The sequence below is a fragment of the Chiloscyllium punctatum genome, chromosome 44 (assembly GCF_047496795.1).
Source record: "Chiloscyllium punctatum isolate Juve2018m chromosome 44, sChiPun1.3, whole genome shotgun sequence".
Classification (NCBI taxonomy): domain Eukaryota; kingdom Metazoa; phylum Chordata; class Chondrichthyes; order Orectolobiformes; family Hemiscylliidae; genus Chiloscyllium; species Chiloscyllium punctatum.
The window spans coordinates 31,699,336-31,760,796 of NC_092782.1; the positions used below are offsets into that span (position 1 = coordinate 31,699,336).

Here is a 61,461-nt window from a genome sequence, read left to right on the forward strand (position 1 = left end):
CAAACATAATACCATGCTTTTATTCATTCATGGCATGTGAACACTGCTGGCAGGGCCAGTATTTATTGCCCATTCTTAGTTGCCCATGAGAATGTGGTGAGCTGCTTTCTTGAACACTGAAGTCCAACTGTTATAGGTAGACCCACAATGCTATTAGGAAGATAGTTTCACGATTTTGACCAGTGTCACTGAAGGAATGAGAATATGTTTCTAAGAGAGACTAGTGAATTACTTAGAATGGAATTTGAAGGTGACAATATTCCCTTGTATCTGTTCCCTTTCCCTTCTAGGTGACAATGGTCATGGATTTGGAAGGTGCTACTGAAGGAGCCTTGGCGCATCTCTGCAGTGTACCATCTAGATGGTACATATTCAAATAAGCTGCTTTGTCCCGGATGACATCAAGCTTCTTGAGTGCTATTGGAGCTGCAGTCATCCAAGTAAGTAGATGTGAACAGCCTTTGGAAAATTGGGAGCTAAGTTATTTGATGAATGATTCCAGCCTCTCATCTGCTCTTGTAACCATTTTATTTATACGGTAATCCAGTTCTGATTCAGGTTAATGATAAACCCCAGGTTGTTGAAAGTGGGCTATTCAATGGTGGTCATGTCATTGAGTGTCAAGGGGCAGTGGTTAGCTTTTCTCTTTTTGGAGACTGTCATTGTCTGACATTTCTATGATGTCACTTATAGTTGATATTTGTTACCCCAAATGTGGATATTGTCTATGTTTTGCTGTATTTGCAGATGGACTGTTTATGCAGCTGATGGATCACAAATGATGCTGAACATTGTGCAATCACCAGCGAACATCCACTTCTGATCTTATGATGATGGGAAGGTCAATGATGAAGCAGCTGATAAACTCCTGCAGGGATGTCCTGGAGCTGAGATGACTAATCTCCAGCAACTACAACCATCTTCCTTTGTGCCAGATATGACCCCAACCAAGTGATAGCTTTCCCCGATTCCCATCGACTTAACTAAGGCTCCTTGATATCACGCTCAGTCAAATGTGACCTCAATATCGAGGACTGCATTGTTGAGTCCACTGAAATAAACAGAATGTCTTTGTTCTGGATAACAGTATGCCAAGGAAAAGAAATATACATTAGGTGAGGCTACATAAAATCCACTTCATAACAAAGAAAGGTTAAACATCCATTGAACTTTGAACTTATTCAATGCAACAAACATCTAACTAACAATATGACCATATTTTGAAACTTCAGAAAAAAATTATAGAATATACAATGAAATACAGCATAAATTAATGGTTTTCCCCATGCTAATTTTAGAATGACAGGTAATAAAGTAGCAGACTCATGTAGTTAATTAACTACACATGGGTCCCATGCAGACCCAATGTTTCACTGTCAGCTTCTATAACCTTGGATGTAAAAGATAGTGTCACAAAAAATGTGATTAATGAAATGAATATGCCATGTTAACAGTAACATATCACCAATGCCCTTTTGGAGCAACGGGTTCTATTTCTAACTAATCAAAATAATCAGTGGTTACTTTAACTCCAAAGAAACCTGTAGCATGTATAAAAGATGCTTAATATTCAAAAAGGTTTAATATAAAAACACTGAAAATATTAGCAGTTTAAGGAGCAGTAAAATCATCAGTGCTGAAAAGGATCATACTTACAGTGGATGACACTCAATCCACACTAGAGAATCTGTGTGGGCAATATCCCTTGAGGCTCATTTCAATGATGTTGACCCCATTAATAAGTCCTCAACCCTCTTGAAAACAGGATTTTGGATTGCTCCATTCACAAAATGGTATTCTTTTGGGAAATATTAGAAACACAAAATTTATTTAAATCTATTCTATTTTGCTTCTTCTTTTTCCTGCATTTTATGAAGCACACTGGTGCTTGAAAACAAAACGCTTTGCATCCAGCTCTGGTATCCAGTAGCAGCAGCAAAGCATTTGCTAGATCAAGTGTGTGAGTACCACTTGTGAATAAAAGATAGCCATTCTCTGGTAACATAATAAGATCAAATTTATAAATGAACACAGCAAAAGCAACAACACATCTGAAAGTGCTAGAAATTGAAAACAAAATGAAAGTAAGTCAATCAGTGTCTGTGGAGAGAATGAATGAGTTATACTTGGAGAGTTATGTTTTCTCCAGACATGCTGATGAGTTTGCTGAGTGTTCCCAACATTTTCTCCTTTGGGTCTTACAAGAGCTGATGTGACTTTTGTAATCCCATCCCTGACCATTCACTTCTAGGGCCCTTTTGATGGAGGTCATCATTTATTCGATACAGGGAGGGATGAGTTGAAAGGGTGGATGCTGGGAGGATGTTCACCCTTGTGGGGCAGTTAAAGTCTACATGACAGTTTAAAAATAAAGTGTGTTCCATTTTTGATGAAGATGAGGAGGATTTTATTTTTGTCTCAGTGTTTTTAAGTTTCTCTTCCCAAGAAAACAGCGGAATATACTGAAGGCTGAGCAGATTACCGATTGAATTAAATTTTATATGGACAGGTGTTATGATTCCAGCTGGTGTTACTATCAGGCAAATTAGATCCCAGAATTAAAACTAGCTTGGGAGATTTATTTTTAATTTAAAACAGCAGTCTTTCACTGAAACAGAAGAATGAAGGCTGCAATTTTGGTTTCAACAGTACAACAGAAATTTATTACATAAAGAAAGAAAAAGAGAACAAAATAAACCAAGCCATGTGCACATAGCACAGTTTAAAAGATTTCAAACGCCTAACAAAACAAAATCCTATCAATTCTCCAACAGCGTCACATTAAATTTAATCAAGATCCAGAGAAGTTTTCACTTTTCTATCAAATCGATAGATTGAGTTAAATGCTTCTTTCCAATTCTGAAACCATAAGCTGCAAACCATTTCTTTTTACTCAACTACTGAGATCGTTACAATGGAGGTAACATATTTCCTTAATTACTCTGAATAAACTCCTTTTTCTACATAAATGATTCTTACACCTGACTTCAGTCAGGTTTCCTTTGAATTAAACCAAATGTTTTCCCATTTTGGGTTTTTCTAAACAAAAAAATAGTCCAGATTATTCTAAACCCAAAGCAGTCTCCTCTCTCTCTCTCTCTCCAGTTGCAAAGCCCCACAATAGCAAACAAACTTCCATTGGTCCCTCAAGAGGCTTGAAGCCATCTGTTATCTGACATTCTGTTTAAAAATCAGAGCACTGAAAAAAACTGAGTTAATTATTAAAGTTTTTCTAAATTATATATGCACTAGTACAGATATGATCTTCAAACTTAAAATAAAAATGTAATGTATAGAAATCACACACTTTTCATTTCATTGATTTGAGGTAAGGGGTGGAATATTTGAAGGAGATGTGAGGAAAACATTTTTCACCCAGAGGGTGGTGGGAATTTGGAACTTAGTGCCTATAAAGGTGCTTTTGACAGAAATCCTCATAACAGTTAAGAAGTATTTGTGATGCCAACACATACACGGCTATGGGCCAAACACTGGGAAATAGGAGTAGAATAGTTCAAAAACTATTTCTAACTGACACGGATGCAATGGACCAAAGGGTCTTTTCTGAGCTGCAGATCTCTGTTTCCCTGTGAGATAGGAAATTGGAGTTAAGTCTATAATCTGATCAGCCATCATCTTAATGAGTAATCTAGTCAGTCTGTGGAACCAAATATACTACTATTCCTATTTCTCATGGTCATATGTTCCATTTAAATTGGAAATTAATCTGACCAATGTTATTATATTTAAGACATTCATGCCAAATTATTTTATTTTCTAACTTAATAACAAAAATAATCTATTTTTATTAAATCAGTTAAGTTCAACATTACAATAGAGCAAAGTTGATTGCATTAAATAGTGTGATGACATCAGACACAATGCAACCCAAACTTTGGTGGTATTTCGTGTTATCAGGTCGTGGCAACATAAGGGAATCTAAGTTCTTTGGGTAGAAATTTATCGAATTAGAATCAGTGCAGTGTGCACTGGGATGCTGACAAATTGGACAAATCTCCAGCAGTTTCCTCATTTGACCTCCTGCTTCTGACTTCAAAGCTGTCACCAGTGACAGTCCCAACATATCCAACCGCTTGGTGCACTAAATTTTTAAACAATTGAAAAGTGAATTTGATTTTTAAAAATTGATTCAAAATTAATATTTTTAATCCCACAATTTTCCTCCTGGGTTACTTGTAGCATTGTTCTGAAAATTAATTGCTAATTCATTGGACAATCCTTGAATCATAGGGTTGAGCCTCAAGCCTCATTAACATTACTAACCAGCATTTGTCACCTCTGCCTATAGTTCTCACATTTTACTGAGAACAATATTGAGTTGTTTGTCTCACCAGCGATGGCCCAAATATAAGAATGGTGGTTAGGTTGAAGAGTTGATCCGGAGGACTGTGGGTCAAGTCAGGGAAGAAGTCACATAAAAATAGTTTTTATATAATTGAAAAAGAACTGACAATTAGCAGATGCACTTGCACTGGAATAACCTTTGAGCAATCCTGAGGAGATCCTGCTTCATTCACATTGTCTTTTGTTTCTATTAGTTTTTCATTTGCAAATGTGAAGCAACTCATTTCTGTTTTCGGTAATTGGAAGGGCACTTGGAAAATGGTTCAACTCAATTTTGTTTGGACTTTTCTCAGGAATCTTTGGTGTCACAAAACCATTTTTATCATTGCAAATGTGGCAGGTAGACTTTTAATCTCTACTTTTTGAACCCTTATTTCTCAGTAAAGTTGAGACTATGAAGGAAACTGAAAGAGTTTTTGGTTTTTGAAGAAAAAATGGAATGGGTTGATTGAAAATACTATGTTGCATCCATTCAAATTTGACTGTGTTGATAACCACTTGAGCTAAGTTGATCTTCAGTGCATGTCAGCAGGCAAGTTTAATAAATTTGTTGTGCACAAATTGTCATTAGGTGTTCTCTCAATTCTGGATGATGTGCTCTGTACCTTGAGGTTCTGTCATGGGAAAATGTTGCTTCTGCAGAATGTGGTTTGAAGCCCGGAAAAAAGTGAGAGCCTATTTTTAGGGCACATTTTCTAGTCATCCATCCCACCAACCCACATCCCCCATTTGGAGTGAATTGACATCATCATGAAGGGAACTGCCTCAGTCAGAGATGATGCTGCCCAAATGCAACAATGTCCAAACGCATGTGTCCAACAGCTTTCAAGCATCTATTACCATTGTGCAAATTTTTGACTATACGTTCTTAAGTTTACAGGCCTGTCCTTGTCAATAATTCAACAAACCATAGATTTTGCTAATTGGACCCAGGCAGCAGGCTGCATGTGAATTTGTTTAACATGGAAATCATGAAATACTGTCATTTTCACCTGATCTTGGTGGGTTGGTGGTCATTATTTCAGTAACAAGCCAAAATTACGATGACTGGGACCATCATCTTTTCCCTTCAAAGTTGGTGAGACTTTTACCTTCCCTTTGCAAATATCCCTGAACAGAATACTGTGAAGAGCAGTGAATACAAATTTTTTTTAAAAATACAAGTTATATTCTCTCAACATTGATGATCTAAGCTGCACCTTTAGAGCAATGTTAGAAGCAACCAACATTGCCATTATCATGTCTGATAAATGAGCTGGGAATGTTGTCAGCACATTCTGCACATATCAGAATATCTGTAATGACTGTGCCTTTTTTTTTAGTGTCTCTCAACATATTGTTTAAACACCAGACTTCTACATAGTTTTTATGCAGCATATCAGTGCTTATTGAAATTTCACATTCATAATTATGTGAAATATACCAGGGTTTTAAACAATATTTAAACAATTTTCAATCATTAACTGGGTTGAACTATTTTAAATTCCTAAAAGCTGAAACGAGTGTAATATAGTTTCACATTTTTAATATAATTGCAGAATCAAATTATTTACCTATATATTAATTAAGGAAATACAAATACTCATTTTCAAATCAATATTTTGACACTGACAAAATCAATATAATATGTTTAAAAGTCAATAGTTCAAGTATGTGAGCCAAAAAGCATTTCTGAATTTAAAAGAAGCCTATCAAGTCAAAAGATCTTAGTTAAATGAAATACCATCATCAAAGCCAATCAATATTAAAACCCACAATGGTCTGCAATTAATATGCAGAAAAGTATAATATTTGTCAACCATGTAATAAGAACCTATTGGGTTAGTGGTAGTATATTAGTATGGGTTGAGAATTGGCTAAATAATACAGGACAGAGAGTTGGGCTGGCCGGGGTGGCGGGGGGGGGGGGGGGGGGGGGGGGGGATCATTTTCAGAATGGCAATCTGCAATTACTGAAGTGCAACTTGGATCAGTGTTTGGGCATTAATTCATTTCAATATATACCAGTGACTTTGATGAGTGAAACAAATGTACTATCACCAAGTTCGTGGATAATATAAAAGTAGGTGGAAGGCAAGTGGTGAGGTTGGCACAAACAGTCTACAGTGTTATAGACTGGATAAAATAATGGGCAAAAACTTGACAAATGGAATATAAAGTGGGAAAATGTAAGGTTTTGCACTTTGCTGCGAAGAATAGAGAGGCTAAATATTAAGCAAATAGAGAAAGACTGCAGAAAACTGTGTCACAGAGAGATTTGGGAGTCCTCATGTAGGAATCATAAAAAGTTAACATACAAAGTCAGGAGGTATTAAGGAAAGTCAAATTGATTGTTGAACTTTATTTCAATGAGATAGAGTATAAAAATATGGAAGTCTCGCTAAAATTATACAAGGTACTATTAGACAACATATACGATGCCATGAAAAATTTAGGTCTCCATATCGAAGAAAAGATATAATGGCATAGGAGGCAGCCCAGAGAAGGTTCAATAGTTAATACTTGACATGCAAAGATTTTCTAATGAGGAGAAATTGAGTAGGGTGGGCCTGTACTGTTCTGGAGTTGAGAGGAATGAGAGGAACTTTATTGAAATGTATAAGATTCTTGGGACACTTGACAGAGTAGATGCTGAGGTGTTTCCTTATTAGGAAGAGTCTAGGACCAGAGGGCATAATCTCAGAGCAATTTAGTCACCCAGTGAAGAAGCAAAGAGAAAGAATTTCTCCTCTCAGATGTAGTGAATCTATGGAATTCTTTACCACAGAAGTCTGTCATGTCTGAGATAGGTAGCTTTTCAATCAGTAATGGAATCAAAGGTTATGGGGAAAAAGCAAGAAAGTTGAGTTAACTATCAGATCCCAAAACCCATTGAATGGCAGAGCAGACTCAGTGGGCCGAATGGCCTGCTTCTGCTTCCACGTCTTACAGTCTGATGTAGTGAAGTTCAAATGATGAGAAAGTAAGTGAAATTATAATTATGGTGCTTTTATAGGAGCTTTCACAATAAATCAATTTTGACATTAATTTCATTGATACTAAATAAATTGAATCATAAAAATAAGAAACATATTTCTAACTCAATCCAGCTAATGGTTTAGTTGGGGGAAAATCTAGGGCAGGAGTTTGAGTTGGGACCCCCAATGTTGGGATCACACTGTGTCAGAAACAATCACTTGCACCGAATTGGCCAATTAATGGCTAGAGGGCGTGCTTGCTATTCAACTGAGGATGACAAGACAGCTCTTGAAGATGGAGAGCCAACAAAAAACCCTCCAGAATAGAAGAAGCTGCATTAAAGCCCTCATAACACATGGACTTAGTATCAATTTTATTATTCCTGTCTCCATTCCTATAGCTCAAGCTTTCCGTGTTGCTCCTCCTTCTTGTACCTTTGATAGTATGTATGTGAGAGACAATCAAAAATGCTATTGGGAAACAAATTACAGTTCATTTTTCACTGGAAGTATCCATGAAACTGTCCATGACTGGAAAATACAAACATCTCCTCATGTCAAGCTGGGAACTTGAACCCATAGGCCACCATTAGATTTTATTGGCACATTAAGTATCATTTGATAAAGCATGTTGAAGAGGTCATTACTAGAATCCCTACAGCATGGAAGCAGGCCATTTAGCCCATCGAGTCCACACCAACCCTCAGAAGAGCAGTTCACCCAGACTCATCCCTCTACTCCACCCCTTTAACCTGACATTTCCCATGGTTAATTCATCTAACCTGCATATCTTTGGACTGTGAGAGGAAACCAGAGCACCCGGAGGAAACCTACACAGATACAGGGAAAATGTATAAACTCCACATAGTTGCTCAGGGCTGGAATTGAACCCAGGTTCCTGGTGCTGTGAGGAAGCAGTGCTAACCACTGTGCCACTCCATACTATTCTGGCTTTGTTCTGATATGGCAGGTTAAAAAATTGTGCAAAGGGCTTTGAATGAATTCTTGCAACTGTATTCTGTAAAAAATATAATTGGCTTGTAAAGAAATGAAATTTACTAGTTGCATTAGGATTATTTATACTTATGACCATCTAAAGAAAGTAATTTATGCAAGCAACTCCAGGAAAATGACGTCAGGGGAAAAATCTTGGCATGTTACTGCAATCATTTCTGTTATTGAAACACCCTTCACAGTGTAGACTAAGGCAATTCTTTCATGTAGAAAATAATGCATTCTAACATTACACTTGCACTAAGTTACAGCTGCTGGCTTATCAGCAATTTTATGATATAGCTACTTAGATTGAGGAACAGAAAAGAGTTTAGATAATTAGGGCACTTCAGTCAAAGCTTTTTGATGCAATTTATCTGAAAGATTGATCTTCATGCTTCAGTTGCTCTCCAACAGTGCTGGATGCATTTCTGCTGGAATTAGCATATGAATGAGATCAGGGAACATACTTAGGTCCTTAGCTGTTTATCACCAGCTTTCTACACAAATTGTATTTCAAAAAGTTATTTTGGGTATGCACAGCCAGCCACACTGACAAAACATCCAATCCACAGCATGACTGTCATAGTTAGATTCCCCGCTGCCCTGCCCAGAAACAACAAGAAACAGGAATGGATGACACCACAAAACAGACGCAAGGATCAAAGTGCACAATTAACCTCTGGCTGATTGTGGTCATGCTGACAGCACGCAAACATCAGGCTGTCTGCTAATTTAAATGAAAATGGCATGCAGCCCCAGCTTGAACTGTGCTGTTAAGTGTCCACCTGATATAAGGCACTCTGAGTCAGGAAGCCCTCTCAACTAATATGAAGTCAGGGCGAGCAGATAGCTATAGCTATCAATACCACAAACTAGATCTCAGAACCAGGATACAGTGATTAAAGTGGGAAAATGCATCTTCACATGCCATATAAAGTAAAGGTTAAGTGACCATAGTCTTATGATCCATGGGCTTGCTCTCTCTTTTGAGAGAGATGACTGGTGGTGGTTTAACCTGAGGATTACCACTCCACAGATAACAGGAGAGGTTAAGAAGGTAACCTCAGCCAGTGTAAGAATTGAACCCACATTGTTCATGTTGACTCTGCATTGCAAGCCAGCTGTCCAGCCAACTGACCTCCACATCACTAAATCTCTGGTCTTTCTCATGGCTCCATTTATCACTCCTTACCTCCACTCTCTTCCCAACATTCTCCACCAATTCAAAGCTAACATTCATAACATCATCTCCTCCCATACTTAGCACTGCTCCCAACACATGGTCCAACAGCTTATATACGTTTCATCCAAATACATTACTTCACATTCGCAGGCAAATCTTGCAAGGTAGGAATGTCCATGACTAGGGATACAGCCTAAACACATTCACAGGGTGGGGGGACAATTAGGAATGCTGGGCCCCTCCCCATGGAGACGATGGTGTTGGTGATCAATAGAGTGAACACAAGTGAGATCATGGCCAATGACTGGGCAAAACAGATGATAATCTTGTGTAAACAACGTTCTCACATCACACACAGTTTAGCAAACTGACCTCTACACCGCTGAAGCCAGGTGCCAACTCGAAGACACCTCCTCCTCCCGAGGAAGAAACGGAGGGCTTGGAGGGCCTGGTCATGGCAGATGGAGCTGTAGAGGGATTGGATGTCCAGGGTGAAGATGAGGCATTGGGGGCTGGGGAAACGGGAATCTTGGAAGAGGTGGCGGGCGTGGGTCGTGTCTCACAGGGAGATAGAACAGTATCAAGGTAGGTGGAGATGAGTTCAGTGGGGTAGGAGCAGGCTGAGACAATGGGTCCCCCTCGACCATGATCTCACACTGCATCACCAAACCATCATCTCCCAGACCATATACTACTTCATCACCTCAGGAGATCTCCCACCCACAGCTTCCAACCTCATAGTCCAGGAATCCTGCAGTGCCTGGTTCTACCTCCTACCCAAGATCCACAATCCTGACCACCCCGGCCAACCCATTGTCTCAACATGCTCCTACTCCACTGAACTCATCTCCACCTACCTCGATATTGTCCTATCCCCCCTAGTCCAGCAATTCCCTACATACGTTCAAATCACCACCTATGTCCTCCACCTCCTCCAAGACTTCTGTTTCCCCAGCCCCCAATGCCCCATCTTCACCATGGACATCCAATCCCTCTACACCTCCATCTTCCAATAACCAGTGCCTCCAAGCCCTCTGTTTCTTCCTCTCCTGACGTCCCTACCAATACCCTTCCACTGACACTCTCATTCGTTTGGCTGAATTGGTCCTCACCCTTAACAATTTCTCCTTTGAATCTTCCCACTTCCTCCAGATGAAAGGGGTAGCCATGGACACCCACATGGGCCCCAGCTATTGTTGTGGTTCTGTTCGCCGAGCTGGGAATTTGTGTTGCAGATGTTTCGTCCCTGTCTAGGTGACATCCTCAGTGCTTGGGAGCCTCCTGTAAAGCGCTTCTGTAATGTTTCCTCCGGCATTTATAGTGATTTGTATCTGCCGCTTCTGGTTGTCAGTTCCAGCTGTCTGCTGCAGTGGCCGGTATATTGGATCCAGGTCAATGTGCTTATTGATTGAATCTGGGGATGAGTGCCATGTCTCTAGGAATTCCCTGGCTGTTCTCTGTTTGGCTTGTCCTATAATAGTAGAGTTGTCCCAGTTGAACTCATGTTGCTTATCATCTGAGTGTGTGGCTACTAAGGATAGCTGGTCGTGTCATTTTGTGGCTAGTTGGTGTTCATGGATGCGGATCAGTAGCTGTCTTCCTATTTGTCCTATGTAGTGTTTTGTGCAGTCCTAGCATGGGATTTTGTACAATACATTGGTTTTGCTCATGCTGGGTATCGGGTCCTTCGTCCTGGTGAGTTGTTGTCTGAGAGTGGCTGTTGGTTTGTGTGCTGTTGTGAGTCCTAGTGGTCGCAGTAGTCTGGCTGTCATTTCGGATATGCTCTTGATGTATGGTAGTGTGGCTAGTCCTTTGGGTTGCGGCATGTCCTCGTTCTGTTGTCTTTCCCTTAGGCATCTGTTGATGAAATTGTGCGGGTAACCATTTTTGGTGAATACATTGTATAGGTGTTCTTCTTCCTCTTTTTGCAGTTCTGGTGTACTGCAGTGTGTTGTGGCCCTTTTGAATAGTGTCTTGATGCAACATCTTTTGTGTGTGTTGGGGTGGTTGCTTTTGTAGTTCATACTATAAATGCCGGAGGAAAGATCACAGAAGTGCTTCACAGGAGGCTCCCAAGCACTGAGAATGTCACCTAGACAGGGGACGAAACGTCTGCAACACAAATTCCCAGCTCGGCGAACAGAACCACAACAACGAGCACCCGGGCTACAAATCTTCTCACAAACTTTGAGCCCCAGCTATGCCTGTCTCTTTGTTGGCTACGTAGAACAGTCCATCTTCCGTAGTTACATTGGCACCACTCCCCACCTCTTCCTCCACTACATTGATGACTGCATTGGCGCCACCTTGTGCTCCCATGAGGAGGTTAAGTAATTCATCAACTTCACTAACACATTCCCCCTGACCTTAAATTCACCTGGGCCATCTCTAACACCTCCCTCCCCTTCCTGGACCTCTCTATCTCCATCAATGACGACTGACTTAACACTGACATTTTATACAAACCCACCGACTCCTACAGTGGCCTGGATTAAACCTCTTCCCACCCTATCTCCTGCAAAAATACTATTCCGTAGTCCCAAATTCTCCGCCTCCACCATATCTGCTCCCAAGAGGACCAGTATTTCCCTTCCCATGTAGTTGAAGATGCCATCCAACCCATCTCATCCATGTCCTGCAGCTCTGCCCTCAAACTCCACCCCTCCAACCGCAAGAAGGACAGAACCCCCCCAGTACTCACCTTCCACCCTACCAACCTCTGCATAAACTGCATCATCCATTGACATTTCCGCCACCTACAAACAGACCCCACCAACAGGGATATGTGTCCCTCCCCACCCCAATCCGCATTCCACAAAGACAATTCCCTCCGTGACTACTTGGTCAGGTCCATGTCCCCTAGCAACCCACCATCCCCTCCTGGCACCTTCCCCTGCCATCGCAGGAATTGCAAAACCTGCACCCGCACCTCCCCTTTCACCTCCATCCAAGGCCGCAAAGGAGCCTTCCACATCCATCAAAGTTTCACCTGCACTTCCACAAATGTCATTTATTGTATCTGTTGCTCCTGATGCGATCTCCTTTACATTGGGGAGAATAGACACCTTCTCGCAGAGCGCTTTAGGGAACATCTCCAGCACACCCACACCAATCAACCCTACCGCCCTATGACCCAACATGTCAACTCCCCCTCGCACTCTGCCAAGGACATGCAGTCCTGAGTCTCCACCACCATCACTCCCTCACCACCCGACGCCTGGAGGAAGAATGCCTCATCTTCCACCTCGGAACACTTCAACCCCAGGGCATCAATGTAGACTTCACCAGTTTCCTTATTTCCCCTCCCCTCACCTTACCCCAGTTCCAATCTGCTGGCTCAGCACCATCCTCATGACCTATTCCACCTGCCAATATTCCTTCCCACCTATCCACTCCACCTTCTCTCTGACCTATCACCTTAATCCCCACCTCCATCCACCTATTGCGCTCTAAGCTACCTTCTCCCCAGCACATCCCCTTCCCATTTATCTCTCCACCCTGGAGACTTCCTGCCTCATTCCTGATGAAGGGCTTTTGCCTGAAATATCGATTTTCCTGCTTCTCGGATGCTGCCTGACCTGCTGTGCTTTTCCAGCACCACTCTAATCTTGTCCCTTATTTCACAATCTGTTCCAATTTACAAGTTGGAAATTGTCAAAATTTCTTATTTACCCATCTCGTTCTTCACCTGAATCATATCCTTGCACCTTTATCCCTTCAAATACTATAGACAGTTGCCTGATCAAGTTGCAATGAGAAGTGAAATAAGAGAAAAGGCTGGTGAAAATAAAACACCTTTATTTGATCTCACACTTGCAGCCACTCACTCAGAATCTGGAATTGTAGATGTATGGTAGATTAATCTGTGTATGCTGAGTCACTGGGCATTCCTGGCGAAGGGCTAATGCCCGAAACATTGACTCTCCTGCTCCTCGGATGCTGTCTGACCTGCTGTGCTTTTTCAGCACCACACGTTTTGACTAAGTTCATGAATAGGAAAGGTTTGGAGGGATGTGGGCCAAGTGCAGACAGGTGGGACTATTTTATTTATTTTTTTTTCTCTTCTTTTTTCCTTTTTTTTGTAGATGTGAGACCCAGTGAACCAACTCCTGGTTATTTTTTTTTTAACCCCCACACTGCCGCCTAAGTGCGGTAGTGCTTATTTTTTCCCCAGCACCCATGGTGTGAGACACAGTGAAAGGGTGGGACTATTTTAATTTTTTTTTTGGTCGGGCCGCGGTGCGGGATCATCGGGGGGTCCCGTGGGCCCGTCCCCCGGAGAGGAGCAGCGCCGCCGGCGCGCTGCAGGACTGTCTCTCCCCTCCAAGGGCCAGCCCCTCTTCCCCAGAGAGACAGGGGGGGATTTTTTTTTTAATTTAACCCCCACACTACCGCCTAAGTGCGGTAGTGCTTATTTTTTCCCCAGCACCCATGGTGTGTGTGTGCAGGTGTGAGACACAGTGAAAGGGTGGGACTACTTTAACTGGGAACATGATCAGCATGGATTGGTTGGACTGAAGGGTCTGCTTCCATTCTATATGACTCTACTCCATAAAGGAATACCAATTCTTAGATGGCTCAGCTGCTGTCATTCTGCACATATAATTACAACAAAATAGGTCTTTAGATAATTTTTAATCAACATGTTCAGAGATGCTATTATATACCTCTGGAACGGATTGGGCTTGACTTCATATCTCTTACTCTAGAGGCAGGGGCACCACCAGAACACACTAAAACAATCAGTTGCAAACCACCACTGCAACACGATCAAATATGTTGTTGCACTTCAATTGGCCTAGGTGCATCAAGGCTCATTGCTAATAAGTTTAAGAGGGATGTGAACAATCTCTAATTGACTCTTAATGGTGTTGGACATGAATGTCATCTTCTACCATCTTCTGATTGGTCCCTTAAGTTCCCAACTATCAATGAGCCTATCCCCTTCACCATGGTTTAAGGTTACTTTCATGATCTTTTTGCGAAGAAAAAGAATGGTTTAATATTATTCATTTGTTTACGCAAAACAAATTGTATGCCGTCAGAACCAATGATTATTATTGGTAAGAGTTGCTATTAAAGTAGTCACTTATCACTAACCATTCATTCTTTCTTAGAAGCTGCTTGTTAGGTAACCATTTTTGTCTCTGCTCGAGTGCTGTAAAGAGTTTCTTATAACTCTTTTAAGATAGCACATAAAAAAGTTTTTTTATAACCCAAACTATCTAAAACTAATGCAAAGGATCACAAAAATGTTTATAAATAGACTAAGTAAAAAGAGTGAATTAATGAAAAGTTCTAAGACATTCAGTCAATGCAAAGAACAGAAACTTATAGCAGCCTGTATGACGTGGGCTATGGCAAGAATGGTGGCAGAATCATGCAGTGAAGTCTATCTTGATACTGGGAGCAACTTGCTGCATCGTTTATGTATCAGTTCAGTGTGAGGCAACTTTTTCACTAGGTAGTGGTGAGTTACCAATAAAGGAGAAGTATAGCTTGTTAAAAACTTGACATTGGCATAACTTACCTCTTTCATATTCAACTTTCTACACTACCAAATGCACCTTACAAATTAAACATCAAGAATTCTCGACATGCCAGTCATAGAGGTACATGTTGACTTCAGTTTTCCATTGGCTGTGAGGAGCCTCCATGTTGCTCAACACCAAACAGCATCTCAAGGCACGAACCATGGATACCAAACACATGTACCCCTCGTCCACGGACATGTTATCCAACATTTACGAACCCCTCATGACTCTCATGACAGCTCTCCAATCCACTTGCATGATGCTTATAAAGCATGGAGTTGCATTGCAGGGCCCTCTGGCAAATACCATTGAAATGCTGCTGCAAAGACATTATGCAGGCAGGGACAGTCACCCCACTCACATTTTGGACTAAACTGTCCAGGTAGCTTGTCTGCTCTCCAAAGTTTGCTCACTTAGCACATAACTCCCTTTTCACCGCATCCATGCCCTGCCTTGCCATGGCAATGACTGCAGTCACATGACCAGATAGCTTGCCTTGCTGGTCAGTAACCGTCAGTCAAAGGGGCATCTATTTTTCTGTATGGCAGCATATTACATCAACCTCGCACCTGCATCATGTGACAGCAGCTTATTCGGCAACACATTGCATGTGGAGCAAACTTGCAGCCATGTTTTGAAGTCTGAGGGGAGAAGTCCTCTTTGAAATTCATGGAAATGCCCGTCAGTCACGGGGTCCTGGTACAATAAGATAAGGGCAGCCTCCAATAAAAGTTCAGGGGGTTGGTCAGTTAGGTGCACGGTCAAGGTGACATCAGTAAGGGGTCAGTGCCTTGGTGTTCTAGCAAGTAGGCCATGGTCAGTTCTATGGTTGCACAGTGGCCAATCTGGGAGGCAGACCTAAAGTGTTTGGGGAAGAGGCATACAGTCATCAGTCAGAGATCTGGGCACTTCTCATCTGGACTATACAATAAGGTTGTTCAAAGAGGTGAACGATGGTCAATCCATCATGTCCATTGACAGAATCTATGAGGAAAGAGTGGTGGGGAGAATACCAGCATGGGAAAGATACTCATGAAACTATTCTGATGAATAGGGACTGTGGACTTGATGGAATGGGGGACAATAATTGTGAAGGGGAAATACAGCAAAGCAAGAATGGGAATGCAATGATGTGGGAGCAGGGTTTAACCACAGTCACGAAGGCACTTCTTCAGTTGGGGGACCATATAAGATCACACACATGCCAAGAACTGGGGAAAAGGTGAGCAGATATCCCCTCATGTATAAAGGTTAGATGGGGACCTGGGGAGGTACAAAGCTGATGGGCTTCACAGAAGGGATTATGACAAATGGGATCTGAATGTTTGGGGCCTCAGCTGAAGCCACTGGTCATGGAGTATTCGCAGTCACCTTCCTTCTTGCTGGAAATTGAAAGTACGCAATGGGGAAGAAAATACCCGTGACCATACCTGGCAGGGTAAATGTTTTGAACTGTGAAGGAGTGGACAGCTGGACCCACTGATGTGAGGCTTTCTCGAGAGAAACATAATGAACAGATCCATGCTCTGTACAAAACTCAGACCTGCAGGCCCCCTATCCCTAATGATCCCAAGGTGTTGGACCTATGTGTTGTACACCTCTCAGTTTCACATATTGCTGACCACTTCAGTCAGCACCAATCTTTTGGACACAGTAACCAGGGAAAGAATAAGGATTTTTAGCATGAGGGGCAATTATGTCAGAGTGATTAACATTCATCTTGAAATAAGTGCTGCATATATGCTTGATTTCTTCCCTGTAACAATACCACAGTGTAAGCATATTATTCATTGTGACATATAGAAAGAATATAAGGAAACTGAAGACCAGATAAGGTTGAGTTACCATGGAAAGTATCAGATACAAGGCTGAAGGTTGAGACATCAGGGAGCTGCATGAAGTTCAGAATTCTGCATTAATAATTTTCTTCTTTGCAAATCCCACACCCCCCCCCCATCCAAAAAAAATTGGTTGCTTGACTCATGCAAGCTCAAGAGAGTGGGTCATTTTTCATCATGACACCACATAACCTCAAACCTTATTACAAGCTTCTTCCCTCCATTTTCCTGCTTGCCTTCTTGGTCTCTGAACCATGAAGGGGAAATACAGAAAAGCAAGAATTGGAATGCAATGTTGTGGGAGGAGAGTACAGCCATAGTCAAGAGGGCACTTCTTCAACTGGGGAAACATTTCTGATCACACATATCCCAGGAAATGGGGGAAAGGTGAGCAGATACCAGCTCATGGAGAAAGGTCAGACAGGGACCTAGGGAGGTACAAAGCTAATGGGCTTCACAGGAAGAGTTAAGACAAATAGGATCTGAATGCTTGGGGCATTTCCATATACCACAGAATTTATGTCTGTCCTTCATCTATAATCTTGATTCCATCTTAAAACCAAGCAATTGAAAATGGTAGTTATGCAAGTTCCTCAAACCAAAAGGTTCTGGTAATTCTGATAAGTCCCACAAAATAATTGGCTTCAATAAAATACATTTTAACGCTCATATTAATGAGAAAGTAGGGAGAATGCTGCAGAGGAATCTCAGGATTGGTTTCTTTCACATTTGACAAATGGATCTTAACCGTTTTTTTTGTATCTGATTCCCAGCTATATCTAATCAGGTTGAAACCCTGCAGCTGGCAATGAAGAAAAATGGAGGTATTTAAGGCTGGCGAATTCAAAATGTGGTATTTGGGAGGGGTTTGTAGAGTGGAAATCATAAGCTACAGTTAGGTAAGATGAAAGAAAGAGGAAAGCAAAGTGTTAGTAACATCACTTTTGAAGGATTTGGCTTTGGATAATGTAATGGTAGGGTTAGGGAGAAATTGGAGGGACTGGTGAGGGTATGGTTATTGAAGGGTAATGGTCAGTTGCAGGGATATGGAGAGTAAACAGCTAATGTTGAAACCATTCCCATTCTCCTTGATACATACATAGTGCTGAAAATGCACTTGTCTCTCCCAAGAAGTCCTTGCCATCCTCACCTGCTGTGTGTCTCGCTGTTTGAGAAATGTACACTGTCCTTGACCAGCTCCACTGTTCTGGTGAAGCTGAACATAAGCTTGAAGAACAGCATCTCATCCTTCAAAAAGGCTCTTTCAGAGTTCAATAATTTCAGACTGTATACAGTACTCTATCATTTATTTTATTTTAAAATAGCATACTTTGGCTTATTTTGGCTTCCAGAAAATAGTGCACCTGCCCTTGATTCTTCATCTTTTATTTCTTCTTTTTCCCTAATTACCATTTCCTTTAACTCTGTAGGACCAACTCTTTTGTCATCCATTGTCCTGTCTTCCACCCTATCACAGATGTTCCTTTTATTTTAAAATTTTCTTCCATGGTATGTTGGCGTTGACAGTAAAGTGAGCATTTGTAAGCCATCTCCAATTGCCCCAGAACAGGGTGGCTGGCTCGACCACCTCAAAGGGAGGCTAAGAGTCAGATTGCTCTGTCTGGAGTCACGTATGGCCTAAACCAGGCAAGAATGACAATTACATTACCATCTCCCCATAATTGCTAATTACAAAGTGATTGCATCTATAGTTTTTCTCAGCTCTGTTAAGAGTCATTAACCTGAAATGTTAACCGTGTTTCTCTTTCTAGCTGTACTTTACCTGATAAACAAGTGTTTTGTCTATTCCTGTCTTCTTCTCGTTGCAGTTGCTACTGAATTGATTACAAATTCAGTTGTTTATTTTTAAACAGACTGCCCTTAGCAATATGTCCCTAAACTGTGTTTGAACTGAAGTTCCATTAATCATTAATCAAAGCTTTTCCTATGGGTCAAGCCAAGTCTCAAAAATAGTATCAAGAAAACATTGAAACTACAGTGAACCTGTTGTAAATGTGGAATGTGGTGATCAGGAAAGTACCATGCAAACAAATGTAAAAAGTAAACAAATGTTCAGATTGAACCAAAGTAGTCCCCTACTTTGAAGCAACTATGCTTATATAGCACTATTTAAAAAAAACATTTCAAAGCACTTAATAGAGAAAGAATGTGACAGATGGATACCCTTAATTGTTGAGAAGTATCCAAAGAATGTGTCAAAAATATTTTGTAACATATAGCACTTTATGACTATAGAAAATCTTACGAGCCATACAGCCAATGAAGTACTTTTGAAGTGGTTACTATTAAAGTGTAAGGTACACAACAGCCAGTACTCAGACCGCAAACTCTCACAAACAGCAATATTATAATGACCACATCATCTGGTTGAATAATATTGCACAAGTGATTAATATCAGTCAGGAAACTGAAATAACTCTCCTCTTTTCGGAATAGTAACATGGGAATCTTCTACATCCATCCAAGTTGCAGATAGGGGCTCAACTGAACACCTTATCAGAAACACAGTACCTCCAATTGTGCAGCACAGCCTCAGTGCTGTTTTGGAATGTCAGTCTTGGCATTTATGTTTAAGCAGGAGAAAGGGACTTGAAAGTGGTTCCTTATGATTCAAGAGGTGAGACTGGTACCAACTGGAAAAAGTATCTGACTTTATAAATGTTGAGTTAAATAAAAACGATGGTTTTCTAAAGGGAATATGAATATGACCAAAGGTCTCACTTTCCTGCTACTTTACACTTGATGTATGTGCATAAGTTAGAAAATTGAAATATGCAGGAACCTGAGGGGCTTGACAAGGTCAACGCCAAGATATTTTTTCTCCCTACTTGTGGAAAAGTCTAGGACCAGAGCCATCATCTCAGAGTAAGGGGTCACCCAGTTAAGACAGAGGTAGGGATGAAATTCGCTTATAGGGAAGTGAATCATAGAATGCTTAACTGCAGGCAGCTGACAAGCCTGGTCTTTAAGGGGATTCAAGGCTGAGATGGACAGATTTTTTATCAGTATGGGAAATAAGAATTATGGGCAAAAAAAAGGGGGAGTTACAGATTTTAGATCAACCACAATCTCATTGAAAGTGCTGAATGGTCTACTTCTATTCTTACATCTTGTTGTTTAAAATCAGGAGCTCAGACGAAGTCATGTATACAGACATGCCTTCATCTGAAAATTCCTCCACAACCTCAAAGATCTTAAGTTCAATCTATCTTCTGTTGTTTGCAATTCAAGTTGTAATGTGGAATATGGTTATTTAGCCCAAATAGTCTGCACAGGCAAGCAAATAGTTTTGGTCGCATTTTGCTGACCCCTTCTATATCGAGTTAACACATTTTCTTTCATCCGTCTAGCCAATCAAATCTTGAATACTTTTGTTTCTTCCTCATCAGCTACACGGAATTTCAGCTTCCTTTCCCCGATCCAAGCAATTTTCTTGAGCTAGTTGTTTAAGGTACTTAATCCTTCATTCTAAACCTCTTACTGTCAAAGCAGGACATCTTGCCATAGTTGCCAGCACTGAGTAATCAAGGGGGTGTACATTTTGTAACATTGCATAATGCTACAATGTCATACCTACAGCATGTGCCAGATAATACAGCAAATGCACTACATTTGCTTCAACCAAATGACTATGACTTAAAGTCTAAGGGTAGCAGTTCTTTGTTGAGTCGAGATACTCTGGCCCGTCAGGAGATGTTATTACAGTCAGTCAACAATATTGCCTGACTTCAGTCCAGGAGCTTGGCCAGCATTATTTGGGCACTTGGTGCAACTAGTCTTTGGTGAACCATGTCCTTCCAGTCCAGGGACTTCTCCACAGTTAATCCTGCAGTCTGAAGATGATTAAGGCAGTGTGGGAGCAGCACAGAAATCAGTTAGGGGCTCTTTCATGTGTCCTCCCAAGTTGGCCCTTGAACTACAAAAACCAACGGAGTTTACGAAGGACAGATCATGCTGTGCCAGGGAAAGTGAAAATGAAACACAGTAGGGGGACAATGGCTGTGAAGGGGGCAGCCCCAGATAGAAGGATGGCAGTCAAAATGGCAATTCTGTTATTCAGGCACTTACCATTTAAGTCATTTCAAATCAGTAAGGTCCTCAGGAGTGTTGCTGAACAAAGAGACCTTGGAGTGCTGGTTCATAGCTCCTTGCAAGTGGAGTCACAGGTAAATAGGATAGTGAAGGCGGCGTTTGGTATGCTTTCCTTTATTGGTCAGAGTATTGAGTACAGGAGTTGGAAGGTCATGTTGCGGCTGTACAGGACATTGGTTTGGCCACTGTTGGAATATTGCGTGCAATTCTAGTCTCCTTGCTATCGGAAAGATGTTGTGAAACTTGAAAGGGTTCAGAAAAGATTTATAAAGAAGTTGCCAGGGTTGGAGGATTTGAGGTATAGGGAGAGGCTGAACAGGCTGGGGCTGTTTTCCCTGGAGTGACGGAGGTTGAGGGGTGACCTCATACAGGTTTACAAAATCATGACAGGCATGGATAGGATAAATAGACAAAGTCTTTTCCCTGGGATGGGTGAGTCCAGAACTAGAGGGCATAGATTTAGGGTGAGAGGGGAAAGATATGAGAGACCCAAGGGGCAACTTTTTCACACAGAGGGTGGTATGTGTCGGCATGGATGGGTTGGACCGAAGGGTCTGTTTCCATGCTGTACATCTCTATGAATCTGTTATTAAATTAATCTGCATGTGAAGCTTTGAGCAAATAATAGTAAAAATCCCAGCTCAAGCAATCTTTGATCATTATTATTTAATCATAGTAATATGTGAAGAAATGGTAACCATTGGTGACCTTTAAAACACAACCCCAGAGTGTGTTATCTGCAATATCACGTTTTGTTTAAAATAAACAGTGCTGCTACAAAATGAGGATCTCCTGGAGTTGGACTTGTGCTCTAAAAGGGAGGCCATTCTATCCTGGTAACTGAAGTGACTCCTCTGGTGCACAGAAGGGGAGGGGGGGGAAAGGAGGAGAGTGTTAGTTTTTGGGGACTCGCAGGTTAGAAGGTCAGATAGGTTTGTTGAGAATGTACGAGACTCACGGTTGGTGTGTTGCCTCCCAGGTGCCAGGGTCCATGATGTCTCAGATCATGTCTTTGAGTTCCTGAAGGCAGAGGGTGACCAGCCCAAAGTCGTGGTCGATATAGGTACTAATGGAATGGGTAGAAAGAGCGATAGGATGTAAGGCAGGATTTCAGGGAGCTAGGGTGGAAGCGGAGAGCTAAAACAAACAGTTGTTATCTCTGGTTTGTTACCCATGCCACATGATAGCGAGGCAAGGAATACAGAGAGAAATCAGCTGAACACATGGCTACAGAGATGGTTTAGGTGGGAGGGTTTTAGGTATTTGCATAATTGGGACTCATTCTGGGGAAGGTGGGACCTCTACAAACAGAACTGTCTTCACTTGAACCAGAGGAATACTAATATCCTGGGTGGGAAATTTGTTGGTGCTATTCAGGTGGGTTTAAACTAGCTCAGCAGGGGAATGGGAACCTGAGATGTAGTTCCAGTGCACAGGAAGATGAGAGTAGGGAGAGCATGGACAGGATTTCACAGTCACAGGAATATGCTGGCAGACAGCAAGCTGCTTCAACAGCAGAGGTATCCGAAATAAGGTAGGTGAGTTTGCAGCATGGATAGGTACCTGGGACTTCAATGTTTTGGTTATTTCGGAGCCATGGATAGAGCATGGTCAGGAATGGATGTTGCAAGTTCCAGGTTTTAAAATTTTCATTGAGGACAGGGAAGACAGTAAAAGAGGGGGGTGTGGCCTCGTTAGTCAAGGACAGTATCATGGTGGCTGGAAGAAATTTTGACGAGGATTTGTCTATCGAGATAACTATGAGGTTAGAAACAGGAGAAGTCATACTGCTGGGAGTTTTCCATCCACCCCCCCCCCCAAGTAGGCCTCCACACAGTTCCAGGAACGTGGAGGAGAGGATCAGCGAAGCGATTCCGGGTAGGAGTGAAAGGGAAAGGATGGTCATTATGGGGGCTTTAACTTCCTTAACATTGACTGGAAATGCTATAACTTTTAGTACGTCAGATGGATCAGTTTTTGTCCAATGTGTACAGGAGGGTTTCCTGGCACAGTAATGTCAAGGGCCATCAAGAGAAGAGGCCACACTGGATCTTGTGCTTGGTAATGAACCAGGCCAGGTGTTTGATTTAGTCGTAAGTGAGCACTTTGGAGTGTGATCATAATTCAGTTACCTTTAATTTAGCGATGGAAAGGGATATCTCATGCCACAGGACAAGAGCAATTATAATGCCATTAGACAAAACTTAGAATGCATAGAATGGGGTAGCAAAATGCAGGGGATGGGACAATCGAAACGTGGAGCTGGTTTAAAGAACAGATATTGCATGTCCTTGATAGGTATGTCCCTATCAGGCAGGGAGGAAGTGATAAGGTAAGCGAACCATAGTTTACTACAGAAATCGTATCACTTGTTAAGCGGAAGGAGGAGGCCTATGTGTTGACAAGACAAGATGGTTCAGATGAGGCGATGAAGAGTTACAGGTTAGCTAGGAAGGATTTAAAGAGAGTGTTAAGAGCAAAGAGAGGACATGAGCAGTCTTTAGCAGGTAGAATAAATGGGAACCCTAAAGCTTTCTATAGGTATGTGAGGAATAAAAGGATGACTAAGGTAGGAACAAGGCCAAAGACAGAAATGGGAAGTTGTGTGTGGAGATCAGAGAGGTGCGAAACAAATATTTCTCATCAGTTTTCACTCAGGAAAAGGAGAATATTGTAGAGGAGAAGACTGAGATACCAGATATTAGACTAGAAAGGATCGAGGTTAGTAAGGAAGAGGTATCAATTCTAGAAAGAGCCAAAGTAGACAAGTCCCCTGGGCCGGATGAGATTTTTCCGAGAATTCTCTGGAAGCTAGGGAGGAGACCGCCGAGCCTTTGGTTTTGATCTTTGAGTTGTCAGTGTCTACAGGTTTAGTACCAGAGGACTGCAAATGTTCTGCCCTTATTCTTGAAGGACAGTAGAGATGACCCAGGTAATTATAGACCAGTGAGCCTTACGTTTATTGTAGGAAAGTTTTGGAAAGTATTATAAGAGATAGGATTTATAATCATCTCACAAGCAACAATTTGATTGGAAATAGTCAACACGGATTTAGCAAGGGCATGTCGTGTCTCACAAACCTCACTGAGATTTTGAGGAGGTGACCAAGCATGTGGATGAGGATAGGGCAATTGACATGGTGTACATGGACTTCAGTAAAGCCTTTGATAAGGTTTCACAGGCTAGGCTGTTGGGAGAAAATGCAGAGGCATGGGATTCAGGGTGATTTGGCAGTTTGGATTAGAAACTGGTTTTCTGTAAGGTAGCAAGTGGTGGTTGATGGAAAATATTCGGCCTGCAGTCCGGTTACTAGTGGTATGCCACAAGGATCTGTCTTGGGACCACTGCTGGTTGTCATTTTCATAAATGACTTTGATGCAGGCATAGGTGGATGAATTAGTAAGCTTGCAGATGACACTAAAGTCAGTGGTGTAGTAGACAGTGTGGAAGAATGTTGCAGGTTGCATGAGGACTTGGATAAACTGCAGAATTGGGCTGAGAGGTGATAAATGGAGTTCAATGCAGATAAATGTGAGGTGATTCACTTTGGGAATAACATGAAGGCAGAATACTCGGTCAATGGAGAGATTCTTGGTAGTGTGGACGTGCAGAGGGATCTTGGAGTCCATGTACACAGATCCCTGAAAGTTGCCACCCAGGTTGATAGTGCTTTTAAGGCAGCATATGGTTAGGTTTTATTGGTAGAGGGATTGGGTTCTGGAGACGTAATGTCATGCTGCAACTATACAAATCACTACTGCAGTCGCACTTAGAATATGTGTCCAGTTCTGGTCGCCCTATCACAGGAAGGATGTGGAAGCATTGGAAAAGGTGCACAGGAGATTTACCAGGATATTGCTTGTTCTGGAGAGAAGGTCTTGTGAGGAAAGGCTGAGAGACTTGGGTCCGTTCTCATTAGATAGAAGGCGGCTAAGACGGAACTTGATAGAGACATACAAGATGATCAGAGGATTAGATAGGGTAGACAGTGAAAGTCTTTTTCCTAGGATGATGTCAGCTTGTACAAATTGAGGGGTGATAGATTTAAGACAGATGTCAGAGGCAGGTTCTTTGCTCAGTGTTAAGGGTGTGGAATAGTCTGCCTGCTGATGTAATTAAACCTCCCTAATGTGTCAAGAGTTAAACAATCCTTGGATAAGCAAACGAATGATGATGGGATAGTGTAGAAGGATGGGCTTAGATTAGTTCACAGGTCGGTGCAACATCGAGGGCTGAAGGGCCTATTCTGCGCTGTATTGTTCTATGTTCTGTGACAGCAGCACTTGAATTTCCAAGGATCCATATGGAATCTGTGGATTTCTCAATCCTGAACCCTTAATTGTGTCAAGGTTGCAACCAAAGCAAATTTGTGCATGATCACATCACTTCATCTCTTTTCTACTCAGACCCCCCCTCTCACCTCAAAGGCGACTGTTATAACCTGGGCAGTAAGCTTTACCAATATAGCTGGCTTCACTAAGGTGTAATGCAGTATAGGCTGTATACACGTCACATTGAGTGTATCATACCAATACAACAGAATTATCAGGAAAGGGTTCTACTTGGTCAATATCCAAGTCATTTGTAAACATAGCCACTACATCTTGAAGATCTGCACCAGGAACATTGGAAGCTGCCATGATGCCTGAAAAGTACAAACGTGCAGACTTATAGGAAGAAGCCATGGGAACGACACTAGGTGCATGTGAATTAGTGAGCTAGTATAGAGAATGGATTGCGTAAAGCCCTTCTGTACTGGAACAATTCTGTGACTGCATTATTATGGGCATCTCTGGTATTTCTTCCAGATGATTGAGGAAATGGAGATGTGTTACTGAAATGGGAACTATTGAATTGGATTAGGTTTGGTTTCACAATTTATTTGCTCCAAGTTATTTATAAAAATCTAGAATATATGTTATCTAGACATTTTCTCTCCTGCAAGTGGCATTTAACATGGCATTTCTTTTTGCAGTATAAGCTAACATTTATATAAAACTCAGTTATCTCATACCTTCCAATTTCATACTCCGTGAATTATAGCTGGTAGTACTTGGTTAGCATTCCATGGCAATCATTGCCATATCAGTTTACAAGCTCAACATTGTGATTTGTACCCCTACTGGGAGTTGTGACTCACTTTGGAAAGGCCTGGCTGATTCAGTTGAAGATACAGCTACCACTGGAGGAGTGTTTAAAACCGTGGAAGGTCACTAGTGACACCATGGAGAGCTGAAGGGTGGAGAGCAGGGGAAGGTTAATTCAGTAGGCCACAGAAGAATTTCAAAATAAGATTAATTGGTCCACCATCCTTAAGCATAAGCAGTATTGTCATAACATGTTTTGTGGTCAAATGTCACTTGTTTAAATCCACTAGGAATATATCAAACCAGAATTAGCAAAACTACCATTCAGCTGTAACAGTCCATAAAATCAATAAAGTATAGAATTCCTTCAGTATTTACATATAGCTTCACCCATCTGAATATGTGACCCTGTTATCAATAAACCTCTTTGCTCTTCCACAGAATGCTGGTTCAACACATCCTAACTTCCTCAGCACTTCACCAGATAATGCTAGATTTACATCTAAAAAAAAAATTAAGTGTCAAGTGCCTATTTAGCAGTTGAGTAAAGAGTATTACAATGAAGCCTGATCCTACCGATGTTCAGATACAGCTTCTTTCAGCATAGGACATTAGACAACTAGAGTGAGCTGACTTACCTCTTAAGAAAATGACATTCTAACTGAAGTTTTCAAGACACCTTAATAACCTATAACTAATGATTACAGATGTTGGTCTGATTGTTCAGATACATCATCTGATGACCAGGATGATAGGCAACACCATTAGCTAATTTAGCATCGCGAATTCTTAAGATTAAACAACATCGTGACAACGGTTTCAGCTTGTAACCTTAATTTAGCTAGTCCTAAAATAGTCAACCAAATATTCATTGGTTTCTAAATCAGTAGGGATTTATCCTATGGTTCACAAAACCTAAATGTATTTTTAAATCAAAATTTAAAAAAGCAACACTTGTTAGCCTGTTCTACCTTATATTCAAATGTATCAATCAAAAATGAATATAAAAATCAGTTAACAAACATTATAGAAAGCAGGGTCAAAATGTTCCTGCAACCCATCTTCCACATTGTTGGTAGAACTTTACAAATACTTCACAATAACTCAATCAACTACTAAATACACAAAAACATTCAATTATCATTTAGGGAATATGCAACAAACAGATTGCATCACATTTATTCTTTCCCAAAGTACAGTTTTAAACTGATGTGCCTGAAGTCAACCAACATTTGTTCTATAGTTAAAGCACTTTACAAATTTCAGTTTCAAACCAGTTCAGCTGCTTATAAAAGTTACTACAAAGCAAATCTGTACACTTTCTACAATAAATTAAAAAACACAAATGCAGGCACAAATTGTTTTTAAAAATTGTGTACAGGTCCCATATTAAATCACAGCAGAAAAGAAATGTAATATTAAAATACTCCTCCCAAAGTAAAAAAAAGTTACAAGTTTGTTTGAAGTGAATTCATATACAATTATACACAGGCTACAAAACCACTTAGTACAACAAGCACTCCAGCAAATCAGGTATTCTGGGCCTTAAATGCCAACTTTGTGTAATTTAAAACAAAACTGCATTTCATAAATATCAAATCTGCACACCAGTTTCCCTTTCAACATACGTCAAAGTATTTCAGAATTATTACTTTAAATGCTGTTCAAAGGATAATGCTACATTTTGGTAAATCATTTATTCAGCACCATGAAGTGAATTAAACTTAAAGCAGCGATACAGATGGCATGGTATTATTTTAATATTGCACTAAGGAAGCAATTTCAAGATAAAAGCGTCAGCAAAAATGAGCATGAAAAAGCGTGAAAGTGGATTTTAAAAACTTGCCAATTTTTCACAGAAGCATTCTTTAAAATTTATCTATCCACAGAAGTATTTGAAAATAAAGTATCTTTATTCTGTTTTGCATCTTTAAAATGATCAGATGCAATATACCGTGGCATGGTTTTTGATAATGTAATGTAGAAGTTAAAGAAATCAAACTAAAACATAGTATGTTTTTTGGGTAACATGAGGATGCCTACAGTCTGATCACATGCTTTGGTTACATTTCCATTATAATTAGCACCAGTTCAAAATTGATGTTTTAAGGGAACATTTGGTTAAAACTCAGTGATAGATGTATACTGGAGGGAAACTTTATACTGATATACAAGCATGTGCTTGATTTTTAATATTATGAAACACAACCTAAATTAAAATGACAAACTTGAGAATTAAGATTTTGTTTGGTAAGAAATACAAAGCTCATTTTACTGCTCTATTGCACACCATTTAAAGTTACCTTGATTTTGACCATTGACTTTTTCAGCATACTTTGCACCAAAATTACCTGCTGCATGGCACTTGGTTACAACAGCCTTTTCTGTTTATTTAATAAGTTACAGAACATTCAGATTATATAAAAAAGTACCAGAAACAGATAGTAACCAATTTTGACTAACAGAATAATTTACGGTGTGCAGTAATGTACAAGTATTTACAGCTTTCTCCTGTGACCTATAAACACTATGAACAAGTTATTCCTGTCAAAAAATTATAATGGAAAATTTGGATGCTTACAAGAAAGATAATGATGTATGAAAAACATAATTACAGCTGGCAGTGAATCAGTAATTTCTCTAAACACGACTACTGGAACAATGATTGAGACACTAGTGGAAAGTACATTCTTCAAGAACTGATAAATGGTTCTGTAAAGCTTTTAGTTTTCAACATGTAAGCCAGATAAATCAATGTCCCACGCTTAAATTTCAATCAATGTCACTAAAGTCACTGGTTTGTTCACCTTGGACTCTGCTTCGGTGGAGCATTGCACGATCAAAAGCAATGCGAACAGATTTTCGAATGGAAGAAGTTCGGCCTTCCATCATTTTTATTTTGTCTATGGTTTCGTCAATACCAAGTGGAACCACTTTGGATTTTGGAAGCCACTGCCTGTGGAAATAATTACACATTATTTGAAAGAGAGACTTCTTTAAAAATAAAACCATTTCAGTCGATATATATGCTCTAATGTCACAATTAGGGTAGTAATGGTTAGAAAAAAAACTTCAAATGGACTGCAACTTGTTAATACAAATTTTCATACAGAATGTTAGTTAATTAGAAGAAAAAAATGTAAATTCAGTTAATTTCTAAAAAAAAACTGCAACCTCAGACCTACATGTAGGTGCTTGGTTGTCAAGCGACTTTCTGATTGGTTAAAGGTGAGTACGTCACAAAGTATTTTCTTTGAAAACTGTCAATAGAGCAAATGGGAGCTTAAACACTTTCAAAGGTTTCTCTTCAGGCTAATTAGCACCTATAGTGCTATTAAGGATGGAGTTCCAGGACTTTGATCCAAACAGACAACTATTGTTGTGTTAAATAGAAGCAGTCACCACAGAAGTCTACTATAGGTTGAACATTTTCAATGGTGAAAAAATTTACACTATACATGAAGCATTTTTGTTCCATGAGTAACCAGAGAAAGATGGAATGAAGTTGAGCTGTGGAGACAATGGTGTAGTATCCATTTGACATGGCTGAAAATTAAAACAAGCTCTTAGAAATTCATCCTAGATACTAAAAAAAATAGAGTAAATCTATACTAGAGGCAATACTAAAGTTTAGGCATGAAATCAAGATTCCCACCTGGTTGTGCACTTACCAGCTTCGTTTGTTGTCAAAGAACAAAACAAGATAAAGCTTCTCTCCAGCTCTCCGCTGCATCTGCTCTCCCACTTTAAGTACATCAAGAGGGGGCACAGGTATAGGCACTCCATTGTGGCGAAAACCACTTCGAGACATCTTTGGATCAATTACCTAATTTTTAAAAAAAAGGGAAACGCTACTTCTTCCAAATTTTTGAAACAAAAATTGTTTTCAAGACTATGAATCAGTATTATAAACTAGCTTTTTTAGTTTATAAAGACAAAGATAAAGCGCATGGAATTTTAACCCAAGCACAAAGGTAGGAAGATGATCGTGTCATTTAAAACATCTAACATAACTTTAAAATAAAAAGATTAAACCTGGTCCTTTCAACATTGCAACTAGAATACACTTAGAAAATTCAGAGATTGATAACTGAAAATTTTGGAACTGATTTTTAGAAGTTTATTTTCTCAGCATCATTATGTACTCCACTTCGCTAGAAAATCAAATGTCTAAAAGAAAATAGTTTCAACTTCAATGCCTATAGTTCACACAGCTCAACTTAAAATTACACAGAACCTCTAATTCAGTCCACTTTTGTGACTTGTTTAACTGTGAATACCTCAGAATGCCTAATAGTTCTAAATATTTTCCTAAGATGTGGTCAGCAAGAACATACCTTTGTGAATACCAAAACATAAAACAATAGTAACATTTCAGTATTATAAGCCAGGAAATTCAGTCCTAAAGCAGTTAACACCCCTTAGATATACTGAAATATTTAACAATGCAAGCTTTTGAATTTTAAAAAAAATCAATTTGGGGATAGAAGCATCATTAGCAAGACCAACATTTACTACCTATCCCTAATTGCTCTTGCTGAGTGGCATACTAAACCATTTGAGGGTAGTTAACTGCTGTTGGCAGAGGAACACACAAGCTACATCAGGCAAGGATGGCAGACAATCTTATTCTAAAAAAACGATGAGCCAGATTCTACCAATATTCTACAATAACCTGGTAGTTTTACAATTACTAAGCTTAATGTTTTATTACAAATTTATTATTTAATCAAATTAATATAATGGAGCTTGAACTTGTGACCCTGAAACATTAACTCAAGCCTCTGAATTACAAGTCCAGTAACATTACAATAATGCTACCATCATCTTTACAAACAAAGTAATTTCCTAAATATGATTTGTATAATTCTAAACTACACACCACAGACTAAATGTTTCAACTGTGATTAAAGCAAATTTATCGTTTCTTCATGTATTTAAAAAACATGCCACTAATACCTGTTTAAAGGTTTCAATAAATTCATACCACTACAAAGTATGAATTTTGCATTAAAAATTGCTTTTCTTCACCCCTTCCCCCCCACAACTTTTAATGGCCACGTGTTCACCTGAAAAGGGTGAGCAAAGAACATACTGCCAAACCTTATGTTTCAGAAACTAAATATGAGGTGCAAATCAATTCAGCAAGTCTCCTTTTCAAATTGTTTTTATGTTTGACATATTAAGTTGCATGGTGTTGTGTGAGGGAGATAACTATCATGAACCTAAATCCCTCTGATATAATGCACTGGAATCCATTACACAGGGGGAGTGCCGAACCAGAGGACACAACTTAAAAATACAGGGTAGACCATTTAGGACAGAGATGAGGAGAAACTACTTCACCCAGAGAGTGGTGGCTGTGTGGAATGCTCTGCCCCAGAGGGCAGTGGAGGCCCAGTCTCTGGATTCTTTTAAGAAAGAATTGGATAGAGCTCTTAAAGATAGTGGAGTCAAGGGGTATGGAGATAAGGCTGGAACAGGATACTGATTAGGAATGATCAGCCATGATCATATTGAATGGCGGTGCAGGCTCGAAGGGCAGAATGGCCTACTCCTGCATCTATTGTCTATTGTCTAAGACCATATAACGCTATTTCTGAAGTAAACATTCAGATTTATTTCCACATCTTCATCACAATAATTTCCACTATGCGGTTTTACTCACCAATGCTGGATATGATGGATAACCACTACACTTTGCCCAAATCAATTTTAAGGGCTCCAAGGCAGAACTGGAATCTGTGGAAGTCCACATGCTATTTTGGCCAACTTCTAGAAAAAGAAATTCAGTAATAGTCAAAACCATGTATTTCTTCATTAGCAAAATAATTTGCTTCTGCAACTGTCAGATAGGAACAGATAAAGAACCAAGCAGGTCATATTCTACCTAGTCGGTACATTTAAGTAAAAAGCAATTATTGCACTACTATATTGTAGGCAAATCCAAGAACTGTCGGAAAGAGAGCAACATGGTGGCTCAGTGGTAAGCACTGTTGCCTCACAGCACCTGGGTTGCAGGTTCAATTCCAGCCTCGGACAACTGTCTGTGTGGAGTTTGCACATTCTCTCAGTGTCTGCGTGGGTTTCCTCTGGGTACTCTGGTTGACCATGTTAAATTGCCCATAGTGTTAGGTGCATTAGTCGGGGGGGGGTTGCTCTTTGGATGGCTGGTGTGGACTTGTTGGGCCTAAGGGCCTGTTTCCACACTGTAGGGAATCTAATCTAATCGTAAACAAATGAAATTGTAACTGCACACCACATGGGATTACAGTTTACAATTCATGACAATCATGGCAGATCTTGCCTTCAACTCCATATCCCTTGATTCTCTGACAAAGTGGGTCTAACTCAACCACAAACAGAGACTGTTAAAGATTATCACTATTTGAATGATCTCAGTCCTAAATGATCATCTCCTTACCTTGAATCTGTGCCTATTCACAACCAATGGAAACAACCTCTCAGTCTCTATTCTGACAAGCCCCCAGCATAACTATGTTTTAATGAAATCACCCCTATTTTTCTAAATTCTAGCAAATGAAGGCATAGGTTACTCAGTCTGTCATAGGATAACTATCTCGTCAGAGTAATTAATCCAGAGAATGTTTGTAGTGGTGCACCCACTTCAAGTATATCCTTCTTTAAATATGGAGTCCAAAATTGCATACAGTATTCCAAGGTATTGATTCACCAAAGTCTGGTAAGCAACATCTCTACACCTGAACTGCAATGCCATTGCGTTAAAAAGGCCAACATGTAGCTTTGCTAACTGTACATAAGAAATACTTCTCACTTTATTTTCTCACATCCAGATAATTAGAAATACTCATTAATCTACGTTGAGGGGCCCAAAATGCGTCATTTTCATTTGTATCATTCTGTGATATTCGCCATCTATTTTCTAAGGATGGATCAACTTCTACAGAGTGGGCAATCAAAATATAATACTTGTTTGGTCAAAACAAAAATGAACTAGCTGGTCAGACATTATTAAAATGATTTCTGATGCTTGAAAATTTGAACCGACAAGTACCCATTTCTTATCCCAATTCAATTAATAGTTACTAATAATGAAGCAAAGTTAAAGTATTAATGCAGAGATCAATTTTCAATAACTAACTTCAGGACACTAAACATTTCTTAACAACATCTTGGAAAAACGTAGTAAACAATCATTTTCACTTTTAGTAATTTCAGTCTATGCATAGTCAGCATTCACAAATAAATTATTCAATATTGAGACTTACAAACAAACAAGCATTTTTACATTTTCCCAATATTACCAATAAAAAAAAAAGCAGAATTGAAATCATGAACAATCATATCACAGTTTAAAAAACCTGAGTTTGAATGATGAAAAAAAGGTCTTAGCGTAGCTCTAGATCATTACCTGCTGCAATTCTGGCTGCTTTGGCAAAGTTACCATTTTCAATACAAGCAATCAACTCATTTCTGTGTTCCAGGGGGTTTCTTCGTGCTAATGCTGGCTTTCCTTTGCCACACTTTGGAAGGCTTATTGTGCTTAGAGAAAAAGAACAACAATTTGCAAATATGCTAGAGTTTGAAATGATAATGTATTGAGAAAATATTTTTAAATGTGTGCGTTTTTCAAATCAGTAAATACTAGTAAAACATTAGAGAATTGAAATGTTCTGATTTCTCTAATTAAACTGGGGAGTGGAAGTGAAAAAGAATGTCTGTAAATAGAGCACTACAATTTAAAAAACCTACGTTTATATACATGATTGACAATCTCAAGATTGAATTAAAATGTAATATAGGTTCTGAAGTCATTTTTGACATAATGTTACGTTTTTCTCCATAACTGCTGCCAGACCCGTTTCTATTTCAGACCTTCAGCATCTTGACATTATATTTTCGTAATACAAGTTCAGTTTATTGTTCTTGCTGGAGTCAGATGCTATGAAGTCAAGCTGTAATCCAGGGCTCAAAGTTGGTACTGAAAAAGCACAGGAGGAGCAGGAGAGTCGACGTTTTGGGCATAAGTCCTTCATCAGTGATTCCTGAAGGGCTTATGCCTGAAATATCAACTCCCCTGCTCCTTGGATGTTGCCTGACAGGCTGAGCTTTTCCAGCACCACTTTTCCACTCTGATCTCAAGCATCCGCAGTCCAGGGCTCAAGAACAAAAATCAAGGTTGATAATCCTACTGCTATAACTCAGGGGGAGCTGCATGTTGCTTGTACTTCCAGTCAATTGATACTTCAAAATAGTCAGTGTAATTTTTTTGTAAAAAAAGACTATTTCTCTCCCAAATTAGATGCTAAAATAATTGTTCCAAATTTTCCTCAGGAAAATGGCGCAATTTTTAAAATCAAATAACTTCCGCTTTTATTGTTACTATTTTACTTTTCTCCTACAGTTACTAAAATAATTTATCATTCCCTTATTCCTACATAGAACACCACAGCTTTCCAGGCCTCCACATTACTATTGATGGCATATTTGTTCAAAGGCTGGAACAAAGTGCAATTGTTTTTTTGACCCTGAATCTTTAGAAGATTTGCCCATAAATTACGCCATCCCACAATGTAAAACATCAAATTTAATAACAGATTAAATTAGCTTACATCAAACAAAATATATTTTATAAATACTCCTATCCATCCAGGAACTGCATAAAATGACTTTTAAATTTGTCTAGTATACTCACCTTGCTTGGTTGGAAACCACACTGACACTGGTGCAAATACTTGATTCTGAAGCACAACGACGACGCTGATGATCAGTTGTATTGGTTTGTGGAGTTTCTGGTTTTTCCTCATTACCATATCCATTGGATAATGCTAGGAAAATAAAAAATGTAGTAACAGACGAAATTAAATATTTAGTTCAATACTTCAAAAGTTTTGTTCCTATATTGAAATTTTGTTTCACCAACAAGAGACCCAGAAATCTGGCAAATTAACTCAATAAAGAAATCTTGAACATTGACCAAAAACTTGATTTGCATTGATTTGCTTTTAAAAACAGAATAAGGTTATTATGCACAATAAATATTTCCATTATTCTTACATCTCAATCCCTCCCAATTTCTTTAGATGGTCTTCAGTTCCATCAGATTTGAAAAGCTTTGATTTCTTCAAATCAATAGTATACCAACTCATTCAATAACAGTGCCCAATTATTAACTGAAATGGCTGGACAAATCAAGAAAATTGGGCAGACCATTAGCCAGATATAGTTGTAGAAAAGTTCAAATTATTGAGCTTGGCAAAGGGAAATCAATAATAGAATACAAGTTAACCCAGGTTAATATGTATAGCATTGATGTTGATCTATTAATAGTCAATAAAACTACCAGTACAACTGTACCAACATTATGGCCTGCTTATTAGAACTAAATTTAACTTTTGAGGAACAAATTTTAAAAAACGTTTTCCGAAAGCAGGAATTTGACATCAAGAACAAATTTAGGACAGATTCTGGCCTCTGTTCTCGTGTAGTTGCTAAGTGAGACTGGAATTGTCCCAGTTACTCGATGATAAATGTAGGGGCCCCATGCTTATATGTACTAGAGCTGTAACTTAGCCAACACTCTAGCATAGAAAGTCTGCCACAGATTTTATAAAATTATATATTATTCATACCAAATTCAGTGTGTACTAATTTTCAACCACTACCTTTGGGATTACTTTTGGTAACTATTGTGTGTTGCAAGTCTACTTTATAAACATGATATGTAACATATAGAATAAGATAAAAGGTTATAGATAGAATACATAGAATTCATGGGCAACAAAATTGGTTGTTCACCACCACTCCCCATCACCACACCCCCCACCCCAACCCTACTTCAAAAAGAAGGAATTGACAGAATTTAACAAGTACTGAAAAATTGCAAGCAACAGTAGAGAGGAATAGAGTTGATGGTTCAACTTGATGATAAATAAGAAAGGTCAGTGACCTGAAACTTTTACTGTTTCCACAGATGCAGGATGACCTGCTAATTCAAACATTATGCATTTCTGCATATTTCCAGCATCTGCAATATTTTGCACATGTAATAGACAGAGACACAGATTGAAAGACAGAAGGTAAAAAATGTTTGTTGAACTCCCTATATGTTACTGGCCCAAACTTACAAACTGTTAGTCCTTTGGGGTTTAGAGAGATATTTTGGAAGGCTGCTTTTTCCTATAAAAACTTTTTAGGATGCAGGCTTGGTACACACTCACTTATATTTTTTGCCTTAGCTTTATATCATTGCTAAATTTAATATTTTCAAATAACGTGAATTCTAAAGACTTCTAGATATTTACCTAGGTCAGGTCTTTCGAGGGGTAATTTTTCACCATCTCCTTCAGAATCACCACACAGGCTACGTGACCGCTTCCTTGGCTGTAACAGTGTCTCTAGCCTTGGAATTACCACAGATAAGAAGGTTTTTGTTCCCAGTTGCCCTTGAAGTGGCTGAGTGTCTGCATTTTTTGCTTGTTTTGGAGGGTTCGCACTTTGGGGTTTTCGGAATAAAACAGAAGTATGCCTACTAGTATCAACTGAAGATTCAACTACATCAGTTTTTGAGTTATTGATGTCATCGTTACTTAGGTCATCTGCAGTATGTCCATTCATTGTCACATTGTGCACAGAAGCGCTATTCACTTCACTGTCAAACTTTACTCTTTTATGTAATCTACTCTGGTCAATGCTAGGTTCTATTGGTTTCAGGGTGGGTGGTTCGGATGGAGTTTCTGAAGACGGCGGAAGAGGCAAAGAATCAGATGGCTCAAGAGTAGGTGGCACTGAAGACTTTGCATCACCTGAAACAGTACATACAATAATTTACAAAATCTTGACAATAACAGCTCAAGTTGTTTAACATTACTATATGGGAAAAAAATAGCTCCCTCTACTTTTCAACTACACAAAACCTGTATCAGGTTTTTTGGTTACAAAGCGTTCATATGCAAAACAATACCTTCACAAGGTAAGTATAGAAAAGGTGACTCAAGCAGACCTGGTTTGATGTTATTTTACTTTGTAAAAATCAGTGGTTAATTTACCTCCCAGATTTGAAATGCCCAACTGCAATTAAACTTGCAGGAGAGGAAGATGTTGAATTTTGGCACTTATTTCAGTACTCGAGTAATTGCTTTCTGTAGACTTTCTGCAAAGGTAAACTACAAACAGCACCTCTAATGATTATACTGGTGATTTTTCTCAACAATAATGTTTCACTTAATGCATATATGTGGTTTGAACAATCATGCTCCCCTAACAGGAGGATTAAAGGCAACTGCATTAAATGCATTTAATAATAGCCATGATATAACTCACCATCTTGTTCTGACTTTGACCCATCTTCAACTATGCTGCTTTCAGTCTGCATATGTTCACTCTGAGTCTTCTGCTGGCTTAACTTTAAGCGGATGTTATTAATTTCTTTTCGCAATAACTTGGCACGTCTACATCTGGCACCACAGGATTTCATTGCACATGTCATGTCCAGTTTGTCCAGCAACTCCTTCAGCTGCACTTCCAAAGACATATGCTCTCTATTTGCAGGTACTAATAATCTATCCACTACAATGAAACAAACAATCAATTAACAAACAAGTTTGAAGTCAAAAGATTGCTTATAGTCACGGCTACAGAAACTACCATTACGTATAAATGGAGTAGCGTTTTGTTATATTTTGTGCCCGTATTCCAGTGTAATTAGTTGAATCAGCAAGTTTGAATTATTAATTAATCTCAGAAAAACTAAAAGATCAGTTTCTGCAACTTTTTCAATCCATTGAAGATACAGCTTGTCCAAGTTAGGTCCCACTCACAAAACAGACCATCATCCCCTCAGAATTCAGATTCTGCTGGCTTTAGTACACTCTAAAATTGCATCTATTTTTTCCCCCAATGCACCAGACAGTAGTACGTGCAGTTTCTTTTGTATGTGACAAAATATTTAGTCTACCATAAAATGTAGCGTGTAGACTAATGAAATCATTAAAATTATTAATGTTATCATTTGAAGGGATTTTAAAAAGTGAAGGATTGGACTATTTTATTTAAAACCATCAATTTTTGTTGATTATGCCATTTCAGGGTATAATGGCATAATGCAGATACTGAGCAACTTCATGCAGATACTGAGCATTACTTCTCAATTTCAACCAAAGTGGAAACTCTACATCATGAAATCAGTGGAAGGCTGGTAATCAATGCATCAATTTTAATATTTTAACATTTTCATAATTGTCCAAATTGCAGTAAAGTTCTATCTAAATAGGTCAATTTTGGATTTCTTGTGCAGGGATTTGGATTATAATTCTATAGAATTTTACTTTCATTGTGACAACACAAAGAACAAACATGTCTCTGTCTTCATGAATTAACATATTAGCATTTGGATTTCATGACCCTAATACAACTAACGTGAGGGAAAAAAAAGTAATTCTTCAATACAGACAAGATGTTACCCAAACAATTATTATGCATACTTATTAATTATTTAAAATAAAGGACAAGAGTACAAATTATCACATCACATCTTAAAACTGCTTACCAAACTTTTAGTTCAGGCTTACTGTGGTAATTGGTTAAATCGAAGAAAACAGCATGAAGAGATTGCACTGGTGCCCAACTAATTTCACTCCAATGTTTTTCCGCCCGTTAGTCCCATAATGTTTTCCCCTTCTGGTTTTCAATCACTTTCTTTTTGAAAGTTAAGTTGGTTTCTGACATCTTTTAGGCCATGCATTCCAGATTGCAACTTGCACATATAAAAAGAAGATACCTCCTGCTGCAATTATTTATTTAACCAATTAACTTAAATCTGCATCAATTGGTAGTTAGCCCTTCTGCCAATGGAACCAGTTTCTATACTTAATCAGATTCTTGGTATAGATGTGGTGAAAGATGATCAGAGGCAGTCAGGAATGTGAACTGGAGATCAAAATCCGATCAGCTACGATCTTAATAAATGGCCGTGCAATTCCACAAGCCACAGAAGCATACTCTTACTTCCTTGTTCATTAAGAAAAATTACTTCAGCTTTCCTCCCAGAAGAAAATAAATCAATTGTGAACATCCCTATGTGCAAGATTAAACACATATTTAAGAAAGCCTGGCAAAACAAGAACACTTCCCATCAAAAGAGAAAGGCAAGTTCCTCAAACATTTGGTTGTTTTTCCAGTTGTGAGATGCAACTTCAGAAAAATACCCAGAAATGCTGGATAAACACTTATCATTTCTCCAGGGTTTCTGCTGCGTACGTAGCGGTTTTAGTTGGCATTGAGTTAAAATAAGGGTGGTGTGGTAAATTAAGGCTGTACATTGTGATAAGAACTCTTAGTCAAATCGAACTTTGAGTAGCACTGCATTTATTCGAAAAATCCACCCACCAATCCTGTGGCAGCAGCCATAGTTGGCAAGATAGTCTCCGTCCAAAGATGGAAACACAAAGTTGAGCTTTTTGACACAAGATGTGGAAGTAGACCACTTGGCCCATCAAGTTCACACTGCCATTCAATTAAATCATAACTAATCTGATAATCCTAAACTCCACAATCCTGCCTTGCTTCCTTATGCCTTGATTATGAAAAAAAAGTATTTTAGCCTTGAACACACTTAACAACCTCAGCCTTGACAGCACTCTGAAGTGAAGAATTCCATAGATTCACTATCCAGAAAAGAAACTTCTCATCTGTTTTAAATAGACAACACCTTACTTTAAGATTATACCCTGTGGTCCTAGACTTGGAGAATGGGAAACAACTCTACATCTGTCCAGTAAAGTCCCTAAGATTCTGATATGTTTTAATAAGATCGCCTTTTATTCTTCTAAATTCCAATAAGTAAAATACCAAACTACTCACCATCTTCTCATAAGGAAATCATCCTTTACCCAGAATCAACTTCTTAAAACGTTCTCAGGTGAGCCTTCAATCCTAGTCTATGTTTCCTTACATAAAAGGACCAAAACTGTATACTGTATTTCTGGTGTGATCTAGATAGTGCAGTTTATGTCTAGCAAGACATCCCTAATTTTACACTACATTCCCTTTGAAATAATAGCTGACATTAGCCATTCCAAGACAGACTGAACTTGGATGTTAGCCTGTGATTCATATTGACAACCCTAAAATCTCTCTATTCTGCAGTTTTCCACAGTCTTTCCCAACTTAAGTAACATCCAGCTTCCAGCCAGTGTATAACCTCACATTTTGCAATTGGAACAACAGTATGAGAAAAAATACTAATATGCCACACGGCAGCATCTGACAGAATATTAACCAGTCACCACCTTCACTTTACAACAAAGTTATCATCAACATTCCTTTTAAAGAGGTGCATCGCTCCCATAGTCTCTCCCCAACCAGCAACCCTACAGTGAACTTCCACTAAGTCAATTCTTGTCATGCTACACATTCACAAATCAGGTGCAGCAGATATATTAACATTAATTTGGTCCATGCCTTTTACCAGCATCACATATTTCAGCAGCTACATCTACTTTACAGCTGATATCAGCACAAGTAAACGTTCTCCCCAGAGAAAGACATTGTGCGGCTGGAGAAAAAAGAAAGAAACTGTGGTTTTCCAGGGAGCAGGATTAACGGTCATAAATCAAGAGTAGTTACTCAAGGGCTTTTTAAAAAAGTAAACAGAACTATATCTATTTTGAAAATGCCATATTAAACAAAAGTTAGATAAGGTTTTCTTGCTCTTCACATAAAATAGGTAATGTATTGTAACTGTAGATCGATGTATCCTAAAAGTATTAATGAAAATAAAGTACCCTCTTCCCATGTCAAAGGCTTGGTGATTTCACACTTTGGTGGTTCAGGCAAATGCATTGAAGTTTCAGAGTCAAAACCTATTCGGCCAGCTTCACGACGAGCCTGTCTTAAGATGACACCGCCCTGATCTCTCAATCGCACAGCTGCTCGGTAAAATATTGTGTCCTTTGCATTGTATTTCATACAATTATCTACAATAAGGTTAACATCAGCTTCAAATTCATCCAGATTATTATAACCATGATCTTCTATCCTTTTTCTCATTGTGGAGAAGTCCATTGGGTGTGTTATATGATCTAAATAGTCTGGAACCTGAAAATATATAGAAAACAACTTTAGTTAATGATGACCTTGTCTGAAATGCGCCCAAAACAAATACTTGCCAATTGCAAAAGATCTTACAGTTTATTTTTAAATTAGAACTGCTTTCATGAACATAAATTTTAGAAAATACAAGAAACATGAAGCTCAAAATTTCTGGTGTTCTAAAAAAAGTCAGGAGAATGACTAAACAGTCTACTAGCCTTGAACTCTGCTAATTATAAATGGGCACTCAACGTTGTCAAGAATAAACAATACTAAGCAACATAAATGTAAATGTCATGGGAAGTTGACACTACTCTTCCATCACCAATATGCATGAACAGAGTCAAGGTTTTGATGAAGTTTGTTTGTGCCAGAGAATTGGGTGAGGGTCAGTTGAGCAACCAATTCTCACTAACCTAGATGCCAAATGAAACCAATACATTTATAGATGGAGGTAAAAACATATAAATAAGAAACGGCAATTAAAACTGCAATGTCTGCAAAGGACTATTTCTTTTCACTGACTATTAGAATGTTAATTTGCGTCTTAAGAATTGTTATTATTTTACTTTGTGTATAAATTGTGGTAAATAAATTAAAACGTAAATATAATTAAGCAATTAACATAATTACGAATTCAGTTTCTGCTTACGCCCAAAATGGACACAGTAAACAACATGATGAACTGATGTCCACCAAATGGTAATGGCAAGTAGTCCAAATCATTTTCAGACTTGCACTTGAATTTCATATGGTTGGCAAGCTGTCAGCACTATTTTGTTTGACAACTTCCGGGTGCGTGTACGCACGCAGTGAGGGTTATGGTGGTTGGGAATGATGAGTGCAGAAGTTGGAAAATTTGAAGATTTGTTCATACTGCATGTTTCAGTTCATGGAAACGTGATGCAAAATGTGCAATTTGCTTGTGCGTTATTATTTATTTTGGAGCTTTGAATTTGAACTAGTGATATATAGGTTGTGTGCTTGACTGAATTTAATTATTAACTTCCAAGTATTTCTATTTTAAAAGCAGACAGAAAGATAGATAATCCATGGGAACAGATGGGAATTCGATTAAATTGGGGTAGCAAACAAAGTGGAGTGCAATAGGTGTATATATAGAAGATGCTGGATGTTTTTCCGGTATTGGTTAAACAAACATTATCATTTTGGTTTGGATAAAAAGTTTTTGGGTTTCAGTTGAGCAGGTCTGAATAGGGCTTGGCTGAAGCTGGCTGTGTAAAATAGTTGATTCTCAGAAACAGAGACAGCTTTAGAAATTTAACAAATTGGTTACCTTTGTATAAGGAATTTAATTTAAAGTTTCCAGACAAGGAGGGCTTGGTTAAAACCCTGAAGTGGGTAGTTGAAGCTGAGCAGGTTTTAGCTTAGTTGTATGAAAGTTCCAGGAACAGGCCATCAGATTCTCAAGCCAAGGAATTGAAGCCACAGATAAATTAAGCACTAAAGGAAAGAAATTCCCTCTGGTGTTAATACTATAAAAGGAGGGCTTTTCAGATTAATGGGACTGTACTTCACTGAGAGTTTCAATTTTTTTTAAAAAAATTGTGTAGTAGGAAAATAGCTTATTCTATTTTATTTCTTTTACAGTAATAACCTTTGTCTATTGTTAAACCCAAATCTGTAACACTGTATGTTTGTTTTTCAGTTTAAAAACATGATCTATCAAACCAGATTTCAGCCTGGAATTTGACTTTCCAATAATAAAGACAGCTTGGATTATAAAAGAAAATATAGCCAGCATGAAGCTGATAATGGATCAAACATTTTTCAGAGCACATCATGGAGATCCTTGTGGAGGAAATTAGCAAGGAGGTGGGCTTATTTCCTGCTGATAGGAGATGGGTGCTGAGCCAAATTCCTTCGTCACAGAGACTCAGCATATATAGATGTATAGCTTGATGAAAACGTCCCTAAAGTAGCTTCCCCAACCTATGTGAAAAGTGTACAGTAATTCAGGATAATGTGAGAATCCACATTAAAAAGTAATACTAAAAAACAGAAATAATGTAATTCTGGCCATAACAAATAGTGGACTTTGCTAAATCAAAACAAGGAAGATTCATACCTCTTTTAAACTCACTGGCTGAGCAAATATATGTGCAGGGTCCTTTTCCTGAAGCTGCTCCAAAACAGAGCGTAACATAACAGTCAAGGGTGTCAGCTGGAGCTCCATAGCAATCTGTTGAACTTTGACCTACCAACATTTAAACATATTTAAGTCAGGTACCATTGTTTCAAATCACAAAAACTAAGAACAACAGCATCCTTTAAAGTGAAACAATTCACTAAAGTTGACCAGAATGAATACTAAACAATACCTCTTCACGTTTTAGTTTTTCACGTTTACGAATAAGTTCAACCAGTAAACGTGCCCTTTCTAAGTCATGGCGTAGCCTCTGCCAATATTTCAGCTGCTCCTTCATGCTGTTTTTTTGTTCATCATCTGTTCTCTTCTCCGGAGGGCGAAAGAGGGAGACAAAGGTATTAAGAATTCAAACAAAAACTACTTTATTAAAAATCATATTGTTACAGTAGTAGATCCATATGAAAATTCAAACTATTTCTTGAGAGTTCTCCCTTCCTTGCCAAATAACAAATAGTTCTCTGAAACAAAAAGCTATTAACTTATGCAATCGCTGTCATGTTTGATGTTGCTCCAGTAAAACACTTACTACCTTTGATCATAACCTTGACATGAAAATTATTTTTGCTCCTTTAAATGCAAAAGTTACACATTGAATAACTAGAATGCACAATTGTCCATCAGATTTGATTGAATCACAAAACATCTACCTTCACCTGCCAAAACTGGTCTAAGAATTAATCTGTATTGTAAAAATATCAATCCTTGTAGCCAGTCCTTCATATGCCCTTTGATCAGTATGCTGGAATTTCACTTACTTTCAAAAGGAAAATCTGATATTCTTCTCCTCCCCCCACTCTCAAGGTCTGTAACTACCCATTGACTTGGAAAATGTTAAAATACTTCTGACTACTGTTTTGGTCTGCAGTTATTCCTGAGCAGATATTAGCAATCTTTAATGTTACAGATACAATTTTTTTGAATTTGCATTTTTGTAGGATATCAAAACAAACAACTGCATGCACTGACTACCCACAGTGGAAGCACACGGACCAGTTTCTCAACAGTGTCATACTTGGATCCCTTGCACAAAATGTCAAAAATAGTGCTACGTTCTCGGACTGGCTTCCCTTCTCTCTCCTGCTTGCCTTCAGGGTACTTACCATGTCTGTATCTCTCACTCAGATCCATGCCAATTCCTAGCTCAAACTGTGGTTCATCAGCCAGAATTGCTACCTGCCTGGGTCCTGCAACCCTCTGTCCCTCTGAGTGGCCAAATTGAAAAAGGTATTAAGTTTTTTTTAAACTAAAAGAAAAGTTATCAAAGTTTTCATAAATCACTTCAATTTTAAATCACTAACTCTGATCAAAATTAAATGGCTTAAGTTATTCAAACTACACATATGTGTGGTCAGACTGTTTCTTGAGGGTAAGGAATTTATATTTCTATACCTCTGGCATTAACTGATGTGCACTTAAAATAGTGCCTTTTGTCTGCAGCGCTCTCCTCATGGTTTTCCTGTCAACCTGTTATGTAACGGCAGTACCCATTGTTGCATGGGTCAATTTAACTCGTGTTAACCATTCAAAATATAAAAAGGCCACATCTCCCCTTTTCTGAAACTTACGGATTAAATGGGCAAACTTCAATACTCCAGCTCTTAAGCCGAAGGCAGAGATCTGTCTCACTATATCTCTCCCTCTCCCGCCATTATCCAGGAATTCCTTTTCTCCCTCATTGTAATCCAGATTCTAAACTTAGCTGTTCCTATTTTAATTCACCTTTATTATTTTACTACTTTTTATTTCCAGTTCTAGATATTGTTTTGCAATAAGTTTTTCAGATGGAATTCAATCTCTAAGTAATTGGCTACTGCTTTTAGTCCTTCTTAAAATACACATCATAGAGCTCTGAAATTTCTATTTCCTGCTCAGAGATATTTGGCTTGAAGGCAGAAATTAGAAATGTATAACAAACAACATTTAATTTAACTTCAAAACACAGCATGTCAAAGTAACCAAATCCTTCAAAATCATATTTTAATTCCACCTATACTGGAGTGACAGATACCTTTAGAATTCCACCCAAGGTGGATCTGTGTCAGCGAGTCAAAATAGAAAAAAAGAGTTCAACTTTCCAGATCAGTTATCACCTCAAATTAGATATAAATGTAATCATATTTATTCCAAAAACAACTTGTTTCACAAGTTTCATCAGAGAGATAAAATGTAACACAATCAATACCTGTTGTGCACTTCTCTGAGTCTGCAGATGCGACTGTAAACGTCGAAGTAGGGGTACACCATTTCTTGATTGTCGCTTGAGTGTCCAATAAACATACAATCTCTGTATGAATTGTTTCTTTCGTGGCACTGACACCTGACTCATTATTTTGTTTAGCCTGTAAAGGTTTTAAAATAATAATTTCAGACATTATATTAACGATATCTTGGGAAACCAAAATTAGTGGTGATGCTTCTTCATAATGTTACATCAATTTCTCTCTACCACCTGTTTGAATTATTTTTAATTTTGCAAATTACCCCGTGCTTTGCTCTCCAAGTAATACATTTTCTGCAAATGTTTATGGATTCATTAAAACTAAAAAGGGAAGGATTGGTCATTTAGTGATCCTTTATGCTACAAATCCTTGTTTTGGTTAGCTGAAATAAAGACACACCATGTACAATTAACACCTGATGTACAAAAGTACAACCAGGGACATGAATAAAAATTAGTCAGAGAGGTGGAAGAGACTGAATTTTTTTAAAAAACATGCTTTTGATGGTTAGTTAACAAAATTTGATTGCAAATCTTACATGAAACAGGCACTTTTAGAAAAGTTAAAATATATAATATGGCTTATTTTATTAATCTTACTAACCTAAAGGAAGGGACATTTATGACATTTAACCCTTTCATGCACATTCAATAAAGCAAATTGCAAACGAAGTACATGTCAAAATTTGAAAGAGAAAATACGCATCAGTAATGCAACACAGATCGGTGTTCTACACTAGCAAATTAATTGATTATTTTTTGTGATTAATGAATTTAAAATTTTATTACGATACATTTAGTACACAGTAATTTCACTGCTCAAAATCTGACAATCTTGATAGAGCGTCAATTTCCAGCAGTCAAACAAGACTGATGAAATTGGCATTAGTCCATAAAACAAATCAAATACGCTTGCCATCAACTCTATGCTCTTTAACCAGCAGAGTCTCAATGTTAATCAGAAATATCCACAATTACAACACTGTCAAAGTCTACTTACTTCCACTTGAAAATCAATCCTCTATATCAACAGCTGAAACCCCTACTGATGTATTGATTCTTTCCAGACCAGATTAAGCCAATTTTAAGAGCTTTGGCTTTCTATTCCACACAGCATAAAATTGCAATGTTTGAGAAATTCTACTGTATATAATCTATTCAATACAATCCCCCATTCACTCCCCTTAACATCTTTCTCAATGCCTGTTTCTAAACAAGATTTGGGTCAATGCCCAGCATTTTCACACACGTGAAGCATCTTGACATTTTCCACATTAAAAGCATTATACAAAATACAAGTTATTGTTATATACATTGTTCTGTTGGAGCTTGTGAAAATGTAGATGTCAAGACTGAACCCAACATGTTTAGACTCAGTCACCAAAGGAGTCCTGCTTTTTTTAAATATACTTTTTAGAAAAGGACAAATGTCCAGTCAGAATGACTAGACATTAACATTGAACTTTTAACTGCTCAATTGCAAACAGATTTTGATGTTAAAATCAGTCAGTAGCTAAAAAGCACATTCAGTGGATGTCAAAGATCTGGAAATTAGGTATAAACAAACATTAACAATATTTAAATAAAATACTTGCATAATTTTTAACTGCTTCAGAACATCCCAAATAACGTTGAAGTGAATTAGCTATTTTAAGTGTACCCATTGTTATAAATGTAAAAGATTTGTCTGAGTTAATGAGTAAATTCCAATCTTTGCTAAGATACTTTCTCAGCCAGGGTATCAATACAGATACTATAAACAGTTCTAATAATCTCTGTTAAGAGGGGAAAAACTAGCTAAAATTCTTACACAAAAAGTTTTATTAACGTGGAAATTCAAAGGTGGGGATCAGTTTAATACAGTGTGGCAATATTCTCATGTATCAAGTAGATTGTCAATTTGCCCTGCCCTTTAGTTAAAGCATTGGTGGATGATTACTCAGGAAAGCTTTTTTTTCCATGACTATAGAATTAAAAAAAAGTAATGAACTAGATTTTTTAAAAAAAAACTAAGTAGCTGGAAGTTATTTATTGTTGAGCGTCATGACCCTGATGAGATATCAAAATAAGACCACGTCTGTAATGTGAGCAGGCATAAAAGATGTCTCAAACACTATTTGACAAATATTAGGAATAGTTCTTTGCAGTGCACCAACTTGTATCTATCCCTCAAGCAATACCTAAAACATTGCATCTCTTCATTATCCAATTGCTGTCTGTGGAACCTTGTGTACAGCTGTCTTTTCTTACATTAAAATACTGACAACAATGCCGAAGTATTTAGTTGACTGCAAAGTACTTTGGATGTGTCAAGGTAGTGATTCAGGGTTTTAACAAATCAATTTTACAGAAAAAAAAGGGAAAGAAAAGGCAAAAAACCTGTTAGTCATTCATTTACTAAAGCATAAAAAGTATGAAAAGAGATCAGACACAAAAGGAACGTTTGACCAAATTTGAGAACTAATGTAATAAGAAAATTCCATAAGTGAAAAGGATACTCAAAAGCATGCCATCCTATGCTAACTCAATGTTAGTACAATTACACAGCCCTTCCTGAAGACTTTTCCTTGCTTGGTTAATGTTATAAAGTTGAAAGAAAATCTTATTTTAATTAAAAGCTTCTTCCATTTCACTGTGGCAGCTTCAAGCCAGTCTTGATCCAACAACCTGCTCTACAAACTCTATTCACATCTTGATAGCAATGATAAATTCTATCAAAGTAGTTGCACAAAATAATTGACACTAAGTAAAACAACATAATATGCAAAACAAACAAGGCAGGCTAGAATAACTCCACTTTGGCAGTGCGTGTGGAGAGAATCAAGAGTTGACCTCAATTCCAGTGCGGCCCTTCTGAAGAGACTCTAGCATTTTGCATTTGTTTCAGATTTCCAGCATTTGCAGTATTTTGCTTTTACATGTGTTCAAATGAATGTGCCCCAACTCCCAACAGTTACACATTGTCTAAACAATTCCAGGACTGGTTTGGCTCTCAGTAATATGCCGCAAGAATAAACAGACTAAACTAAGAAAAAAAACCTTTGTTAGCAGAGATAACCAACAGCAATCAGGATAAACAATCTTGGTCTGAAAGCATATATGACATCTGCCTTCATAGAGTCTCTCAACTTAACTTTATATTATTAATGTAATGAAAATTAACAAGCCATACCTTATGCACATTAAATACAACACACTTACAGAAAGTGCGCTGTGGAAGTATATTTGAAATGTAACTAAGGTACATTCAAAAACATAAATAAGTTACAAGGTAAGTTTAAACAGAAATAGAAAGGAACTGGAGATTCTGCTAATGGACTATTTTGGTAAAGTTAGAGGGGAATTAGGAGTTGGGAGATTATGCTGTAGCCATACAGGACATTGGTTAGGCCACTTTTGGAATACTATAGGCAATTCTAGTTTCCGGCTATAGGATGTCGTGAAACTTGAAAAGCATGTTAACAGGGTTGGAGGGTTTGAGCTATAGGGGAGGTTGAATAGGCTCGGGCTATTTTCCCTGGACCGCTGGAAGCTGACGGGTGACCTTATGGAGGTTTATAAAATGAGGGCATGGATAGGGTAAACAGACAAGGTCATTTCCCTAGGTTGGGGGAGTCCAAAACCAGAGGGCAGAGGTTTAAGTGGCGGGGGGGGGGAGGAATTTAACTGGACATATGGGGCAACTTTTTCATGCAAAAGGTGATGTTCTATGGAATGAGCTGTTAGAGGAAGTGGATGAAGCGGCACGATTACAACAACTAAAAGACAGACTTATGAATAGAAAGGATTCAGATGAACATGGGGCAAATGGGACTAGATTTATTTAGGATATCTGGTTGGCATGGACGAGTTGGACTGAAGGGTCTTTCCATGCTGTATGTCTCTAGGAGTTCATGACATTCAAACCTATTGCCCTAAATAGATGAGAAAATTTCTCTGGGGTGGAGGGAGGGTAGGTGTAGTTCCATTCTTATGCTATCATTACGGCAAAACATAGCACAAAATAATAATGATGTCATCAAGCGGATTTTTGTACCCTCCCTAAAAAGTACTACACCATGTCAGCATTCTAATTCTCAAAATTCTACATATGCAGCAACTTACATTTTACACAACTTAAAATGTAGACAGGTTTCCCAAGAGCTTCAGGCGTGCATGTAAAATTAAAAAGGGTGCAAAGATGATAATAAAAATGTGACCAAACCCTAACAAGATGAATTTTAGTACAGAACATGAAACCAACCGACAGACTGGGGAAGTGGGAGTGACAGATTAGGAGGGACTTCTAAGTTGTTAAATCTAAGCAGTTGAGACAATGAGAGAAATATTGCACTGGAGGTGGCAATGAGTAGAGGGATGTGAAAGGTATCTTCTTTAGTCTCATGCTCACTGTTGTTTATCTATGCCTTGATGGCATCCAATTTTTAATAATTTGTAATATTAGAAGTGAAAAGTGAAAACTTGCTTGCTATTTTCATTGTACACTTCATGTCAATCCAGCCAACTCCTTTTCTCAACAAAAAAATTACAGCAGTGACTTTGCTGCACAGCAAAAAAACATGAGTGTGCTTAATTTACATTCCAGAAAGAATAAGTGGAGTTTGATTTTGACCAAAACTACTTCATCCATCGTCACAATTTGACTGAAATGCATGGACATTTGTTGCACCAAAGCTTTAGTTACAAAATTCTTAATGAATTCAATCTATTAGAAGCATCAGCCTCTACAACTCTAACCTTCTCCATCATACAAGCTTCTTTCAACTTTGCATTCCTCCCAACTTTGATCTCTTCAACATTTCTAGTTCTGCATCACATTCTGGCAGACATGCTATCAACCACATTGACTGCAAAATCTGAAATGCTGTCCCCCATTTCTTCGATGAAGCTTTTGGTCACCTGTTCTAGTATTTTTCCTTAATTTAGTATCAAATTTTGTCTGCCTACATTCCTGTTAAGCACTTTGGGGCATTTTAATATATTGCTGTGCATGTTGAACTAAATATAATTGGAAATTTATCTTAAAAGGAGAAAGCTTCCGTAGTATAATTAACCAAATGTTAAGTTTAGCTTAGGTTTACTTGGATATTTTCAAAAATGTTAATTTCTTGATAGCATAAAGTTTCATAAGCAAGGTTTGTTTAGTAAAAATATCACAAAAAACTATCAACAAGGATGGCAACACTTCAAACTGGTTCAAGAGAATGCTTCTCCAGAGGCAAACAGCCCATATCGATTGCTGTCGGATGGTATATAATATTTCAAAGCAAAGTTGCCTTTTATTTACACTTATATCACACTTATGTTGAGGTGAGTTCACTTTCAGCTGCCAATTGGAATATGTAGAGAAAGTCAAAGCTATTGGTATTGCGGTTGAGGACAGCAAAATTATGAGAGGGGAACTTATTTATTTTCCAGAAATGATTACTGAACTGCCAAGCTTATTGGATGAAGTAATTTCTTTTGAAATAATATTTAGCATTAGTTAATCAGCTGACCAAAGAAGGTTGAATGCGATTTCAGGTTCGCAACTTTGTCTTGACAGGGGATAACAGAAAAAAAAAGACATGGAAACAATTATTAAAGGAGGCATTGAACTTTTGTTTTTACTTTTCATGAGGTTAGATTTAATAGTCTGCAAGTTTCATCATACAGCAACAAAATGAAAAAAGTATCAAGTTTAAGAAAGTCACTCACCTATCAGGTTGAATGCATGGGACTGATACAACGGGCACAGCAGTACATTTTTCAACTAACAGTTTTCTAGATTTCTTTGTCTTCTGTCTTGCCTTACATTTTGTCTTAGTTGTCTTGTTAGGTGAACCTTTTCTACATATGCCGTTTTTCACTTCAGTTGGCTCGTAAATGTTTAACGGCCTTCTCACACACCCAGGAGGAGTGTGCACAGTACAGAAAGCAGTCTTTTTCACATTGAATGTTGTTGTTCCATTGGATGCAGTTTCTTTAACAGGTTCCATTTTCATGTACAGACCCGCCTGTTGAGCACAAGTTACATGGAATGCTGTATAGCAATTTGCCTTATGGCACTGGATGCAAGCACCTAGCCCTTTCTGTTTGCAGAGGTAGCATGTCAATTTCCACCTAGCTGCTGGAATGTTCTTAACACCATCAATAGGTTCTATGAATACAGTGTTAGCAAATCCAACTTCAGGAACCCACAGTGCACATACAACATGTCCCCACTGACCATCATCTGTCTTCTTGAAAGCACCCCCCTTATTTGGGCACAAGATACAATCAACAGATCGAGAGGGGGACTGCAAACAACGACGGCACAACCATTGTCCCTCAGGTATATAAGGAACTCCATAGCATTCCTGATGCACTGCTAAATTACACATGTCACAAAATAATATTACATTACTGTTTTGACATTCTCCATCCATGCAAATACAACAAACAGCATCTTCATCAATTAATGACTGAGGATCACCTTGATTAGAGTTTTCAAAGTAAGACTCCTTCTCCAGTTTATCCATTAGGAACTCAAATACATTCTGTGAAACTGCACTCAAACCATCACTTTTGCGCCTTTCATTAATCATTTCCAACCACGCATAATCTTCCTCATCCATGTCATACTCAACTTCATTATTGAGCTCCTCTGGGGATTTTTCAATGAGCCTGTAATAAGATGAAGGCCGACGAGGAGCTGAAGGTGGTTCATAATCTACTATTCTAAATCTAGGTTCCGGCAATGCGTTCACCTGTGTGGGAGGTCCATGTTTACTCTGAATAGTGGCTTCCTTCTTTTTCACTTTATTAGATTTATACCTTTTAGTTTTTATGAAAACAGGTGGACGTTCACTATTTTCCTTGTTGCTATTACATTCAACAATTTCTTGGGCAGTTAAGTCATCTTCAGAAATTATCTCCAAAGGATCATAAATACTGATTCTATGCAGCCGACCATCAATTTCCATTTCAACCATTCGCTGTGCTTGGGCATACGTCAGCATTTCACGACTGGGTGAATGTTTCAGACTACAAGGTGAAGCTGGACGCCTTGCTGACCCGCGGTGGCACCTTCCCTTCCTTCTCATCGTTAACAATGGAGTCTGCTGAAGAAAAATGATTGAAGAGTTACAAACAGCTATGGTCATGTTTGAATTTACAAAATATTATAAAAAAATAACCAGAAGTCAGAATGGGAAAATTCCAAGAACACCTTTCCATAACTGCCCCCATTTCAATTTTTCTCTCAACCCCCAATCTCATGGTATAATAAGTCTGTAATTAGGTTAATTACAACTATTCCCTATAGTTATGAACTCCAAATTGATGAATGGTCCTTTATTCCCAAATTCCTTTCCAAAATTGTTTCATAATCTTAAAAACTTTGATTGCCAAAAAGCCTCCTTCTAATCTTTCCTGCACTTATGAATATAGTATCATATTTACTTGTCACAATCGTTTTCCACTCTGGTATAATCCTAATTGAGTTTGCAACATACACACACTATGGTTTTAATGCCATAGGAAGAAGTACCGAAATTTTTACAATGACTTTAACTAGACTAACCAATGGTTTGCTAGTTTGTCATGCACAGGAATTCCAACAGTGCAGATTCAATTCTTGTGCAGGCTAAAGTTACCATGACTGGCTCTTTTTAAATGTCCCCCCCTTGAGAAAGCATAGATCTATGGTCTGCTGAGACTATGGTGACTTTACCTTTAAATGCCTAAGTAATGGATTTAGCTACCTGTAAATTCTGAAGTCAAACAATTCATATATATTCAGTAAGCTTTTAAATTCCAAAGCAAATGATGCAACCATGCTTTTTAAAATTGTTATACTTATTTTAAAATGCAATTCCTGTAGAAATTTATACTATGGTGAATATATTGTGATAAAGATATGCAGTATTTCCTTCCAAAACGTATAACTGATCTACCCAACAAATGCAGAGTTTGAATGAATATGATTTTTGCATTTGTAACTGAAGATGGTAATTTATAACATAGCTTCCTTGGTTCCTTGCCAATTTTGCCCACCACCACCTTTTATGGAAGAGTTAATTCATGCTAGAATCACAGGCGACAGTCTGTATTAACGTGGCTGGTTTTACCAACCAATATAATGCACTTCCCAGTATTGATCACTGGATGGTGTAGGAGAGTGAAAGCCCTCATTAACTCCCCATTCCTAGGCACAGGTATAGGCATACAATCTTACTAATTTACTGCCCAAACTGAGATGAAATAACTGATTCAAAGCCAGAATTGAAATTGGAAGTCTCTGATTAGTACACAACTTGGATGAATCCTGGCTATTTTTATCCAGATGACACTACACTAAATATACATTTGGGAACTACTGTATCAGAACTGATGTTCAGTTGTAATCTCAACAGATCACACAAACAGAACTGAGAGATGCAAGATGTGAAATTTATATATTTTAATACATAATTTACAGTTTGTAATTTGAATTAGTAGCATGTGGATTTTGGTCTGTGTATGAGGGAATTTAATGATTAGCTTGACAGTATTTCTGGAACCATGATATTTAAAAAAATTAAAGAGAGAGACTTCCTGTAGAAATCAGTTTAACAAGCAGACAGACTAAACATTAGCCTGTTTGCAATTTAGAAGGACGAGGACTTTTTTTGTTACTTAGGGAAAATATCCTAAGTGTGGAAACCTTTTGTTTTTCAGTTTGTAAAGGTTCTGGTGGAAGTCCAATTTGTTGAACACTTTCTGTTGAAGGAGATAGTTTAGAACTGTTAACAAATAGATAAAATCATTATAAGGATTTTTAGCTGCAAGTTCCAGACCACAAGTGTTTGATTTGAAGTGAAGGAGGTCTAAGCTCCATTGACAGACGAACAAGAAAGAAGTTACCAAACTCTCAAGGCTGAAAAACTGAATGGAACAGTTAAGTTAAACTTTCAGATGTAACAGACAAGTAAACTCTCTGGTACTTGAATAATGTAGTGATAGCATTAAATAGATGAGATTGTATATTTACAAGTTTCAAAATCATTCAAATTGTACCATATGTAACTAGCTAAGAATACTATCTTTTCTATTGTGTAATAAACTTTTATTGTTAAAACCAAACTGCAAGCATTACAATTCTTGTGTTTTAGTAAAATGCCACTTTGCATAGGAGGGAATCCACCATTTTGCAATATGTTTATTTGTCATCTATACCAGCAGCATCCAGCTTACCCACTCCACCACCTTTCTCAATGCTTCCATGAGTGTGTTATAAAACTCGATTGATGGCCAAACATCAATCCCAAATTCACAAATAAAACTGAAACCAATACGAATGTTTCCCCACTATAATCCTTGCGTACTTGTCACCAATTCAAACATCGACCTGTCATGTCTGAATTAAAGCCATTTCCAACTTCAAAAACCTAGTCAATATTCCAATCTCATTCCTAATCCTTCACAACTGCCTCTTTCCACCTCAAACATTATATTGATCTAATTTGTACCAGGTGAAACCATCATTTTGCTTTTCACATGATAAAAGTGAGATGGAGATAGATTGCTAATATTGGAACTTTAAATAGGCTGATGTTGTGGCGAGGGGGTCAGCCAGCAGAACACTGGAATGATCAGGTCGACAGATTCAGCAAAACAAAAAATGCATTGATGATTGTTCAAACTAATAACGAAACCTTGTGGAAGGTTTAATTTGGAGCAGTCTTCTATATTATTGCATTGAAAAAAAATAAAGCTCTGAAGAACATTTCCAGTGAACTATCCAATCAGACAAAATACTTCAAGATAAATATTACAAGACACACTGATTGTTTCATTTGGCCTCATCTAGTTATTTTTAAAAGCAAAATATGCAAGTATTTCTGTTTTGGGGAATAAAATCCATTCAATATATTAGTTAACTGCAGATTCTTTTAAATACAGTTGCTGGAATGAAGTGACTTTGAAGGTTTTGTTTGCAGATGTCTTCTCTTACCAGAAGACTTTTACCAAACTGAGCTTGGATTTGAAAAAAACAAATGAAACAGATGGAATGAACACCTTTGGTAGTAATGGAAACTTGGAATAAAATTATTAAAATGCTACATTGAAAATTTATAAAGGCATTACACACAACACTGCTTTGAATTTATGTTCATGCTATTACCTAATATACCTAACAAGAAGGGCTTTGCAAAGGACATGTCATAAGTGTGTGTCAAGTTATGACTCCTGAGTGATCAATGACATGTGAATCTTAAATCCTAAAACAATGGAGCCAAAGGAACATGACAGCATTGTCATTACATTTTCTGCAATCAACAATGAACATCTATGCATCAGAATGAGGAATAAAACTTGCATTCATCCAACAGACTCAATAAATCTTTTTTTAAAAAATCGCCCTTTCTACATCAAATGTAGATTATGTAAGAATGTCTTCCAAGAAATCGCACTAAGTCAACCTGATGAAATCTACCGCACTGATGCAAATAAAAACTTCGCTTAAGCAGCTTTCAAGGGAACTAGAATGCCAACATCATGAAGGATTTCATATTAGAAATGTCACCCACAAAAGTGAAATTGCGATCCTCCGCAATCGGAGAAAGATTTATTTTTACAAGTTCTTTGTGGCAGTTTACTTGGGGAGATTCTTGGAAAGGGCCGAATGTTCCGAGTACAGGAATGCAAATGGGGGGGTGGGGTGGGCGGTGAAATGGAGAAATGAGCGTATCTGAAGTACATAAGAAAGCGAAACTCCGCTAACAGTAATTGGGCGGACCATTGAATGTTGGTGGGCGACAGAAGTTTTGCCAGACGAGTGCAAGGAGGGAGAGGTGTTGAGTGTAGAGACAGTACAACTTTAATGTTGAAGGAAGGAGGGAAGCACTGAAAAAGGCCAGAAGGTTGCAACTCACTGAAGAATTTTTGGGGCTTTTTCTTTTACACAAACCCGGAAGTGGCTCCGGTCCGGCCGGGGGGTGACGTCAGCGCGTCGGCCCCCGGGCCTGTTTGAATGGAGCGGCGGCAGCGCCCGGCGCCGGTGGGAGGCGGATAACCCTCCAACCCCTCCCCTCACAACCCCCACAAATACCACCCCCCACTCCCCCGAACATACCAAGACCTCTCACGGCTCCTCCCACTTACAAGTACGCGCCATCATTCATCTATCCCGCCCGACCGCCCGCCTTCTGCGGCACCGACTTTAAACCCCGGAACGGGGAGGGGGGAGGAGAGCTCCAACAAACTCAGATCTCATCCATATCCACACACACAGGGGGAAAAAATAAAATGGCGCCCGACAAAACAAGCAGCAAGGAAGGTACTCGCTACTTGTCCGCCCCTCCTCCTCCTCCTCCATTCCCACTCAGGTTAACAAGTCTCTATCCACCGGCGTTTTAAAAGGCAAAACTTACCGCCTATTGCCTCTGCGGGGGACTTTGTTTCTTTTTTAAAAAAACAATTCTTACTTCGCCCTCCCCACCACCTCCGCTTCTCTCCCGTTTGGGTTGGGTGGGGGGGGGTGGGGGGCTGTGTTGTGCGTATGTGTGTTTGTCAGCGGGCCGGACTGACGCGCCCTCTCCGTGCAGGCTCCGCTTTCCTCGAGGCCGTACATCAAACGGACGGACCGACCGCGCTCTCGAGACGCTGCTCCCGGGCGAATGAAAACACGGCGCCCTCGAGGCCCGCGCGCAGCCGCCGCCTCCTGCAGCTGATCGCGTTCCACCGCCAACTGTCACGGAACGTGCGAACATTCGACAGTTCCCGTCCCCTCCCCCCACCACCCCAACGATGATTTTTTTTCTCTCTCTCTCTCTTCCTCCTCCTCCTCCCCTCCCACTCAAGACTCTTGTCGCCCTCGCTTCTGTGCTTGAAGAAGCTCCTTTCCGCTTCTTCAACAACAATGCACCGTTTCGCTTACGCAAGGACGTCAGAGTCGCGGTGGGAGAGTGGGGGCGGGGCTCGACGTCACGCGCCCACCGGCCGGCTGGCTTGCCTGCCGTTCAGCCTGTCTGATTGCCCGCCGGCGTCTCCGCCAATCAGCGAGCGAAGGGAAGTCCTCCCGCCCCACCCACCCAGCGCGCGACTCGTGCGCGCGGTAAACCTTGTGTTTCAGAGGGGAAACCCCGTGGCTCGCTGTTACTCCGAAGGAGAGGCGGAGGGAAGAGCGTTCGTTTGAAAATAGGAGAAAGGCAAGAGAGAATTCCCCACTTTCCGAAAAGCCTCTTCCATCTGAAATCGTGGCTCGTCTTTGAAGATAGGACGTAACGTGCGTGACTCAAGTTCAAACACAAGAGGCTCGATGAAAGATCAGCGTGTTGGTTAGCTCTGATTTATGATGCAGTGTGTGTTCCAAGTCCTTAAAGACATTTTTTCCCCTAATCACCCTGTTCAGAGATATTGCAATACACCTCTGCAGCAGGTGGAACTTAAAATCTTCTGGTTCAATGGTAGGTATAATGCCAGTCCACCACAAGAGTCTGTCCCCTTTTGCCCTAGCCTGATGTGTTTGGGTGACTCCAGTCGTCCCTCCCTAATACAATAGCAGCACTGTGGGTCTGCTTGGACCATGGTGAGGTTACTCACTTGTATGAAATGTATCTGTATTTTTATGGCGACATTGTAACCCAATGACTTTAGATTCCTATGGAAGAAGCAGCGCCATCAGTTTGGAGGTTTTTGGGAACATGGCTTAGCATATGGATCAAGAAGCTTGGAACAGGATGAAACTGCTCATCTTCTGGTTTTCAAAAACATATAGATTGGGGTGGAAAGTTGCTGACGTGAGGGAACAAATAATCAATCAACAGCAAAATCCTTCCCATCCCAGTAGTTCTTCACATGATAAAAATAAAGTGCTTTGGAAACTCAGCAGTCTGATAGGATCTGTAAAGACAGAAACAGTTAATGCTTGAATATGAATCTTCAGAACAAGCTATTTGGTTTGGGATAACTGCATAATGTCAATTGGGTAAATAGACTAGAAGGTACAGTGGGTAAATTGACATACAAAAACATCTACAAAATACACACAGTTAAAAATCACAACACCAGGTTATAGTCCAACAGGCTTATTTGGAAGCACTAGCTTTCGGAGTGCTGCTCCAACCACCTGATGAAGGAGCAGTGCTCCAAAAGCTAGTGCTTCCAAATAAACCTGTTGGACAATGACCTAGTGTTGTGTAATTTTTAACTTTGTACACCCAGTCCAACACCGGCATCTCCAAATCAAAAATACACTCCACTTACAACCAGAACTCAGCAAGTAGGGGCCATCTGTTGCACCTACAGTATAAAGTGAAGAGATTTCTAATGTTGCAAAGAACAGCTAGTTTTTGTGCAATTTGTGTTTTTGCATGTGAGCAAATCTGAGGATTGGGTATGTTTTGGAAATGAGCAAAGGGTCACCAAATAGTTGATATGTGGAAAATAGAGTAAACTAGTTAGAAATATAAAGCATGTTGTCAAAGCTTTTATGAGTCTACATCATGATGTGAAGATGCTGGTGTTGGACAAAGGTAGAAGTCACATGACATCAGGTTATAGTTCAACAGGTTTATTTAAAAATCACAAACTTTCAGTGCGCTGCTCCTTCGTCAGGTGAAATCCTGAAGTGATACTTTAAGTGATGAAGGAGCATTGCTCCGAAAGCTTGGTGATTTTAAATCAATCTGTTGGACTGTAACCTGGTGTCAAGTGAAATCTATAGCAAGGATGAGAGTGACTGAAGTAATCATTGCCTCAAAGATATACAGATCCTCAGTCCAACCTGTCCATGCCAACTAGATATCCTAAATAAATCTTGTCCCATTTGCCAGCATTTGATCCATATCCCTCTAAATTTTTCCTATTCATATATCCATCCAGATGCCTTTTAAATGTTGTAGTTCTACCAGCCTCCTCCATTTTCTCTGGCAGGTTATTCCATACACACACCACCCTCTGGGTGACCCTTTCGGTCTCTTTTCAATCTTTCCCCTCTCACCTTAAACCTATGTTCTCTAGTTTTGGACTCCCTTACAATGGGGAAAAGAGATTGCCTATTCATCCTATCCATGCCACTCATGATTTTATAAACTTTTATAAAAGGACACCTCTCTGCCTCTGATGCTCCAGGGAAAATAGCCTCAGCCTATTCTGCCTCCTTATAGTTCAAACCCTCCAACTTTGGCAACATCCTTGTACATTATTTCTTAACAGCATCTTTCCTATATCAGCGAGACCAGAATTGAATGCAGTATTCCAAAAATGGCCTAACCAGGCTCCTGCGCAGCTGCAACAGGGCATTCGAACCCCTGTACTCAATGCATTGATCAATAAAGGCAAGCGTACCAAACATCATCTTCACTACCGTGACTACCTCCAACTCCACTTTCAAGGAACTACGAACCTGCACTCCAAGGTCTTTTTGTTTGGCAACACTCCCCTGGAGTGTATAAATCCTGCCCTGATTAGCCCTATCAAAATTTATTCTTATATTTATCTGGATTAAACTCCATCTGCCACTCCTCAGCCCATCTGATCAAAGTGCCAGTGTACTCTGAGGTAACCCTCTTTGCTGTCCACTACACCATCAATTTTGGTGTCATCTCCTTAGAACATTTTAATATTGTTGAGATACATTATTGAAGCTTTTCTCTGTTGTTTAAATTGACAAATGCACAAAAAAGCAAATTACAAATTACAACAATTTATACAGCAGGAGAAAAAGGGTGCCAATTTGCTGTTGAGTCATTTTGATTGGTGAGGTGAGGTATTCCTGGGTACTTCAAAAACTCTTAAGTGTATTTTGTTTACAGAGAACAGATAGCTGTATGTCAATCCTAGAAAGTTTCAAGTAAGATATGTTATGAGTACAACTGATCATTTTAAATTAGCTTTAAGCATTAGTCACTGTGGCACTTGGGATATTTTAGCAAGTGCATCGAATTATAGAATCCCAAATATATTTGTTTTGGGTTTTGCATGTGCCAGCTAGTTGAATACAGTTTGTTCTTTAGCTGATACAAGTGAAGGAAAATGCCTGGCACTGAAGTTCAGTCACAGAATTGCTCTATCATGTGGTTTGGATTGACAACAGCATCTTGTTAGCAGAAAATGTCACTTGCATAGCCACTGTAGAACTGTGAAAAATAACTTGATCAATCTGTATTTTTTAAGATTATTTGCTTTTTTAAGGTAATTTTGGACAGACTGGACATTTTTCAGGATTGAAAATAGTGGCTTTTGGTTCGTTTGTGAGTTTGCGTGACATAGAGCGAATAGTGATTAGATGAGAATGGCCATTGTAGGTTTGATGCTTTCTACCTTTGTCGTGTTTGCAAAGTGAGCATGTTTTTTCAGGCCCCATTTAGACAATTGTGACTGCTAGAGAAAGCAATTGGTCTCTTTTCCTGAGGTAGCAGATATCTAAATGTTGGTTTAGCCCGTTCTCTACTTGTTATGCATGGCCAAGGCTAGATCATAAAATGAGATAGAGTAGTACTATGATTGCTGGTAACTATAGCAATTTGAAAAGGCAAGGTACCACCTTCTGCATGGCGTCTTTAGAAGAGTAGTAACATGTTCTACATATACAGTACTTGAACAAATAAAAAGAAATGCTGTATTCTTACCTGGAAGAAAATGTTAATTCTTTGTTAATTTTGTACAAGTCATTCTGCTATAGTGTGACAGTTGTGTTCCTCTGCAACCTCAGGCTATAGAAAATTGTTATACCCGTTCATTAAAAAGTTCACATTGTCCAAACAATGTCCACAATTCATCAATCGTGTTATAGACAATTCACGGTGACGAAACACATGTTATAGCAGAATGACCTGAATTCCAAAAAAAGCATTATTCCTTTAATCTGTGCTTCAATTTTACTTCTCACTAATAAAAATGTAACATAATAATGTTCATAATCTATCAAATAAAACACAACCTTTCTCAACCCTCTTCGTTCCTTCCTGGAAATAAGCTGTTG

At 38.8% G+C, this 61,461-nt stretch overlaps 1 protein-coding gene across 3 annotated transcripts; it reads right to left on the reverse strand.

Moving 5' to 3' along the window:
* Positions 1–27,210: 27,210 nt before the first annotated feature.
* brd1a (bromodomain containing 1a) lies at positions 27,211–57,381 on the reverse strand. Of its 3 annotated transcripts, none has more exons than XM_072562578.1 (13): positions 56,909–57,381; positions 51,231–52,612; positions 45,498–45,654; positions 43,488–43,622; positions 43,235–43,363; positions 40,839–41,151; positions 37,378–37,623; positions 36,360–36,860; positions 34,751–34,883; positions 33,467–33,597; positions 31,742–31,848; positions 29,745–29,899; positions 27,211–29,029 (listed from the first exon to the last, which is right to left on the reverse strand). In XM_072562578.1, exons 2-13 carry the CDS (start codon positions 52,595–52,597, stop codon positions 28,846–28,848), a joined length of 3,558 nt encoding a protein of 1,185 aa, XP_072418679.1. In that variant the 5' UTR covers positions 52,598–52,612; positions 56,909–57,381; the 3' UTR covers positions 27,211–28,845. The 3 variants fall into 3 exon arrangements, with proteins under 3 accessions (XP_072418679.1, XP_072418680.1, XP_072418678.1); XM_072562579.1 differs by having other exon boundaries at positions 51,231–52,615; XM_072562577.1 differs by lacking the exon at positions 56,909–57,381 and having other exon boundaries at positions 43,488–43,619; positions 51,231–52,615.
* Positions 57,382–61,461: the final 4,080 nt, after the last annotated feature.

What these genes read in the sequence shown, in the direction of transcription:
- brd1a (XM_072562578.1), bottom strand. Translation starts at nt 52,597, where the DNA reads ATGAGAAGGAAGGGAAGGTGCCACCGCGGGTCAGCAAGGCGTCCAGCT. An exon ending in CCATGCATTCAACCTGATAG is followed by an intron (nt 45,655 to 51,230) that starts GTGAGTGACTTT and finishes AAACCTTTACAG; the next exon opens with GCTAAACAAAATAATGAGTC. An exon ending in CTCAGAGAAGTGCACAACAG is followed by an intron (nt 43,623 to 45,497) that starts GTATTGATTGTG and finishes CGCCCTCCGGAG; the next exon opens with AAGAGAACAGATGATGAACA.